The sequence below is a fragment of the Anomaloglossus baeobatrachus genome, chromosome 6 (genome assembly GCF_048569485.1).
Source record: "Anomaloglossus baeobatrachus isolate aAnoBae1 chromosome 6, aAnoBae1.hap1, whole genome shotgun sequence".
Lineage (NCBI taxonomy): Eukaryota > Metazoa > Chordata > Amphibia > Anura > Aromobatidae > Anomaloglossus > Anomaloglossus baeobatrachus.
This window is the reverse complement of record NC_134358.1, coordinates 36,390,859-36,462,947: the sequence shown is the minus strand read 5'-3', so window position 1 is coordinate 36,462,947 and position 72,089 is coordinate 36,390,859.

Sequence of the window (72,089 nt, the reverse complement as noted above, 5' to 3'; positions counted from 1 at the left end):
ACGGTGACTCCTAGCCTTGCCGGGGTCCGTAAGCCCCTGCCAGATGGTGCTGGCTTCTCTTTGCGTACCGGTCCGGTACCGCCGGGCCACCGCCCGTCCACGGTCCTTACGGTAAACTCCGATAGGCCACTCCTGCAGACGGTCACCACCGTCTGCCAACCTTGCTGATCTGTCCGGGCCACACACCCGGACCAACTTAAGGCTGCTGAACTGCCACTTTTTCCTTCCTCTCACTTTCCACTCAAAACCTAATATGTCTGCTTTTCCCGCCTCCAGGGCTGTGAACTCCTCAGTGGGCGGGGCCAACCGCCTGGCCCACCCCCTGGTGTGAACATCAGCCCCTGGAGGGAGGCAACAAGGGTTTGTGTCTGACCTCGGTGTGCCTGACCGGGAGTGTGTGGTGTGTGGGTGTTGTTCTCTGTGGCCCCTGGCTTGTCCAGGGCGCCACACTGGGCCTCAGGCTGCGGTGGCTGGGGCAGCTGTGCTGGGGCTCAGGCTGCGGTGGCTGGGGTAGCTGTGCTGGTGTGGCGCCCCTGAGCCTTCAGACGCCACAGGGCACGGCACCTGATTTTAGGTGCTGTGCTCATCCTGAATTCCTGGGTGATTAGTGTCGGTTCTGCACAACATCAATCAGTCGTTTGAGGAGAAGTAAGGGGGACAGCTGACAACCCCCATTCTGTTCCAGTCAGAGCTGACTAGTGACTTTGGTGAAAGGAGGAGTGCAGTTGCTGGGGAGTAAAGCGTGATTACTACCAGGACTGAGCACCGACAGGGTGTAGAGCCCTACATTAGGGGATGCTTCAGGCTCGCCTAATAAATCTACAAGGAGAAAAGATTGCATCTTTCTCGGCCCACCATAGTGTCCGAAGCACAGCAGCAGACTCAGAGCCTGGGTATTGGTACAGAGATACAGCCCATTGAAAGGTTTGTGCTGCCTGCGACCAGACTGCGACTTTTGATAAAGAAAGCTAAACAGGGGCCCTCAAAAGCTACAGGCTACATATACCCACTTGTAACAAAGAGGTGCAGAATTCACCGGGTCACAACCGGCATTGGGATCCGAGGAGTTCGGGATCGCCTGGAGCCCATCATGGTGGAAACCGGCACCCTATGGGCATAACGAACAGTGAGTAAAGCATCTTGACTGCAAGCCCCGTGTCATCTGTTTTGTCGTGCACCTCATCAACATCCACCATAGACTTTACCAACGGTTGCCCCGGGGTCCCGCTCTACCTGAGAGGAGCAATAAACACCTCAGCTGCCATAACACCAGCCCTGGAGGTCCCATCCAGCAGCGGCGGCTCCATAGCCGCAAAATACCACAGGTGGCGTCACAAATTTAATAAACTACAACCCCCATCCATCAGCCACCGCTGACTACCCTGGACTAGTCCGGCCCGACACCGAGTCACCTAAGGCCCTGGGGCGGGCGAGTCACTGGGGCTCAGGCTGCTGTAGCTGGGGCAGCTGTGCTGGGTCTCAGGCTGCGGTGGCTGGGGCAGCTGTGCTGGGTCTCAGGCTGCGGCGGCTGAGGGCAGTGAGGGCTTCAAAGAAATGGTGCCTGGAATCACTGCAGATTAAGCTCTAGGCTCAATGGCAAGCCGAGATCTCATCTGTACAAGCGCCACCTCTGGGCACAATTTTCCTTAAGTCGACTGCTGGGAGAACAATGGGCCGGAGGCGGCGCGTGCGCAGATGAGAACCGAGAGCTCCATCTGCGCATGTGTCGCGGGCGGAGGAGGGGACGCTGCGCTTCTCCCACTGCTCGGGTCCGGCTGCCGCTGCTGCTGCGGCTGCTGCTGCTCGGTGGCTCGAGCGATGGGCCGGATCCCAGGGACTCAAGCGGCGCTCCTCGCCCGTGAGTGAAAAGGGTTGGTTTGGGTTTTGGGGAATATTGTCCGTGACGCCACCCACGGTTGTGGTGATTGTGTGGACACCACAGCGGCTCTGGACGGGGATCCCGGGAGTGGTGACAGGGAGCAGCTTTGGTTGTTAATCCTCCCCTCTGTGGGTAGGGGGTTGGTTGTCCCGGGGCCCGTTGATGGGGTAAGGGTTGATGACAGGCGGGTTGCGGGGCCTGTTGAGGTGCAGGGTCGCAGGGGCAGCGCTGTGCCACACGGCACGGAGGTACTCACTCAGCCCAATGATGATGACACAGTTCACGGTAAAACAAGCGGCTGGATGGACGGGTCCCTCGGACGGCTGCGGTGTTGTAGTTCCCTGCAGGTTAGCGGTGACTGTCTTTTCCCTGCACCTACTCTGTCTTACGGTTTCGATGGGTTCCCACCGGTAACCCGCTCCCCGACTTGGACATGGGCCGGAGGAGCCCCTTTTGCCCGCAGGCGCTGGCCCTGAGAAACGGTTGCCTTGTCGGTGGCGGTGTCTCTCTCACTGGGTTGGACTGTTGCCTTCTATCGGGACTTGACTGTTTGGAAACCCAGAGGTCCCCTTCACTAACGGATTTGGCAACTTCACGGCGACTCCTAGCCTTGCCGGGGTCCGAAAGGCCCCTGCCACTGGTGCTGGCTTCTCTTTGTGTACCGGTCCGGTACCGCCGGGCCACCACCCGTCCACGGTCCTTACGGTAGACTCCAATCGGCCACTCCTGCAGACGGTCACAACCGTCTGCCAACCTTGCTGTCTCGCCCGGGCCACACACCCGGACCAACTTCAGGCTCTTTAGCTGTCACTTTTCTCTTTTCCACTTTCACTACTCAACTGCTCTCTTTCCTCTCCAAACGGAACTGCGCTCTGCACTCAAGCTCTGCCTGAGCTAAACTGCCTGTTTTCCCGCCTCCAGGACTGTGAACTCCTCGGTGGGCGGGACCAACCGCCTGGCCCACCCCCTGGTGTGATCATCAGCCCCTGGAGGAAGGCAACAAGGGTTTTGTGTCTGACCTTGATGTGCCTGCAGGGGAGTGTGGGGCGTTGTGGTGTTGTTCTTTGTGGCCCCTGGCTTGTCCAGGGCGACACATTCCCCCTTAGTTTAATGCAGACCGTCCTCGGGCTGCCTGTCCAACACCGGTTTTATTTTCACCGACTGTAAAAATAGAAAACGGTAACAGACAATACAAGTAAAATAACATCTTCCCACATCGGGAGGTACTTTTACTTAAACGTTACTGTAAATGGTTACGGCTTCCGCTCTCACCCACCCAAGCAACCTGGCCCTGATGCTGCCCCTAAGCAAACAGGCAGCACCCCTTGATTCCAGTCCAGCACAAGTTGCCCGAGCGGGTTCTGTCCTTTCCAGGGGACCCACGTCCATGGGGAGCCCCTGGAACCCCCAGAGGGTAGCCACCGGTTCCGGTGGTGGCTGGGCCCCAGCCCGCTCCACTGCGGGCCCTCCCTCCAATCTGCCTCTCCGGAGGCGGCAACGGTAGGAGCCATAACAACATTTTTATTTACAAGCCACTAAGTTTGTGGTTGCCCTGCAAGTTCTCGGGCCTGTCCATAGGAGTTCCTATGTGAACTTGTAAAAGGGGTCCCAAGTTGCCGGCCACGACCGGTTCCAAATCACGGTTGCAATCAGGTGACTTTCCACGGTTTCATTCACTTATCATTCATTTTTCATTTTCAAAAACTTTCAACTTTTAAACAGTGCTTTCAACACACAATGTTCACGGTCCCAACGGGGATGGTGCAACGGTACTCCGCTGCCCTTACTCCGACTCTTCTGTGTCTGCTGGGTCCTCTGCCACCAACATATCAAAACATGCAGTGACAGGCTTGCTGTGACATAGGCGTCCGGTATCCATTCCCACCATTACGCGCGGTGTAATAAACTACCGGTTCCCCCACATAGCGGAGACGCTCACTTGTCTCCTCACCTTCAGGGATGGGCTCAGCACTGGAGCTGGAGTCGCTGGAGTCACCGTCACTTGTATCTGCGTCAGGCGGGTTGCCGCCAGCTGCCGCAGCCTCCTGGCTTCCAGTATCCAGCACATCAGATCCTTCTGCAGTAGCACGGGGCAGCAGGTCAGGCGAGTTTACACTGAGGCGCCCCATAAGTAACGGTAAGGGCGATGCCTGGGTCGAGACTAGGCCGGGCCCCTCAGCCGCAGTGGCCGGTCCTGGTAGGACATAGGGACATGGGTCACCAGTCGGCTCCGTCACATCTGTTCCCATCCTGTACATCGGGGTAGTTGCAATCAGCATTTCCACCTCATGGGTCCACTGCTCCATCATCCGGAAGATCTGATTCTGTTGACGTTGGTTGAACTCAACTACTCTGGCCCTCATCCACGCCACTGTCCCAGGCTCGGGCACGGAACCCGGTGCAATCACTGCCGGGGCCTCCAACACATTTTCGTTAAGGGGCCTCGGCTCCGGTGGGCCTTGGGGAAGCAGTTCAGGGCTGCCCCGGGCGTCTGCAGCCGGTCGGTCCGCTTGGGCGGACGGGCAGGGTACCGCTACCGGTTGGACAGGTAGCGGGCCTAGTGGCGGGGCGGCAGTGGCCAACGCGGGTAGCGGGGGAGGCAGCAGGGTGAACGGGTGTAGGCCAGGCCCCTCAGCCGCAGTGGCCGATCCTTCGGGAATACAGGGACGTGAGTCTCTTACCCATTCCTCCAAATCTTTCTCCACCTCACATCTCCGCATAGTAGCCACCACGTCCGCCATGTCGGCCTCCCACTCCTCCAGGAGGAGCTGCATGCGGGCCTGCAGACGTTGATTCAGCGGGGCAGTCCGGTTATCCACCCACGCCGCTGTGCTGGGCGCAGGGGTTTTGCTGCTGTTAGTTGGAGCGGACATCCTAGCAGTCGTGCTCTCCAGGAACTAGCAACAAGATGGCAGCAGAGTCCTGGCGTCCCTGCCTTTATAGCCGCGTTCACATGCGACCAGTCGCCATTTCGTCCCCCCTTAGTCTCTTTCCGGCCCCTCCTCTCTCGGGGCGGGGTCTTGGCCTTCGCGCCTCCACTACTCGAGGAGATGCTCGAGCGGGAACTCTTCGCGCCCAAGATGGCGGCTTTTCAAATTTTCCGGCCGGACACCTCCGGCGGTAACAAGGCACACCTCTACCCAACGGCAGAGCGGTAAGATCCTGTTCGTGACGCCAAGTTGTCGCGGGTGGAGGAGGTCCGGCTGCCGCTGCTGCTGCGGCTGCTGCTGCTCGGTGGCTCGAGCGATGGGCCGGATCCCGGGGACTCGAGCGGCGCTCCTCGCCCATGAGTGAAAAGGGGTGGTTTGGGTTTTGGGGAATATTGTCCGTGACGCCACCCACGGTTGTGGTGATTGTGTGGACACCACCGCTGCTCTGGACGGGAATCCCAGGAGCGGTGACAGGGAGCAGCTTTGGTTGTTAATCCTCCCCTCCGTGGGTAGGGGGTTGGTTGTCCCGGGGCCCGTTGATGGGGTAAGGGTTGATGACAGGCGGGTTGCGGGGCCTGTTGAGGTGCAGGGTCGCAGGGGCAGCGCTGTGCCGCACGGCACGGAGGTACTCACTCAGCCCAATGATGATGACACAGTTCACGGTAAAACAAGCGGCTGGATGGACGGGTCCCTCGGACGGCTGCGGTGTTGTAGTTCCCTGCAGGTTAGCGGTGACTGTCTTTTCCCTGCACCTACTCTGTCTTACGGTTTCGATGGGTTCCCACCGGTAACCCGCTCCCCGACTTGGATATGGGCCGGAGGAGCCCCTTTTGCCCGCAGGCGCTGGCCCTGAGAAACGGTTGCCTTGGCGGTGGCGGTGTCTCTCTCACTGGGTTGGACTGTTGCCTTCTATCAGGACTTTACTGTTTGGAAACCCGGAGGTCCCCTTCACTAACGGATTCGGCAACTTCACGGCGACAACCAGCCTTGCAGGAGTCCGAAAGGCCCCTGCCACTGGTGCTGGCTTCTCTTTGTGTACCGGTCCGGTACCGCCGGGCCACCACCCGTCCACGGTCCTTACGGTAGACTCCAATCGGCCACTCCTGCAGACGGTCACCACCGTCTGCCAACCTTGCTGTCTCGCCCGGGCCACACACCCGGACCAACTTCAGGCTCTTTAGCTGTCACTTTTCTCTTTTTCCACTATCACTACTCAACTGCTCTCTTTCCTCTCCAAACTGAACTGCGCTCTGCACTCAAGCTCTGCCTGAGCTAAACTGCCTGGTTTTCCCGCCTCCAGGACTGTGAACTCCTCAGTGGGCGGGACCAACCGCCTGGCCCACCCCCTGGTGTGATCATCAGCCCCTGGAGGAAGGCAACAAGGGTTTTGTGTCTGACTTTGATGTGCCTGCAGGGAGTGTGGGGCGTTGTGGTGTTGTTCTTTGTGGCCCCTGGCTTGTCCAGGGCGACACACATGCGCCAACTCCGGGCGGCATTATTTAAAGTCCTCACTGCCCTCCCCACAGTGTCAGTCCAGCCTCTGGAGACCCTGCACTGCTGCTATGACGCCCTGGGCAAGCCAGGGGTCACAGGTCATCACACCACCACACCCTACACCCCAGTTAGGAACACCTAGGCTACCAAAATCCTTGTTGCCTTCCTCCAGGGGCTGATGTTCACACCAGGGGGTGGGCCAGGCGGTTGGCTCCACCCACCGAGGAGTTCACAGCCCTGGAGGCGGGAGAACCAGGCAGTTAGAGAAAGGAAGTGAAAGTAGAAGGAAGTGGTAGAGAAGCTAAAGAGAAAAGCTGAAGTGACAGGAAAGTGACAGTAGTAAAGCCTGAAGTTGGTCCGGGTGTGTGCCCCGGACAGTGACAGCAAGGTCAGCAGACGGCGGTGATAGTCTGCAGGGGGACTGCTCGGAGGTTGCTGGAAGGACCGCGGACGGGTGGTGACCCGGCGGTCTGGAGCAGTATACGAAGAACAGTCAGCACCAGGGCAGGGGCCTTTCGGATCCCGGCAAGGCTAGGAGTCGCCATAATTTGCCAAATCCGTCAGTGAAGGGGACGTCTGTCTCCCAACAACCAAGTCCCGATTGAAGGCAACAGTCCAACCGCAACGGAGAGACACCGCCACCGCCAGGGCACCAGTTTTTCAGAGCCAGCGCCTGCGGGCAAAGTAGGGCTCCTCCGGCCCATATCCAAGCCGGGGAGCGGGTTACCGGTGGGAACCCATCGCAACCATTATCATCATAGGTGCAGGACAGAGGGACCGTCACCTACTGGGGAAAGCAAGTGCAGCCGTCCGTGGGAACCGTCTTTCCAGCCATGTGTTTTACCGAGAACTGTGTCATCGTCTCAGGCTGAGTGAGTACCACAGTGCCGCAAGGCACAGCGCTGCCCCCGCGTCCCTGCGCCCACCAAGCCCTGCATCTCCCACCTCATCACTGGGCCCCGGGATAACCAACCCCTACCCACGGGGGGGCAACACAACAACTGGCTGCTCCATACCATCCCTCCCGGGATGCTCATACAGAGCAGCGGTGGTGTCAACAAATCACCACAACCGTGGGTGGCGTCACGGACAATAAACAATTCCCACACCCAAAAACCCCCTTTCACTCACGGGCGAGGAGCGCCGCTCGAGTCCCCGGGATCCGGCCCATCGCTCAAGCCACCGAGCAGCGGCAGGCCGCAGCAGCTGCGGCAGCCAGGCCCGAGTAGCAGTGGGAGAGCGCGGCGTCCCCTCCTCCGCCCGCGACACTGCCTCAGCACCAACCTCTGGAGACCAGCCGCCACAGACCCCGCACAGCTTCCGCAGACCCCGCAAAGCTGCCACAGCACAGACGCTTTAGCATTCCCCTGGCCTCTTGCAACCCCTCTCCACCACCCAGGTAAGCTACATTCAGATTATAAGATGCACCCCTTATTTTCCTCCCAAACTTTTAGGATCAAAAATGTGTTTTATAATCCAAAAAATATGATAATTCTTCCATACTCTCAAACACATGTCTTTATAGAAGAATTTTGTTGAATAGTGCCTTTAAAAGTAAGCACTTTTGCAATATACTGCTTGTCAAAATTTGCATCTGTTTTTGAGATATGAATACTTTTCTTCGGGTAACAGACCGTTGCCTAGGAGACTGACCACCGCTGCTGTCTAGCCTGTAAGCACTGAGCTGAAGCTGGCCAGGATTAGGAGGAGGTGACCTCAGACGCCAAAAATCCTAGCCATCTTCAAAATAATGCATACCAGCTCAATAGAAAAAAGCTTGTAAGCACTGTGCATCTTCTGCTGCCTAGCAGTGGTGGTCGGTCTCCAAGGCAATGATCTGTAGGAAAAACAAAAGTGTTGATCTCTCAAGAACGAATTTAAATTTTAATAAACAGTAACTTCCAAAATTTCTTGTGTTTACAAATGTTATCTGACAATACCCATTGATAAAGATGGGAATAAACCTTTAATGATAATTGTGAGGGTGTGGCATGATAGGGTTGTGTATCAATTTGTGTATGTTCATGTGACGCCCTGGACCTACCACATTACACACACCCCCCATCCTCTGTGAGGACACACCCGTCACCCGAAAGGGAGACCTGATGCCTCCCTCAGGGCCAGTAGGGCACACCAGGTGGGCGGAGTCAGGCGGAAAAGCACGCCCACCGAGGAGACTACTGGCCTGAGGCAGGAAATACAAACAGTCTAAGTTGGGAGAACTGAGTGTACAGTGACAGTGAGAGGAGGGGAGTTGCTGAGCTGTCAGGGACCCGGGTAGGAGCCTGGGACCCTTGAAACGTCAGGCAGGCAGACGGTAGTGGCCATCTGCAGGAGTACCGATACAGCAAGCGGCGGAACCATAGGGACCGGGCCAGGGTTGGAGCCCGCCGGCCCTGAACCGGGGAGTCAACAGTGTACCGGAGCACCAGGAACTGGGTACTCAGACCCCGTCCTAGCTTAGAAGCCAGTGAGTTTAGGCAAATTGACTGATTGCTGGCTGGACCTCACGGGTTCATCCACACCCAAAGTCCCGAAAGAAGGCAAAAGCCCACAAATACTGGGTGAGTGCCATCGCCAAGGGCCAAACACCCGACGGGCCAGCGCCTGCGGGCAACCGAGGGCTCCTCCAGCAGCTCAACGCAGGAGAGCGGGCTACCACTGTCCAGGCAGGGGAGCCGAAAAACCACAACAAGAGGTGCAAGGGAAAGGGGCCACCATCAACCTCACAGGGGACACAAGCAGCCAGCTGCGGGACCCGACCATACCCGAACTTTGGTTTACCAGTGACTCTGAGTGTGAATTAATCGTGAGTACACCAGTGCCATCCGGGCACGACACTGCACCGCAGCACGGCACCCTGCACCCCGACAACAACACCGTTGCCAGTCGTCTCCCCCAACCGGGCCCCGGGACACACCGCCCCTACCCACGGAGGGGCTAACACCTAGGCTGCGGCCGCAACACCGATCCCGGGAATACCGTCCACTCCAGCCGCAGCGGTGGTGCATCCCGTCACCACGACCCGTGGGTGGCGTCACGACCCGTAGGAAGACAACGCGGCCCTCCCCGGCTGCGCGCCTCGTCCCACACCACCACCACCACCCTACTGCCTCCCCCTTAACAGAGCGACGTGGCCCCCGGTCCGGAGGCGCTCCTGCCACCGACAACCCGAGCCCGGACCTCGAGCGGCTCGGCCCGAGCAGCGGAGAAGCGGCCGGTACATTCATATTTTAGGAGTGTTGCCTTGTTCATTCTGTGTATTCCTTGTCTTGTCTGCTGGTTAATTAATTTTGCTCAGTTACCATTTGCATGTCTTTCGTTGACCCCCTGCTGACATTTCCTGACTACATATTCCTTACTCCCCAGCTCTCCAAATAGTGGAAATCACCCTCTGCAGTGCCTCCATCTCTAAGTCTGGGGGTGGGGGGCTTGAAAGTTATCCAACCTTTCTGCTTACCCGGGGGATATAGGGATTCTGCCTGAGAAGGACAAAGGAGCAACAGTAAGATTCATCCTCTGTGTGAGAAGCTGAGGCTACAGGCAGCACCCTAGGAGACTTAGGGTGGCTTTACACGCTACGAGATCGCTACAGCGATCTCGTTGGGGTCACGGATTTTGTGACGCACATGCGGCCGCTGTAGTGATCTCGTTGTGTGTGACTCCTAGGAGCGATTTTGGATCGTTGCAAAAACGTCCAAAATCGCTCCTCATTGACATGGGGGTCCTCTCCCAATTGTCGCTGCTGTCGCTTGGGCGAAGTTGATCCTCGTCCCTGCGGCAGTGCACATCGCTACGTGTGACGCCGCAGGAACAAGGAACTTCTCCTTACCTGCCACACGCCAGCAATGAGGAAGGAAGAAGGTGGGCGGGATGTTCGTCCCGCTCATCTCCGCCCCTCCGCTTTGATTGGGCGGTCGCTTAGTGACGTCGCTGTTACGCCGAGCGAACCGCCCCCTTAGAAAGGAGGCGGTTCGCCGGTCACAGCGACATCGCCGAGCAGGTAAGTACTAGTGACGGTGCCATAGCAATAATGTTCGCCACGGCAGCGATCTTCACATATCGGCATAACGATAGGGGCGGGTGCTATCACGCTCGCCATCACTAGCATCGGCTAGTGATGTCGCAGCGTGTAAAACCCGCTTTAGAGAAACCCTGATTTCCCTGGAAAAGGACTGCTGGAGGAGTGTGACTGATCCCCGGGACATTTATCCCATTACTGGACTATTTTACCCTCTGTGTAGTGGATTATTTTATGGACTTTCTGATTTGCATGGAATAAAGGTTCTTTGGATTGTTCACTCATCTGCTCTGTTGATTGGGTGATATCGGAGAGGGACCAATCATAATTTTAACTTTGGAGAGGCAAACCGTTAAAAATAAAAAAAATACAAATGTAAAAATAATAAATAAAAATAGACATAAAATAGCTTCGCACAAAAAAAAGGTCTGACCGCCTCCATAATCATTTTTGTATTTTTTTTTCTCATATCCTAATTACTATGAAATAGCCTAGAGTTTTTCGGTCTAGTTTTTCAGTCTAAAGTTTTGCGTTTAATATTTCTGCCTTGGTAAGAGATTTTTATTTCTGATACAGAGCTGTATCCTGAATTTACATAGATTAAAGTAAAGTAATGTTGTCTCTCTGCAGTCACCACTAGAGGGAGCTATAGCATACTGTGCTATATTGATTTCATTCTATACACACTATGCAGTGAAGACCAATGCTCCCTCTAGTGGTAGCTGCAGGAGCAACAAGTTTTGTTTCTAATTAATGTTTTATTCAACAAAATTACAGTTTTGTATCAGGAAAATGAAGCTTTGGCCACTATAAAAATATACTTGTCATGAGAGAATCCTGCTCTGGGGAGACTTGAAGGTCACAACGCCTTATTGTTCGCAGGTCTACAAATGATATTTGAATGTATCTACTGTCTTTTAGTGCTGCAGGGGTTAAAGACTCTTTCTTATCTGGCTGTTCTTTGTAGTCTTATGGCCGCTTTACACGTAGCGACATCGCTAACGAGATGTAGTTGGGGTCACAGAATTCATGACGCACATCTGGCCTCGTTAGCGACTTCGTTGCGTGTGAAACGCAGGAACGACCGTTAACGATCAAAATTACTCACCTAATCGTTGATCGTTGACACGTCGTTCCTTTCCCAAATATCGTTGCTGTTTCAGGACGCAGGTTGTTCGTCGTTCCTGAGGCAGCACACATCGCTATGTGCGACACCGCAGGAATGAGGAACTACATCATACCTGCAGCCGCCGGCAATGAGGAAGGAAGGAGGTGGACGGGATGTTCCGGCCGCTCATCTCCGCCCCTCCGCTTCTAATTGGACGGCTGCCGTGTGACGTCACTGTGATGTCGCATGAACCGCCCCCTTAAAAAGGAGGCGGTTCGCCGGCCACAGCGACGTTGCAGGGAAGGTAAGTACGTGTGACGGGTGTTAATGATGTTGTGCGCCACGGGCAGCAATTTGCCCATCACGCACAACCGACAGGGGCGGGTACGCACCTGAGCGATATCGATACCGATATCGCTGTGTGTAAAGCGGCCTTTAATCTCAGGTGCAGCTCTTTTGTGAACAATCCCCTTCGCTATAAAACATCATGTCACATGTCTTACCATATGATGCCAGTTATAGATTCTCATTCTGTTGCTGACTACTTGGTAAGGAGCCAGTCTCTGGAAAAAGCTAAGGAGTCATAACTATTGCAGCTCCAGTGTTTTACTGCATTGAAAAAACTTGGAGTGTTTTCGTTTTTGTGTCTTTTTCACTCTGTCTCCCTTACTTTGTGTTGTAATATTACAGTGGTGAGACTAATGCTCTCGCCAGCCTTCTCACTAGTCAGGGTGAGTTCAAGGCAAGCGAGGGCCTAGGCATGTGACGGCGATGGGGAATAATTACCCATATAGGGGCGTTAGGAAGCTTAGGTGATAGACTCAGGTGAGTTGCAGGAGGTATCCCCTCTCCCTACCTCAAGGGCCTTCCTTCTATACCATCCCGATCGTCACCCTTGTGTTGCACTGCACTCTGAGCGTCTGTATCCTCTGGCATGAAAATACTATAGGATTAATCGGAACAATATTTCTAGCCTATTTACATAAAATAAATATTCCACGATGAATTTTATAATATATATTTTTATGTTATCTGCACAAACTAAAACTAAACGTCTGTCATTCAAAATATAAAAATGAAAGTTTCTGTATGGACGGATCCATTTTAAATTATTTTAGGAAACAATGGAAGCTTTGTTTTAACAATGACTGGTCCCCTGACCCTACAGCAACGAGCACAGAAATAACTCCCGAGCTTTTGTCTTTATTTAACGTGTTAATGATACCATAGCAACACAGAACAGAGGATCCGCTGCTTGACCACAGCACTGGAAAGGTCACCTTGCCGTCCATCCCAAACCAACCCTTGAAGTCCCTGCTTTGTATTTATTAATTAACTTCTAATTTTCTTTATTTGGCCATTACTCGTCCAGGCAGAAATACTTGAGAGTTGCTGTTTCACATTTTTCACAGTCTAGAATTCTGCAGACTTTACAAGATAATATTGTAACAACATGACATGGTCAAAGGAACAGTTGTATTTTGTGGCTTACAGGTGTGGTTTTTTTCGCATTATAGGACCACCCCAAGCCCCTGGTTTAGCAATCAGCAATGAGTGCATAGCGTGTGCATTAAAATACCCATCTTCTGTTGTTTGCAGCGCAGCTTGTAGCGCTGGCGTCTCTGCAGAGACACTGACTTACTCACGTCCTCCCATCACTTCCGTGGCCATCCATATGTGCTGCTGCCTCCTTTTCCTCCTGGGTCCTGTACATGCTGCACAGGGTTCCTGGGAGTGTACCTAGGACACACGCGTGAACACCAACCCTCCTCTGAAAGGGTTGGTGTGCCATTTTCTGGAAAAGCTTCTCAGTCTACGGCTGAGAGGCACTGTGTATTTAAGGCATACTCCCATTAAGGGAGGTGCCTGCGTAACACCTCTAGTTAGTCAATCAGTTTCCAGTCTGCTACCTAGCTAGTTGTTAGGTCCTGAATTCCTGTCCCGTTACCCCTGTGTCAGGCACCTGTACTTGCCTTCCCATACCTGTCTATCCCTGCCATGCCCACCATTTCTGTCCATACCCACTGGTCCAGCCTGCCTCAGTCACCCTACCTGTACCTGGCTAGTAGCCCTTGCTATACCAGAGACTGTGCCTGTCCAACCCAGCTGTGCCTCCATCCTCAGCTACCCCTGTAGTCCTTGCTATACCAGAGACTGTGCTTGTCCAGCCCAGCTGTGCCCCCAGCCTTAGCAACACCAGTAGTGGTTGTTATACCAGAGACTGTGCCTAACCAACCTGGCTGTGCCTCCAGCCTCAGCTACCCCAGTAGTCCTTGCTATACCAGAGACTGTGCCTGTCCAGCCCGGCCATGCTACCAACCTCAGCCTATCCGCTCATGTGCCCGCCCTTGCTCTGGGGGTCAGATGCCAAAGTTCCGGTCACTGCCCTAGGAGTCGTACCTGGCATCTGCCTCGTGGTGGGTGCTTAGTTAAGCTCCTCCCACTAAAGGCTAAGCCCTGGTCCCCCTGTAGTCCAGTTGGTCCACTCATCACACTGCCTGCCCCTACACCAACCACGAGTGTTACAGAGCTTCAGTCCTCTCCTGACTCCTGAGACCGTATCTCTGACTGACCAGCTCAGACCATTTGTTCTTTCTTAAAATAAGCCTCATACATACACTCATTTGCATTGAGAAAGTGACTTCTGGTAAACACAAAAGACGTTGGGAGAGCCGGCAGGTCACAATTGTTATCATATGACACAGTAGAGGACTGGTGCAGCGCTGGAAACGGCAGAGGACAGCGATTTGTAAATATTTTCATGCACTTACTGTAAACACATTATTGTTTGCTAAGAGAGGGGGAATAAGAATAAGATCTGTTTGATTGGTCTTTTAAGCACTTTTTCCATTTTTCTAACAATATCGGAACTTTTTTTAAAAAGTACACTGGGCTCATGCGGGCGTCACACAGGACGAAAAATCGCGCGATCGCATAAGCTATCTCACCCGCCCGTGGCACACAAAGTCGTTAACCCTCTGTCACAGCACTTACCTCCCGGGGGACGTCGCTGTGGGTGGAGAACATCCTCTTCTTGAAGGGGGAGGGACGTTCGGCGTCACAGCGACGTCACACGGCAGCTGGCCAATAGAAGCGGAGGGGCGGAGATGAGTGGGACGTAACATCCCGCCCACCTCCTTCCTTCCGCATTGCCGGCGGGATGCAGGTAAGCTGTGTTCATCGTTCCCAGGGTGTCACATGGAGCGATGTGTGCTGCTGTGACGCACTGGACTAGCCAGGTAGTCACAGTCAGCCCCATGCACTACACCCATCCCCAAATAAGGTGACAGCAGCCAACCTATTAATCACTAGTCACCTCCCTCTGGGTTTGATGTCCACACCATGGGGCGGAGCCAGGCAGTCGAACACACCCCCCCAGGAGTTCACATGTCCAGAGGCAGGAAAACACGTTCGGATGAGCTGAGATGAGTTTCAGGAGAGGAGTTAAGATGAGTAAAATCTGTCTGTGCCCTGGGTAGGAGCCCGGGCACTTTGGCTATGAGGCGGTGGTGGTGGTGGTGGTGGCCATCTGCAGGAGTCGGGAAGACAGTCCTGGTGGAACCGTAGGTAGCCGGGACAGGGTAGTGGCCCGCTGGTACCGAACCAGGGAACCAGCTAGAAACCAGAGTACAAGTGGGGGTTCTCAGACCCTGAAACGTGGTCCCGAATCTACCGGACCCCGTTAATTAACTGATTGAGGTCTGGACTTTAGGTCTGAGGGCTGAAGCGCGGTTGTCCAATTCTACAAAACAGGTGCAGGAGAAGACGGACACCACCAACCGTTTTGGGGACCGAAGTGACCGGCTGCGGGCACCGACCATCCTCCGTTTGGTTTACCAGAGACTCCAGTGTGTTTGTCCAAGTGAGTACCACTGTGCCTGCGGGCCATGCACCAACACTGCACCACATACACTAGGTCCCGGGGCCACCACATCTTGCCCACAGAGGGGTTAACATCACAAGCTGCCCCCAACATCTCCCCCGGGGTGCCCAGTAACCGGCAGCGGTGGTGCCTACATTCACCACAACCCGTGGGTGGCATCACGAACTCTAATCTAAACCTAAAGAACCCCACTCAACACGCCAGCCCCCTTTCAGAGCGACGTGACCCCCGGTCCGGAGACGCTCGAGCCACCGACACACGAGCCCCAATCCGAGTGGCTCGGCAGCAGCCGAGCACGGGGCGGTACACTGCCATGTGAGCGACGAACAACCGGCGCGCAGAAGGAGGAACGAGATTATGAAAATGAACGACGTGTCAACGAGCAACGATAAGGTGAGTATTTTTGCTCGTTCACAGTCGCACGTTGCTGTCACACGCTATGATATATCAGACGATGCCGGATGTGCGTCACTAACGACGTGACCCCGACGACATATCGCCAAATATATCGTACCGTGTGACGCCCGCATTAGTGAGAGGTGGAAATTGCAACCTGAGTCTGACAGATTTCTTAAATTTACAGCACAATTTGGAATATATTTGATTTTGATGGATGTCAAAGAGGAGACAAATTTATGATTATGTTGACTACTCTGCCTTCACTCAAAAGACCATTTCAAAGTCCTTATTGCTCCCATGGTAATTTTGACCTCCAATTACTTGCTCTGTTACTGTAAAGCCATATTGTTGTATAGATCCATATTGCAAGCTCCTCAGGGGTGGGATCAATGGTGGATATAATGGACATTCCCCCACAGTTCTATAAAGAAGATGAGGTGTTGGATGCCGTAAAAGCAGATCTGACCAAGGACAACATCTATATGAAGTGAGTTTGCATTAGTTTCCACTGTTTACTCTGATTGTGAACAGTTAATAATGTGATACCTTGGAGGAATTCCTACAGGAATGTGGAATAAATCATGCTACAAAAGCAACGCAAAATAAATAGACACCTGTTTTTATAATATATAAGCTGGTAATAGATCTAAAAATATCCTCTGGAAATGATACGTGTCAGTAAACCCAGTAAAATTCAATGCGAACCATTCCAACACGGAAAAAAAAAACCCATTGTTGTCATGGAAACAAAAGTTAATCTACAAAATGAAATGTCCAGACTTATTAGCAACAAAACAATAGAGTCTGTATTTCCAAAATCGAGAGTATATCCAAATATACAATCATCTCCCACCTGTCTGACTCTATTGACAGACAAAAAAGGCATACCATATTCATGTACTATCCTGAAAAAAATGTAAAATTGATGGCTATTATGAGTTAATAGAGTAAAAAGAAAATATTACAATCATATTTATCATTATTATCTTTATACACTGAGCTCCCTCTAGTGGCAGCTACAGGCAGACTAAATTACAGTGGGGAGAAAAGTATTTAGTCAGTCACCAATTGTGCAAGTTCTCCCACTTAGATGAGATTTGCCTGTAATTGACAGCATACATAGACCACAACTATGAGAGACCAAATGAGAAAATAAATGCAGAAAATCACTGCGTCTGATTTGGCAAGATTTTTTTTGCAAATTATGGTGGAAAATAAGTATTTAGTCACCTAAAAACATGCACGATTTCTGGCTTTCACAGACCTGTAACTTCTTTAAGAGGCTCCTCTGTCCTCCACTCATTACCTGTAGTAATGGCACCTGATTGAACTTATCAGTATAAAAGACACCTGTCCACAACCTCAACCAGTCACACTCCAAACTCCACTATGGTGAAGACCAAAGAGCTATTGAAGGACAGCAGAAACAAAATTGTAGCCCTGCACCAGGCTGGGAAGAATTAATCCGCAAAAGGCAAGCAGCTTGGTGTGATGAAATCAACTGTGGGAGCAATAATAAGAAAATAGAAGACATACAAGTCCACTGATAATCTTCCTCGATCTTGGGCTCCACGCAAGATCTCAACCTGTGGGGTCAAAATGATCACAATAACGGTGAGCAAAAATCCCAGAACCACACAGGGTGACCTACTGAATGACTTGCATAGAGCTGGGACCACCGTAACAAAGGCTACCATCAGTAACACACTACGCCGCCAGGAACTCAGATCCTGCAGTGCTAGACGTGTTCCCCTGCTGAAGCCAGTACATGTCCGGGCCGATCAGAAGTTCTGTAATAGAAAAACGGAGCTCCGATACCTTAAAAAGAATTATCGACTTTTTTATTTAGATTAAAGGTAAAATTATAGATGTAATGATAACTATATGATTGAATTTTAACCAACTATATGTAATTAATTCCGATAAAATTAAAGAACCTTGGACCACTGGAGAGAGCGGTGAATGCATGAGCAAATTCAAATCGGAATTGGGAAGATTCACGTGAATTTGTCCAGGAAATTCAATTCTGAACAAATAAATTCGTTAGTGTCTCGCTAGGTACAGGGAAGTACCAAGCGCACGGCAAAAGGGAAGAGAAACCCTGTGTCTAGGGAAAGGGAAGATGGTGACCCCTGAACGAACCTACTGCTGGTCTCTGGGGTCCCTCATTACCCTAGATAGGTTCCACACCTATGTGCCGAGCCGGATACCTGACCCTAGGTATCCCTAGTGCTGGACCCTAAATAGAAAACGAATGGAATGAGCTCTTCTTCAACGCCAATAAACACTGTAGATGACACAAGGAGGACACACGGGAGTAAATGCATGAACTACTTATCCACAGATGACTCAGGTAGAAGTTCAATGGAGTTTTCAGCAACGACACCACAGAGGAGTACAAGCCACCTGCTTGCAACCTCAGCTTGAAGAAACTGAAAAATATCACCAGCACCAGTCCAAAGGAAGGAAGGGGTATTTAAACACCAAGGGAATACTAATGATAGCAACAATGGAAAATCAGTGAGCATTCTTCGCTGTGACCTTCTATGGCCAGAAATCACATGACTGTCTGTCACACGTGACACAACCGTGAGAGTTAGAAATTGGAAAATCTGATCTGCCTGCAAAAAAATCTAAATCTTATACTTACCGTTTCTTGATCTTCATCATATCACTCTTTTGGTTAGCTCCTCTGCCTTCTCTCTTCTTATCATCCTGGACCTTTATTGCTGTCATTCTTCACTAAACCTCACGTAAGGGCATGGGTGTGACTCACGTCATTAACATGCACTGTGCGACATGTGATGGTGCGAAGTCAAGTGAAGAATGGCAGCTTCAAAGACATGGAAAGAGAATAAGGGAGAAGACAGAAGAGTCTAGTGGAGGACCACCGGAAGCGGGAGAGGGCCAAATATTTTTTTTAACCAATTCAAGCCAAATTGCAACTGCCCAACCTTCTGTGTGCAGAGGGGGAAAGTTATAGAATGGGTGAACTATAGAGAGAAGCAGCATGGGGTATAATATGGAGAGGGCCAGCGTAAGGGGACAGTATGTAGAGGTGGGAGTATGGGGGGAAGAGTATGAAGATTTAGCAGCTTAAGAAGATACTAAAGATATGGACAACATGAGAGAAGACAGTGTGGAAGCCATAGTTTGTTAGAAAGTACAGCATGGTAGTTATAATTTGTAAGATAGGATAGTATGATGGTTATAAGGTGGCGGAGTGTGAAGGCAACATATCATAAAAGGGGATTGTGGGAGACATTTTATACAAAGAGCACAATGAGGGCAATAATTTGTTCAGTGTTTATTGTATATATAGACAAAAGGGTCAGAGCGACTCCTTGTTCAGATAATGTAGTCAGGTACGGGAGGTGGCTCAGGTGATGTAGTTGTGTATTGAAGGTGATTCTGGTGATGTAGTCATGCACTGATGGTGCTTCTGGTGATGTAGTCATGTATTGACAGTGACTGAGGTGATGTAAAAGTGAACAATGGTTCTAGTGTTGTAGTTATGAACTGACAGTAATTATGGTGAAGTATTCATGTACTGATGGTGGTTCTGGTGATATATTTCTGTACTAATGGTGGTTTGGGTGATATATTCATAACTGATGGTGGTTCTGGTGATGTATTCATGTACCTATGGTTTTTATGTATTCATGTATTTATAGTGGTTCTTGTGATGTATTCATGTACTGTTGGTGGCTATGGTGTTGTATTCATGTACCGACAGTGCTTCTCGTGACTAATGATGTAATAATGTGTCAAGGGTGGTTCTGGTGTTGTGATATACTGTAAGTACTCCTTTAATTTTTTGGGATTGGGTCAGAATGACAGTGTAGACTTTGAACCAAATAAAGGCTGTGCACTCCATCTCTATTTACTAGCTGAAGTACTAATACATTTCAGAAAAAAAAATATTAAAAGTTGAGAGTCCTCAGTCTAGAACGTTGAAACCTGGCAGGATGGCCCCAAAAAGAGTCATTGCACAGTATACTTGGCCTCAAACCCATTGTTCACCTTCTCAAGGGCTATAAAACACATTTTAGAAAAGACTCCCCTCCCTTTTGATCACTTTTGGTCACAACACTATAATACTGGTAGTATGACGTCCTTCCTGGCCACACCCTTCTTCTCTTTTGGGAAATGAACCCAAAAATGTATGGGCTAATTATTAGCTCCAATCTAAGAACATCTACGTCTAAACTCACGGAGGGGTTAAATAGTCTAATGAAACAGCATGAGTTAGAGAAATATATCCAGAATGACTGCAATGTGAAGATATTAAATATAGCATCATCGTAAAGTAGCAGCGGGTTTGCCGAGGTCGCATTACGTGCGTAGTTGTAAGTATAGGATCTTATTATTGTGTGTGTATATATAATATGCAGGAAATATAGATGATGTCGGGGCTCATGATGGAAAGGTTTGCAGATGTAGTTATCTATTTTTGAACATTTGGGCGTCATGGAAACCACGGAATGCCAGGAGGTGAAATGTTACAAGATGCGACTCCTTCCCTGCAACGGCGCGTGGAGCAATTAAAACTTAGATTTCAGATTATTTATATGAAGAAATCAACTTTGCTGAGAATGCAAAATATATAAAAGAGAAGAAAATGATAATTAAAGTAATTAGGGGAGAAATGGATTCATTTAAACATGGGGCAGGTGAGCGGGTTATGGGATAGAGCGCTCCGGACTTGATTATTTCTCGGTTAGGTTTAGTGATTTGCAACTGAATCTAAAAATAAGAAATATATAATTTTTAAAGCTGGTTGTAAGCATAAAAGAAAATGTAGCTTAAAGGGACAGTCCATTTTGACAACCCCTTTTACTTACAAGAGTCCCCAGATAACTAATTATAGGTATCAGTCACACTGCTAAATCCTTAAGAGATCAGCTGTAAAATCAGTGGACGAATCTGAAGGCAAAAGTCTCTGCAACACCATAGGAGAAATGAGGCATTGCACATTTACCATTGAATCAACGGGCTGTTGTCATGCCTGACCATGTGAAGTGGATCTTTGAAGACTTTGATCCAGATGAGCTATTGTTATGCGACACGGAAAGTTGACGATAGTGCAGCAGAGAGAACAATAGAAATTGTGGTGGCTGACAATAGGAATCACTGGATCAGATGAAGCACAGTTAAGATTATCAAATCTGGTGTAGCAGAGTTGTAATCCACAAGGAAACAGAGGAGACTCAGCGATGTAGCAGAGCTAATTTTGGCACAGAGTCCAATTTAGAGCTTGGTTCGTTAGGAGGTTCTAGTTAGAGCAGGAAGGCAGTCTGTGATAATGGCATGGATTCCAACTGCCTGAATACTCAGGCAGTGACCCGCAATCTGAGAGTGCCTAGTTCTGGGATCATGTCAGAGGTTTGAGCTGAGAAATAGAACTAGAGGCAGGAGTAGGACAGAGCAACCCATGACATAACAGCTGTTCATGTAATCCAAAAACATACCATGTCCTCCAGAGCAGGAGGCACTGTTTAAAACTGTGCTGGTTGCTTCATAGACCTATCAAATCAGAAAACTCATCTGTAGTAACTCATAATATTATAATAAATTATTTGATTATAACTTTCTAATACAGACAAGTTATTTGTATTAAAGGGGTGATGACTAAGGAATGACTCTTCATTTGAGAATCCCGGTGCATGCTGGGATACTTAAACAAAGTGTCCTCAGACCAGGGGGGTAGAGGCTATGGTCACTATCACAGTCTCTGCCTCCTCCCTGAAACTAAGCGTCATCAGTGATGCTTGTCTCAAGGGTTGTATCCATCCCTGTGAGCTGTACAGCGTGCAATCTGCACAGTGACAGCCTCCTCTCTGTTGTCGGTTCAGATAAATAATAAGTCAATACCCGGCAGAGACCAGTGACATCACTAGAGGGGGAGGCCCAATTCTCCTGCATGTCAGATATTGACACTACTCTCTTGCTGGCTGATTTTTACTGATCTGAGCCAACATCAGAGTGGATGTTGTCATTATGCAGATTATACAGCTCATAGGAAGGGAGACAACAGGGACAGAGCAGTCCCTGAAACAAGTGTCATTCATGATGCTTTGTTTTAGGGAAGAGGCAGAGGTTGTGACAGTGACCATAGCCTCTGCCCTTGCTCTGATGATGCTTTGTTTGAGTATCCCAATATGCAATGGGATTTTCAAATGCAGCATTATTAGACAGGAGATAAGAAAAAAAAGTAGAATAGCACTTAAATAGTGTAGTTAGGGAATGGTGGGGAATGTTTAATACAAGTATATTAAAAATGGCTTAGATGACAACCTTAAATAGATAGGGATTTAGATTGAATTTTAGTTTGACTTCAGACCATCCCTTTAATGTACAAATATGGTATCATTTACCTTGTCTTTCAATTTCTCACTTAGGCTACTTTCACACATCAGTTTTTTTCCATCAGGTACAATCCGGAAAAAAACGGGTTAAACGGATCCGGTACTGCATCCGTTTTATCCCCATAGATTTGCATTTTTACCGGATTGTACCCGATGGCTTTGCGTTGCATCCGTTTTTTTCCGGATGCGGCAAAATTAATTAAAGCGGCGGCCGGAGGCAACGTGTCTTGCAACGTTTTTTTGTCCGGCAAAAAAACCGCATCGCGCCGGATCCGGCGCGATACGGCGTGTTTTACAATGAAAGCCTATGGACGCCGGATCCGGCGCAATGAGGTAAAAAATGGATGCGGCTGCCGGATCCGTTTTTGTAAACTGCGCATGAACCAAATTAATTAAAAAAACTGATCCATCAAAAAAACGGACAAAACGGATGCAAAAACGGATGCAAAACAGATCCAACGGATCCGTTTTTTTACGCATCCGGCATAACGGATCCGTTAAAAACCGGATCCGGTGGATACGGTTTTACATTTTTTTCCTGGATCCTTTGGATCAGGAAAAAAAAGGATTGTGCCTGAATGCAGAAAACTGATGTGTGAAAGTAGCCTTATAGAGATCCTGTCATCAGGACTTTATACCCCAAATTAATGATATGCATGTAAAGTTTCTTTTATGCTGAGTAAATCCTTGTTTCTTGTAGAAACCCATTTTGCTGTTTTAGAAAAATCCATAATTGAAATGACATGCTAATGAGATGCAAGTGCAGTGGGGAGGGCACTGCATTTAAAGTTATATCATGCCTCTTGGCCAAAATGTTACTGATGAACCAAAACCAAAAAGTATAAAACAAAGATCCAAATTATAAAATTAGGAAACCTTTAGTTAGGGTTGGAGGTTTGGAAATAATTAATAAAGTTCCAATAGCAACCCAGGGTCCACTGTGCTCTAAGGTGGTATAGAGCAGCTAGTGTCCTGAGGACTGGCCGGACAACAGCAGACTACAATAGGTAGAGCGCACTATACCCTGTGTTAACCGTCACACAGGTAGCACACAATGACTAGTGGTGTTACTGCACACAAGCCCGGTGTAGAGAGGCCTATGTTACGTCACATAGACTGAACATGCACACGCTAATATAACTAAAGGAGACTAAGGGTGGTTCAACAGGCCACAAGTGTACTGCTGAAATAAAGGAGAAAGAAAAGACGCAAATTCAAGCGGATAGGACCCTGTGCACACACCACTATGCTAGAAAGGTAGAGCCTAACCAGAGTGCCTGTCACTGTGTAGAATACTAGTGCGTACCCAGCACCCATGCAAACCTAGCATTCATACAGTAAGGCACCAGGACGCCTTGACTGCGTCTACTAACACACTCTCTCTCCAATGTAAATGACAACTGCGCACCCATGTGCACCAGCGGGGGGTCTTTGCAACCTAAACCCACCCCAAACATTCCCACCCAGTCGGCAATGACATCACCTGTGAGCTAATCCGGTGGCGCCACGTCATCACGCCTGCTGACGTTAGACCACCAATAGGACGATGCCACCACACGCACATGCTCATTAGTGTGGGTTCTGCACTTATGTGGGCGTCACACGAGACGATATATCGTGCGATATGTCGGTGGGGTCACGTCGTAAGTTACGCACATCCGGCTTCGTTTGATATATCGTAGCGTGTGACAGCTACGAGCGACGGTGAATGAGCAAAAATACTCACCTTATCGTTGCTCGTTGACACGTCGCTCATTTTCAAAAAGTCGTTTCTTCTTCTCTGCACCGATTGTTCATCGTACCCGGTGTAGCACACATCGCTCCGTGTGACACCCCGGGAACGATGAACACAGCTTACCTGCATCCCGCCGGCTATGCAGAAGGAAGAAGGTGGGCGGGATGTTTACGTCCCGCTCATCTCCGCCCCTCTGCTTCTATTGGCTGGCCGCTGTGTGACATCACTGTGACGCGGAATGAACTGCCCCCTTCAGGAGGTGGATGTTTGCCGCCCACAGCGACGTTGCTCAGCAGGTAAGTGCGTGTGACGGGGGTTTAACGACTTTGTGCGCCACGGGCAACTAATTGCCCGTGACGCACAAACGACGGGGGCGGGTACGATCGCTCGTGCGTATCGATCGTATCGTGTGACACCCGCATTAGACTCAGGAGTTAAAGCACCTCCAACCCGGGTATGCCCCATAGAGCCTTTTAGGGACTTCGCTGCAGAACAGCTAGTACACCAGCGCACCTCCCGGAGATTCGCTAAGCGCTGGGAACAATGCCTCAACTGAGCACCAGCCCCAGCGGCCAGCTCTGATTGTAAGAGAACTGGGTTCTAGCCCGCGGTGTCCGGGCTTCAACCCGTGAAGAAGGGTTACCGCGGCCCATAACACCTTTTGCTAATCCCACAAATTTTGATGCCAATTACAGGGTAGAATGTAAGTCCCCAAGGGCAATGCCCTCCCCCTCTGTACCAGTTTGTCGTTATTAGATTGTTTACTGTCATTTATATCTGTAATTTGTATGTAACCCATTCTCATGTTCAGCACTATGGAATCAGCAGTGCTCTATAAATAAGTAACTAATAATATTAACCCCTTCATGACTGAGGACGTAACAGTACGTCCTAAATCATGAAGGGGTAATCACAGCCAGCTGCTGCAGTGAGCCGGTGGAGATCCCTGCACATGTCTGCTGATTTGAACAGCAGACATGTGCGGCTATCAGCGATCCACCCATGCCTGTTAACCCCTAAAACCGTGCTGTAAAAATGTGACAGCGCGATTTAAAGCGCCGCAGCGGGAAACGAGCTTTTCCCATCGGAAGTCCCGTGACGCGATCACAAGGAGCTGATGGTTGTCATGGTAGTGACGGGTCATGTGATGACTCCTATAGCTATCATGCGTAGTTCCTGTTATATCCAGGAGAGCAGCATTTCTGCTGATTAGAGCTGTGGAACTCTGATGAACAGAAATGAATCAGCAATTCCCAAAGGGGACTAGCAAAATAAAAAAAGTAAAAAAAGAAAGTTTTAACAAAATTTTAAAAATTGTAAAAAACCTAAAAGTTGAAATCCCCCCCCCATTGAAAATTAAAGAGTTAAAAAAATACACGAATTTGGTATTGCCACATTCAGAAATGCCCAATCTATCAAAATATAAAATTAATCTGAATATTAAACGGCGTAGTTTCAAAAAAAATTCCAAACACCAAAATTACGTTTTTTGGTTGTCGCAAATTTTGAACAAATGAACAGGCGATTAAATTGTAATATCTGCACAAAAATGGTGCCATTAAAAACGTCAGTTCAAGATGCAAAAAATAAGCCATCACTGAGCCAGAGATCCCGAAAAATGAGAACGCTACCATTTTTATAGAAAAATTTCCCAAATTTTTTTTAACCTCTTAGATACAATTAAACCTATACATGTTTAGTATCTACAAACTTGTACTGACCTGAGCCATCACACCAACACATCAGTTTTACCATTGCAATTTTTTTTTGCAATTTTTCCACGCTTGGAATTTTTTTTCAGTTTTCCAGTACACTATATGGTAAAACTCATGGTTTCCTTTAAAAGTACAACTTGTCCCACAAAAAACAAGCTCTCATATTAACAGAAAAATAAAAAAGTTATGTCTCTCGGAAGAAGGGGAGCAAAAAACAAAAATGAAAAACAGAAAATCGCACTGGGGTGAAAGGGTTAAAGTGAATGGACCTCCCAAACTTTAGAAGTCATAGAAATAAAACAAAATAAGTAGTTATAACAATATAAAATTGATAAAAGAAGAAAGCGCAAAAAGACCTTCTCCAAGCACCAAATACCCAAAATATATTATAATAAGACAAAAAAAAATCACATTTCCATTGAATCCAACTAAGGCAACTGTGCCCAATCTGAAAATCCATCTACTTTACAATTGAGCTAAATTTCTGCTAACATTACCCATGCTGGGACAATATTCCGCCAGAGTAATACCCTTTAGGCCGGTTTCAGGTACGTGTGACATCCGTTTTTATCACGGATGCCACAGGTACCCATGTTATTCTATGGAGTTACAAACACGTCCGTGTTTTCACATGGACCATGTGACCTCGCGTGGTCCCGCACACACATACAGAGACATGTCCGTTGTTTCTTCGGCAGCACGGGTGTCACATGACCCACACACTGACCGCCACTCATAAAATATTCACTGCATCTCAGAGCTGGAAGCCGGTGCATCACCAGGACAGCACCGGAGACCGCATCAGGGACTGCATCACTGGGGTCAACATCGGAGACAGTATCGCCGGGGACAGCATCACCAAGGACAGCATCGCTAAGGACAGAATCGCCGGTGACAGCATCGCCAAGGATAGCATCGCCGGGGACAGGTGAGTATTCAGCAAGCAAGCAGTATGTGTGCAGTGACGTCCAGGAGGTCATCTGAGTTCCAAATGAACTCTGATCAACCTCTGAAGCGTGAAGTCACCTTTGTGACACGCTCTGTAGTGCGGGGGTGTGATCAGGAGGTCATCAGAGTTCACTGAGAACTCTGATGACCTCGTGGACATCACTGCACACACACTGCTTGCTGGTTACTCATCTGCCACCAAAGTTTGGACACACCTTCTCATTCAAAGAGTTTTCTTTATTTTCATGACCCTAAAAATTGTAGATTCACATTGAAGGCATCAAAACTATGAATGAAAACATGTGGAATGAAATACTTAAAAAAGTGTGAAACAACTAAAAATATGTCTTATATTGTAGGTTCTTCAAAGTAGCCACCTTTTGCTTTGATTACTGCTTTGCACACTCTTGGCATTCTCTTGATGAGCTTCAAGAGGTAGTCCCTGGAAATGGTTTTCCAACAGTCTTGAAGATGTTCCCAGAGATGCTTAGCACTTGTTGGCCCTTTTGCCTTCACTCTGCGGTCCAGCTCACCCCAAACCTTCTCGATTGGGTTCAGGTCTGGTGACTGTGGATACCAGGTCATCTGGCGTAGCACCCCATCACTCTCATTCTTAGTCAAATAGCCCTTACACAGCCTGGAGATGTGTTTGGGGGTCATTGTTCTGTTGAAAAATAAATGATGGTCCATCTAAACGCAAACCGGATGGAATAGCATGCCACTGCAAGATGCTGTGGTAGGCATGCTGGTTCTGTATGCCTTCAATTTTGAATAAATCTCCAACAGTGTCACCAGCAAAGCACCCCCACACCATCACACCTCCTCCTCCATGCTTCATGGTGAGAAGCAGGCATGTAGAGTCCATCCGTTCACCTTTTCTGCCAAGACACGGTGGTTGGATGAAAAGATCTCAAATTTGGACTCATCAGACCAAAGCACACATTTCCACTGGTCTAATGTCCATTCCTTGTGTTCTTTAGCCCTAGCCCAAACAAGTCTCTTCTGCTTGCAGCCTGTCCTTAGCAGTGGTTTTCTAGCAGCTATTTTTTTATTGATTTTCCTTAAATACAATATATTAGTATATGTAACTTTAACGATGGCTCCTACATCCTGGCCCACACCCAAGATGATGAAAACAAAGGAGAATTCTCAACGTATGGACTGACCAATGCAGCAGAGACTATGCAAATTCCTATACGTCCTGAGTCCAGCCTGCGATACTTGATTGGACTATATTTTATCTAAACCTTTTACTCTTATAGAACTATAAAAGCTTTGCATTTGAAAAAAACAGGTAGAATTCTTTGGCGCTTGTCATGGAAGAAAGCTCATAACCGATTCAGAGTCAGTTATTGTTGCTTCACACATGACATTCTGAACACGGCAGTCAGACCTTAAGAGACCCATTGCAGTCTCACCTCAACAGCTGGCGCCCAACGTGGGGCATCGAAGGAGTGAGTCAGATCTTCCACTTTCCGAATGCAGGGGGCTACTCCACAAGTAACCAAGGATCGCTCGATAATGAGGATTGATCACCCTCATTGGTCCACGGTAAGCTTCATTTACATTGTATGTGTTGTTCTGCCTGTGGCTCGAGAGACGCTTGGTGAAAGGGAGGCAGTCGCTAGTCCGGAGAAGGGGAGAGCACCGGAGACCTAACGGTGTGACCGTCACTCACTGGTGGCCTTGAGAAGGGAAGGACCCAGACCCCTGAGTGCTGTGTAGGTCATTTTGATCTGACTGCTCATGTGTTACGAGGCTGCAAGAAGGGAGAAGAAGGGGGCTGTTGCCCACAGCCTCAGCCGCAGTGGACTGACAGCTGAGACTAATTAAGAACAGGAGAAGAAGGAGAGGGCAGATGCCCGCAGCTGCAGCGATCTTTAGGAATGACAGAGTTTGTTTGGAATTTGGAACAGGGAGATAAGGGAACCAGCACTCCCCCTGTGTTTGTATCACATCTATTGCCGTGTTTATAGCTGGAGAAATAGGAACACATGGAGAAGGGAAGTATAGTATCCATGTGTTGGACATGGGAACTGTGTCCTCTTTACATGGCAAGGAGGGGGAGGGGATCAGGCGAATGATAGTGTTAGTATTAGCGTATTCCCCTGTGTATTAACACGCTCTATTGTTGCGTTGGAAGCCGGAAAGGGACGCACGGAGAAAGAGAGATAAAGTATCCTGTGTCGGACGCCAGAGGAGAAGCGTCCTCCCATACGCAGTTTTGATGGGAAAGGATTCTGATTGGGGCTGGCCAGTCCAATTAAAGCACTATGTATACTCTGTTCAAGAAGAATTTTTTTTTTTTCCTGCATGAGCTGAAGTATTGCAAGAGGTTGTATAAATTGGTAGGGTTCCCTCCGGGAGAAAAAGTTGCAGCCATGGGTAAAGAATCTATGATGAGATTGTGGAGTGATCACTCCATGGTTTAGTAAAAAAGGGAAGCTAGTGCAGATACAGACAGGCGGCACAGCTCCCACAACTGGAAAAGTGGGGGCAAGGTAGCTCTTAAGAAGTTGCAGGGAAAAAAAAGAGGGAAAAAAAGAGGAAAATAAAAAGAGGGAAAAAAAGAGGAAAAAAAAATAAAAAAAAAACCAAAACCCTGACTGAGTAGTGAGTGTACATGTAATTGTGCTAGGTTTTGTATCTTAAAGCATTTTTTGATGATTGGAAGATTTTTGGGATTCTTTTAACCTGGTGAGAATTGAGAGTTTACAAGTACATCATTTATTACTTTGAATCCCTGAAGTGTGGAGTTTTATTTTGTCTCGCATAGGAATCATGCATAAATGTAGGTGTTACACCTCGTGGCTCTCCTGTGGCAAGGAATGAGACAGTCTCCTTGCCTGCCACGAGTGTTCCTGCTCAGCAGCGCCGAAGGTCTGCCAGACTGCAGGAGAAACCTCCTCAGAGAGGCAGCACAAGGGTGACACCTAGTGGTACTCCTGTTGCAAGAAATGAGGCGGTCTCCCATTCCTTGCCTGCCGCAGCTCCTCCTGCTCAGCAGCCTCGAAGGTCTGTGAGGTTGCGCAATGTGCAGAGGTTTGCTGCTCAGGGAAGCAGTGAGACTCCCGTTATCTCTACACATTGTGAGACCGAGGATCCCGCCTCTATTTCCCAGAGGCAGGAGGGTGAGCATGTGCTATGCTTGGTGGATCCTGATTCGCCCACTGACGTCACACGGCTTGATGACAAGGCTGGTGACGTGGTGAATCCTGACTGGCCAGGCTGGGATGTCGTGGATCCTGATTGGGTCAAGTCCGTCATCTCCGCCTCGCGCCCGCCCTTGGCTGGAGCTACACCTCCTTAAAAGCTCCTCCTGCCATCATGGCGGCGCGCGACCGTCCTTCTATGTTTGGATGTCTGGCAGCGTGCTGCCACGCCACTGCTCAGGCATTATCTTCCTCTGTGGGCTTGGCCCTTGCTGCTTAGGCAGCACCTGGTTTGCAGGCCGTGTCCCTGCCTTGCTGCTCCGGCAGTAGCTCCTACTACAGGCCGTGTTCCTGTCCCAGGTGAGCTCCTCGAGTCTCCACTGGACTCACCTGGTTATTGAAAGCACACGTGCGTGGGCACCTCTGTGCTACCCTCGTGCCATATTCTCGTGACTTCCACTGGCACACGTGCGTGAGCACCTCTGTGCTTCCCCGTGCAACAGGTACACCGAGCCGTGTGATCCCTGCCATACAACCCACACGGGTTAGGGCAGACCGGTGTACATAGATCGTCTGTGACATTCCAGACGATCGCTAGCAGCAACCCGCTCACTCTTCACCCACCATAGCAGCGGTCCCTTACACCGCACAGTGGACCTTGACCGGCGGAAGCTGTCCATTCCCCATCTTGGCACACTTCCCCGGGTCCCCCTCGTAACATTACGGTCGCGCCAAAGGTCTGGCTATGGCTGAAGAGCAGCAGCAGTTGCTGCGTTATGTGCAGCAGTTGGAATCACGTTTGGCAGCAGTGGAGCAGTCTTCCTCCGACAAGACTGCTCTGACGACAGTCGCCACCCAGGCGGCTACCCAGGCTGTGCTATTGGGCGGAAGGTCTCCTCGCCTTGCGCTTCCAGAGCGCTTTAGCGGGGACAGCTCCGAGTGCCGTGGGTTTATAAACCAAGTTACCACCTACTTAGAGCTGTCCGCGAATCTTTACGCTACCGAGAAGGCGAAGGTAGCCTTCGTCCAGTCCCTGCTCACAGGGAGAGCGCTGAAGTGGTCTACGCCGTTGTGGGAGCGCGGAGATCGGGTGGTGACTAACTTAGCATCTTATCTTGGGGCCATGAGAATGGTGTTCCTCGGGCCTTAAGTCACCCACGACTCCGCGCTGCGCCTCCTACGACTTCGGCAAGGGTCAGCTTCAGTCGGGGACTTTGCCGTACACTTTAGGACACTTGCCGCAGAGCTGGACTGGCCCGATAAGGTCCTTGTCCCTGTGTTCTGGGAGGGCCTGGCAGGGTTCGTCAAAGACGCACTGGCCACGCGTGAGGTGCCTGCTACTTTAGAGTCCTTGATTGTGGTAGCCTCTCGCATAGACATCCGCCAGGCGGAGCGGAGGCTCGAGGTCTCTTCAGCACCCACGTCCTCACGGCCTAAAAAGCGTCTGGCTCCCGTCTTCCACCAGACAGGTCTCCCAGCCAGCTCTGTAGGCGACTCCGTGGAGTCAATGGAGGTGTCCAAAGCGGTCTCCTCTACCCCAGGTTCTCGGTCTGGTGTCATCTGCTTTTCCTGTGGGCAGAGGGGACACATAGCTACCCGATGTCCCAAACCGTCGGGAAAAGACAGCGTCTAGTTTCCATCAGAGGGGGGTTCCTAGACGCTGCTTCTCCCTCTAGGTTGACTATCAGCGCCCAGTTGCAGTTTGGCACTACTCTCTTCTCTGCTCTGGCCTGCCTGGACTCAGGCGCTGATGGCAATTTCATTTCGACCTCCCTGGCAACCCGATACTCAGTTCCCCTGGTTCTCTTGCCCAAGCCACTCAGGGTTCGGGTAGTCAACGGGTCCCTACTAGTCGATCCCATCACCCAGATCACCATCCCTCTCAGGATGGAAGTATCACCAGGACACCATGAGCAGGTGTCCTTCCTGGTGCTTCCAGGGGGGACGGATGAGATCCTACTGGGCCTCCCCTGGTTGAGACAGCATGCTCCTATACTCAACTGGGCAACAGGGGAGATCTCATCATGGGCGGGATCCTGTAGGGAGCACCTCGTGACTACCGAACCACCCGCTACCATTAGGTCGGTTGGGTCCTCAGGGAATACAGGGGAGCCAGGTTTACCGACACCTTATGAGGCCTACAGGGACGTCTTCTCCAAGAGGGCCGCAGATACCCTTCCTCCCCACCGGCCATACGATTGCCGAATAGACCTGAAGCCAGGCTCCGAGCCCCCTAGGGGCAGAGTGTATCCCCTCTCTGCTCCAGAGACAGAGGCTATGTCCAAATATATTCAGGACAGCCTGGCAAAAGGGTTCATTCGCAAGTCTATTTCACCGGCCGGTGCGGGGTTCTTCTTCGTGCAAAAGAAGGAAGGGGATCTACGCCCCTGTATCGATTACAGGGGATTAAATGCAATCACGATCAAAAACAAATACCCTTTGCCCCTCATTACGGAGTTATTTGATCGATTCCGCGGGGCAAAGATCTTCACGAAGCTGGATCTACGCGGGGCGTATAATCTAGTGCGAGTCCGAGAGGGCGATGAGTGGAAGACCGCCTTCAACACCAGGGACGGTCACTACGAGTATCTCGTAATGCCCTTCGGACTCTGCAATGCCCCCGCCGTATTTCAAGACTTTGTGAATGATGTTTTCCGGGATTTGTATCTTTCCGTGGTTGCATACCTGGATGATATCCTTATCTTCTCCCCCGATCTTGCCACCCATCGGAGGGATGTCATCCGAGTACTTAAGAGGCTCCGCACTCATTCGTTATATGCTAAGCTAGAAAAGTGCGTTTTTGAACGTGAATCCTTGCCGTTCCTGGGGTATATCGTGTCCAGTCAGGGGTTAGCAATGGATCCGGGGAAGTTGGAGACAGTGATGAAATGGCCTGAGCCCCGCTCGCTGAAAGCGATCCAGCGATTCTTGGGGTTTATCAATTATTATCGCCAGTTCATTCCCAACTTCTCGACGGTGGCAGCACCCATCATTGCCCTTACCCGCAAGGGCGCTAATCCCAAAGCATGGACACGGGAAACGGTAGAGGCATTTCACACTCTCAAAACTTACTTCTCCAGAGCTCCCATCCTTCATCGTCCAGACATCTCCAAACCCTTTCTACTAGAGGTAGACGCCTCATCGGTCGGTGCTGGTGCAGTCCTGTACCAGAAAGACGAACGAGGAAGGAAGCATCCATGTTTCTTTTTCTCCAAAACCTTTTCTCCGGCCGAGAGGAACTACTCCATAGGGGATAGGGAGTTACTGGCGATGAAACTAGCATTCCAGGAATGGCGGCATCTCCTGGAGGGTGCGAAGCATCCATTTGAAGTATTTTCCGACCATAAAAATCTCACATACCTCCAGACAGCACAACGCCTGAACCCAAGGCAGGCCCGTTGGTCCTTGTTCTTCTCCCGGTTCCGCTTTATTATCCGCCACCTGGCCGGTGAGAAGAACGTACGGGCCGATGCCTTGTCACGTTGTATGGTTGTGTTGGAGGAGGACGAGGAGGAGCCTCGTCTTATACTACCCCCGGACAGCTTGAGGATGGTCACTCCCACTTCTTTGGACCAGGTGCCACCTGGCAAGACCCTCGTTCCCCCTGAACTACGGAATGAGGTGCTATCGTGGGCCCATGCCTCCAAGGTCGGGGGTCACTTTGGGGTCAAAAGGACCAGAGACCTTGTGACTAGGCACTATTGGTGGCCGAGACTACCCCAGGACATACAGGAGTATGTGGGAGCCTGTATTTCGTGTGCACGGAATAAGCCGTCCCGGCAGAGACCAGCAGGTCTTCTTCACCCACTGCCAGTGCCGGATCGTCCCTGGGAAGTGGTGGGAATGGACTTCCTGGGAGATCTGCCCAAGTCAGCAGGTCACAAGGTCGTATGGGTCATCACGGATCACTTCTCTAAAATGGTCCACTTGGTGCCTCTCCCACGACTCCCGACGTCACGTGCTCTCGCCACCTTATTCATTAGGCATGTATTTAGGCTGCATGGCATGCCTGACAAGGTGGTGAGCGACCGGGGTCCCCAGTTCGCGTCTCGCTTCTGGAGAGAGCTCTGTAAGCTCCTGCAGATAGAGCTGAACATCTCCTCCGCATACCATCCCGAAACCAATGGACTGGTAGAGAGGACCAATCAGACCTTGGTAACTTACCTCCGCCATTTTATCTCCGCGCACCACGACAACTGGGCTAACCTCCTTCCTTGGGCCGAATTTGCCATTAATAATTCGGTCCATGAATCCTCTGGTCAGACTCCGTTCATGCTCAATAACGGACAACATCCCAGAATCCCGGTTCTTATGCCCATAACGTCACCCGATCCTAGAGTGGAGGATTGGGCGACCGAGGCCCGGGAGATCTGGGATAACACCCAAGAGGCCCTTAAGAGGGCTAAAGACCGGATGGTGACAACGGCTGATGAGCGCCGCCGCCCTGCACCATCCTTCGCCCCTGGTGACCTAGTGTGGCTGTCCTCTAAGAATGTTAACCTACGGGTACAGGCAGCCAAGTTCGCCCCTAGGTACCTGGGTCCGTTTAAAGTGCTAGAGCAGGTGAACCCGGTGGCATACCGACTCCAGCTCCCTCCACGCTGGGCTATAGCCAACACCTTTCACGTGTCCCTCCTGAAACCCGTACGACTTAATAAGTTCTCGGGGTCCCTGACGCCTCAAACTGACCCCCCGCCCGACGACTCTGAGGTGGCGAAGCTTGTGGAGACAAAAGTTATACGGGGCAGGAGGTACTACCTTGTGGAGTGGGTCGGCCGTGGTCCGGAGCATAGATCCTGGGAATTGGAGGATCATATCCACGCCCCGGGTTTGATAGCGGCCTTCGAGCATGGGCAGGGGGGGGGGCCTAGACGGGGGGGTAATGTTACACCTCGTGGCTCTCCTGTGGCAAGGAATGAGACAGTCTCCTTGCCTGCCACGAGTGTTCCTGCTCAGCAGCGCCGAAGGTCTGCCAGACTGCGCAGAGTGCAGGAGAAACCTCCTCAGAGAGGCAGCACAAGGGTGACACCTAGTGGTACTCCTGTTGCAAGAAATGAGGCGGTCTCCCATTCCTTGCCTGCCGCAGCTCCTCCTGCTCAGCAGCCTCGAAGGTCTGTGAGGTTGCGCAATGTGCAGAGGTTTGCTGCTCAGGGAAGCAGTGAGACTCCCGTTATCTCTACACATTGTGAGACCGAGGATCCCGCCTCTATTTCCCAGAGGCAGGAGGGTGAGCATGTGCTATGCTTGGTGGATCCTGATTCGCCCACTGACGTCACACGGCTTGATGACAAGGCTGGTGACGTGGTGAATCCTGACTGGCCAGGCTGGGATGTCATGGATCCTGATTGGGTCAAGTCCGTCATCTCCGCCTCGCGCCCGCCCTTGGCTGGAGCTACACCTCCTTAAAAGCTCCTCCTGCCATCATGGCGGCGCGCGACCGTCCTTCTATGTTTGGATGTCTGGCAGCGTGCTGCCACGCCACTGCTCAGGCATTATCTTCCTCTGTGGGCTTGGCCCTTGCTGCTTAGGCAGCACCTGGTTTGCAGGCCGTGTCCCTGCCTTGCTGCTCCGGCAGTAGCTCCTACTACAGGCCGTGTTCCTGTCCCAGGTGAGCTCCTCGAGTCTCCACTGGACTCACCTGGTTATTGAAAGCACACGTGCGTGGGCACCTCTGTGCTACCCTCGTGCCATATTCTCGTGACTTCCACTGGCACACGTGCGTGGGCACCTCTGTGCTTCCCCGTGCAACAGGTACACCGAGCCGTGTGATCCCTGCCATACAACCCACACGGGTTAGGGCAGACCGGTGTACATAGATCGTCTGTGACATTCCAGACGATCGCTAGCAGCAACCCGCTCACTCTTCACCCACCATAGCAGCGGTCCCTTACACCGCACAGTGGACCTTGACCGGCGGAAGCTGTCCATTCCCCATCTTGGCACGCTTCCCCGGGTCCCCCTCGTAACATGTAGGCGTTTATAGAATAGTAGCCAATAGCAGAGCGCATAAATGCATAATAATGTAGACACTCCACGTATACACCCAGCTTAGCCAGGCCCCTCTCAATGGTTCTTTGTTTCAAAGTTTAAACCCCATCCCCTTTAATTTTTTTTTCTCCTTTTTAGGGGGGGGGAGAGGTGTTCTCTGGTATACATGACTAACACATTTGAATAAGTATAAAATAGTATATTTGCTTACTCAGCAATCCAATCAAAATGCAAGTCAGTTATAAATAAGCGAAAATCTTGAATTTGTAAATAGAAAGATGTAATTGCCCACATAAAACAATTGGTATTTTAGAAGTCCAGCAGCATTATATCTTAAAAAAAAAGAATAGAGGCAGATAAATACATATCTTTGTGCCGTGTTAATTAATCTAAAAATCTTAAAAGACTTACCCCAATGATATCAGAAGGTATTATCCATTTGTAAAAGAATGAAAAAATAGATCTGGAAGAGCGGGAAGTTACAAGGCTGCCTGGAGTTTAAAATAGAGAGAATGAGAATGTAATGTCGCCCCTCCCAACTAGTGAACTAAGTTCTGTTTAACCCTTAGAGTTTAGGATTTCACATTTTAGTTTCCTGCTCATACCCGAATGATTAAATTAACTTTGCAGGGAAAATTAGATTTCTTGAGATATGTGAATTAGTTTTTTTTGTTGTTTGTTTTTTTATGATGATTTATTTGGATATATTTTTATTTTGTGTCCCTGCATACAGACTGCCAGTATTTTCTTAATATTTTGTTTGATCTGTCTTTCACAGTTATTAGTATACAGTATATATGAACCGTGTTATCTATCGTAAGGTTTCATAATTCCCCAGCAGTGTATGGGTTATATCCATTGTTTGTTTTAATTGGGTTTTATAGTAATATGTTGTCTGCTATTTTATTTTTCTTTTAGAGAGTAATAGTATAAAACTGTGAATTTTGCTAAATTGGTAAACAAAACAAAAACAAAAAAGGGGGGAACAAGTTAACTATTACATTTCTCCAGCAGTAGAAGGCGCAGCAGACATATTAGAGAGGCTTTGAAGCTGGCCCTTCCCTTGCAAAAGTCATATTTACTGGACTACTATGAAACATGTCTGTTATAAGAATGTACATTTTTAGTTTTTGTTTTTATAGATGGAATAAGATGCTGGTCGATTCTACACTGGATATGCTACAGTTTGCACAACATGAGGTAATCTAAATTTGAACCACTCCCTCCTCTCCTATTGGTACAGGAGGCAGTGACGTATTAATGCTTTCTCTAGATCGATAGAACAGAAGTAGGTAAGATGGTCAAATGTGTATGTAGGTTGTAGATTTTTCCTGTTGTCAAATGAGCTATGTATAATGAAGATAAAGTTTAGATCTGAGTTGACGGTGATGGAGCCATAGGAGATCCTCGCACAGGTGCAGCTGTTGACGGTGATGGAGCCAGAGGAGATCCTCGCATAGGTGCAGCTGACAAAGAAGCAGTGAACAGGCCTAGAGTTGAGAGTCTTTCACCAATATGGACAATACCTCGGTGGCACCTGTCACGTCGTCGGTGACACCTGCCACTCCTTGTGTTCTTAAATCCCTAAAGGAACAAATGGTTCAACAAGGAATGGAGTGTGAGACGCAGGGAGCCAGCTGATTGAGGAAGGACTGTGGATAAAGGGTGGTAAGCTATCTCTGCAATGAGATCTCTTCTCATTGATGGCCCAGGTAATCTATGGACTAAAATCTGTGAAAGACAGTTATCAGTGTGTGCTTTGGTGACACCAGGGTTCATTATCCAGGTGGGCAAACTCACCCAGTCTTGTAAAACACGTGCTTAAAACAATGTGAGACAAACTGTAAAGAGTCCACAGAAACACACCCTGCACCTACTCTACCCATTTCAGAGACTGCAGACTGATTATAGATGTTTATCATGAGCAGGTTTTATGCAAGTTTGTGTGTGTTGTGTAAATTTCTTTCCAGGTTTGGTCAGAGGCATTCCAGTGCAGAAACCGACGTTATTGCTGAAAAGCACATGATGAAGGTGGTATGTAAAAAATGTGTATTTTATAGAAAGGTGGAAACTGGCATGTCATGAACCAAATGTATGTTTTGTTTTCTTTCTATAATAAACAGGTCTCTATGCAAGATAGTTTTTGGTTTAGCACAGCCACGCACATTTTTTTAGGTGATTGACTAAATAGTGTGATAAACAGGTGTATTCTCCAATTCCAGATCTTAAATCAGAGCTAGTAGCATATGGTCTTCAGTCAGGGGACTGATTGATCCTAAAAGGACCAGCGAGAGAGAGCCATGAGTCAGACTAGATGAGCTGATCCAGTTTCTCCCAACCACAGAGAGTTCGATAAAGCTCGAAGGCAGGGCAACATGGATCGCATTGCAGAAGGGTCGACCGACCAGAGCTGCACTGAGCATCCTGCTCATATTTATCGTTTTCAAAAGACCTGTACAGTATTAGGCCCCCATTGCCAAAACAGGTAGAAGAGAGGACTTAGAGAACCTTGAGACATGGGAAAGTCCAACTACAAAAGGGTGAGGATTCACCTAGGAGTCCTTGGTCTCAAACAGGTGAACAAAACCCTTTCCGTTCTCTGCCCATGCCTCAACGTTCAGTCAGGCAGGTTTTCCCAACAGATTTTTCTCTCCCTCTCTTCCTAAGGGAACACAGTACCCTTAGTATTCAGAAATGGCAGAAATAAGTCTTTAGGGGGGACTGTTAGGGATAAGAACTAAGTAACCAAAAATACTTAATTCAGCCATTTCATAGACTCAGGTATGTAGTTTAGTTGATATAATCTAACACACATATTTATGAATGCTTTTGTTTTTTACTAACACATATATACAGTACGACCAAAAGTTTGGACACACCTTCTCATTCAAAGAGTTTTCTTTATTTTCATGACTCTGAAAATTGTAGATTCACATTGAAGGTATCAAAACTATGAATTAACACATGTGGAATGAAATACTTAAAAAAGTGTGAAACAACTAAAAATATGTCTTATATTCTAGGGTCTTCAAAGTAGCCACCTTTTGCTTTGATTACTGCTTTACATACTCTTGGCATTCTCTTGATGAGCTTCGAGAGGTAGTCACCGGAAATGGTCTTCCAAAAGTCTTGAAGGAGTATCCAGAGATGCTTAGCACTTGTTGGCCCTTTTGCTTTGACTCTGCAGTCCAGCTCACCCCAAACCATCTCGATTGGGTTCAGGTCTGGTGACTGTGGAGGCCAAGTCATCTGGCGTAGCACCCCATCACTCTCCTTCTTAGTCAAATAGCCCTTACACAGCCTGGAGGTGTGTTTGGGGTCATTGTCCTGTTCAAAAATAAATGATTGTCCAACTAAACGCAAACCGGATGGAATAGCATGCCACTGCAAGATACTGTGGTAGCCATGCTGGTTCAGTATGCCTTCAATTTCTAATAAATCCCCAACAGTGTCACCAGCAAAGCCCCCCCCACACCATCACACCTCCTCCATGCTTCACGGTGGGAACCAGTCATATAGAGTCCATCCGTTCACCTTTTCTGCGTCGCACAAAGACAGGGTGGTTAGATCCAAAGATCTCAAATTAGACTGATCAGACCAAAGCACAGATTTCCACTGGTCTAATGTCCATTCCTTGTATTCTTTAGCCCAAACAAGTCTCTTCTGCTTGTTGCCTGTCCTTAGCAGTGGTTTCCTAGCAGCTATTTTACCATGAAGGCCTGCTGCACAATGTCTCCTCTTAATAGTTGTTCTAGAGATGTGTCTGCTGCTAGACCTCTGTGTGGCATTGACCTGGTCTCTAATCTGAGCTGCTGTTAACCTGCGATTTCTGAGGCTGGTGACTTGGATAAACTTATCCTCTGCAGCAGATTTGACTCTTGGTCTTCTTTTCCTGTGGTGGTCCTCATGTGAGCCAGGTTCTTTGGTGCATTTGATGGTTTTTGCCACTTCACTTGGGGACACTTTCAAAGTTTTCCCAATTTTTCAGACTGACTGACCTTAATTTCTTAAAGTAATGATGGCAACTCGTTTTTCTTTACTTAGCCACTTTTTTCTTGCCATAATACAAATTCTAACAGTCTATTCAGTAGGACTATCAGCTGTGTATCCACCAGACTTCTGCACAACACAACTCATGGTCCCAACCCTATTTATAAGGCAAGAAATCACACTTATTAAACCTGACAGGGCGCACCTGTGAAGTGAAAACTATTTCCGGTGACTACCTCTTGAAGCTCTTCAAGAGAATGCCAAGAGTGTGCAAAGCAGTAATCAAAGCAAAAGGTGGCTACTTTGAAGAACCTAGAATATAAGACATATTTTCAGTTGTTTCACACTTTTTTGCTAAGTATTTCATTCCACATGTGTTAATTCATAGTTTTGATCCTTTCAATGTGAATCTAAAATTTTCAGACTCATGAAAATAAAGAAAACTCTTTGAATGAGGAGGGGTACCCAAACCTTTGGTCTGTACTGTATATGTTTATATATATACTAGAAGGTGGCCCGATTCTACGCATCGGGTATTCTAGAATTTACGTATTGTGTAGTTCATGTATGATTTTTGTTATATATATATATATATATATATATATATATATATATATATATATATATATATATATATATATATATATAGAGATGTTGTTGTGTGTAGTTACCAAGTGTTTGTGTAGGCGCTGTACATGTTCTGGGTGTTGTCTGGGTGTGGCGGGGGGTGAGAGCGGTGTTGTATGTGTGTTGCGTGTGTTGCGTTGTTTGTGGAGCGCTGTGTGTCTGTAGCGTTGTGTGTGTGTGTTGCGCGGTTTGTGTGTGTGTGGTGTGTTTTGGGGGGAGGTATGTTTTGTGCAATGTGTGTGTTGTGCGGTATGTGCGTATATTTGTGTGTGCCGCGGTGTTTGTGTGTTGGGTGTTGTGTGTGTGCAGCGTTGTCTGTATGTGTGGGTGTCTGTGTTGGGCAGTTGTTTGTGGTTCCCAGTGTGTGTGTGTGTGTGTGGTGTGTTGTGCAGTGCGCGTGTGTGTGTGTGTGTGTGTGTGTGTGTGTGTGTGCATCAGCCTCTCTTCTCTCAGCCTACCTCTCCCAGCCTCCCTCAGCATCAGCCTCCCTCTCCCAGCCTCCCCAAGCATCAGCCTCCACCAGCATCAGCCTCTCTCCTTCCAGCCTCCCCCAGCATCAGCCTCCGCCAGCATCAGCCTCTCTCCTTCCAGCCTCCTCCAGCATCAGCCTCCCTCTCCCAGCCTTCCCCAGGATCAGCCTCTCTCCTCCCAGCCTCCGTCCTCCCAGCCTTCCCCAGCATCAGCCTCTCTCCTCCCAGCCTCAGCCTCTCTCCTTCCAGCCTCCCCCAGCATCAGCCTCTCTCCTTCCAGCTTCCCTCAGCATCAGCCTCCCTTTCCCAGCCTTCCCCAGGATCAGCCTCTCTCCTCCCAGCCTCCTTCCTCCCAGCCTCCCCCTCCCAGCCTCCCTCAGCATCAGCCTTCCGCTCCCAGTCTCCCCCAGCATCAGCCTCCCCATGCATCAGCCTCTCTCCTTCCAGCCTCCCCCAGCATCAGCCTCCCCTTCCCAGCCTTCCCCAGGATCAGCCTCTCTCCTCCCAGCCTCCTTCCTCCCAGCCTCCCCCTCCCAGCCTCTTTCAGCATCAGCCTTCCGCTCCCAGTCTCCCCCAGCATCAGCCTCCCCAAGCATCAGCCTCCACCAGCATCAGCCTCTCTCCTTCCAGCCTCCCCCAGCATCAGCCTCTCTCCTTCCAGCCTCCCTCAGCATCAGCCTCCTGTTCCCAGCCTTCCCCAGGATCATCCTCTCTCCTCCCAGCCTCCTTCCTCCCAGCCTCCCTCAGCATCAGCCTTCCCCTCCCAGTCTCCCCCAGCATCAGCCTCCCCAAGCATCAGCTTCCACCAGCATTAGCCTCCACCAGCATTAGCCTCTCTCCTTCCAGCCTCCCCCAGCATCAGCCTCCCCAAGCATCAGCCTCCACCAGCATCATCCTCCCTCGTCTCAGCCTCCCCCTCCCAGCCTCCCCCAGCATCAGCCTCTCTCCTCCCAGCCTTCCCCATGATCAGCCTCTCTGCTCCCAGCCTCCTCCAGCACGCCGTGCTCCTCTGCCGACACTCACACACCCGATCGCATCCACTCACACACACCCGATCGCATCCACTCACACACACCCGATCGCATCCACTCACACACACCCGATCGCATCCACTCACACACACCCGATCGCATCCACTCACACACACCCGATCGCATCCACTCACACACACAGACACTGACGATATCGCACATACGCGCTTATACTCACAACATCCGGCGGTATCACATGCTTCTGGCCATGTGATCCTCCCGCAGGTCCTGGAAGCTAACAGCACAGTACCGCCGCCGAGAAGCAAGCGATATCCCAGGATGTTGTGAGTATGTGGATGCGATGTGATGTGTGAGGTGTGTGTGAGTGTGATCTGATTTGTGTGTATGTGTGTGCTGTTATGTGTGTGTGCTGTTATGTGTCTGTATTTTCCGCCGCTGCAGGACCTTGATGTGTGGATGCGATGTGATGTGTGTGTGATGTGTGTGTGAGTGTGAGCCGGTGTACACTGGTAACTATGATACACATCGGGTAACTAAGGGACCTTAGTTACCCGATGTTTATAATGGTTACCAGCTTTCACGGCCTCCGTCAAGATCCCAGCATCGCAAGGTTATGTCTGGCGCTGCCGGGATCCTGACGGAGCTGGTGTAGAAGCAAGTGATATCCCAGCATGTTGTGATGTGGGAGGTGTGATGTGTGAGGTGTGTGTGAGAGTGAGTGTGATCTGATGCGTGTGTGTGTACTCACCTGGGAGTTGCGGCTCCTTGTCAGTTGGGCCAGAGCGAGCGTGCATTGCGTGAGGGGGGCGGGGCCTGCAGAGAGCCGGGGAGAGAGGCCAATCCGTGTGGGGGGGCGGGGCCATGGCGAGCCCAGCGGCCAATCAGCTTTGTGTCACCGTAAGGACACAATTTCGGAGCATGACAGACAGACAGACAGACAGACAGACAGACAGACAGACAGACAGAATAAGGCAATTATATATATATATATATATATATATATATATATATATATATATATATATATAAAAATATATTTATATATTTTATTTTTTTTTTCTCAGTGATTTTCCTTAAATACAATATGTTAGTATATGTAACTTTAAAGATGGCTCCTACATCCTGGCCAACACCCAAGATGATGAACACAAAGGAGAATTCTCAATGTATGGACTGACCAATCCTGCACAGACTATGCAAATTCCAATACGTCCTGAGTCCAGCCTGCGATACTTGATTGGACTATATTTTGTCTACACCCTTCTCTCTTCTAGAACTATAATGGCTTTGCACTTGAAAAATAAACGGGTAGAATTCTTTGGTGCTTGGCATGGAAGAAAGCTCATAACCGATCCAGAGTCAGTTATTGTTCTTTCTCGCATGCACACATGACATTATAATCTGAACACGGCAGTCAGACCTTAAGAGACCCATTGTAGTCTCACCTCAACAGTAGTAGCTGGATATGACGAGCCTGTGTGCAAATGAGAATTAGTGGCAATAATTTAGCATAATACATTTATCGCAATGTCCTCCTTTTTTGATCGATTTTCATAACTAAAAAGTCCTTTTCTGTGCACTATTCATATGTCAATTAGATATGAGTAGTCCCGTGGATGTTCGGTTTGGCAGGTTCATCCTCACTTTAGATAAAGTTTGGTTTAGGACCTTTACTTGACCTGAACCCCGATGGAAGTCACTAATTGGACAGTTCGGGTCTCCGCCTACATGTAGCCAGCCATAAACAGATCACTACCGGGGTAGTGCAGGATTTTTCCATTTTGTAGTTTGGTGCACACTAGATCCGATCACGCAGTTACCCCCAGTGTGGGCTCATCAAACACTGCAAACGGCTCACACTGAACTGAGCACCGAGCGTACCCGAGTACAGCGATGGTTGCTCGAGTGGTTTCCACATGTAAAGCACCCGAACGCCGAACCCGAATTCTGTTGTTTTGAAAGTCTATGCTCAATACGAACACCGAACGTCGGGTTCGCTCATCTCTACTGTCAATGTGATGTTAATACAACAAGAAGTAAATGGCACTTCCTCTGTGCTGATGGTAATAGATGTAGGGGTGCGCTTCAGGTTCCAAGGCCTTTTGTCAATAGAAGAATACAAGGCACTCCCAAGTTTGGCTGCAACGTGTGATTTATTTAATGTGCATAACAACAGAACGTTTTCGGTCCGTAGACCTTCCTCAGTAAGCCATCATGGCAGCCTCCATGCGGCGGTGGACACCGCGCTAATCACTCACGCTGAACTCCTCTTCACGAATGTGCTTACTGAGGAAGATCTACGGACCGAAAACGTTCTGTTGTTATGCACATTAAATAAATCACACATTGCAGCCAATCTTGGGAGTGCCTTGTGTTCTTCCAATGTGATGTTAATGGCATTGTCAATCAACTTTTTCATTAAGGTATCTAATTAATCCAAGGTACTCCCCCAAATGAACCAGTTTAATGTGGACTCACTGGTCCACGAAGCCCAGGCTTACCCTGGAGGGGCATGACTAAGTGCCTAATGGGTATTCACCAGAGCCTCTAATGGTGAAGTTGGGCTTGGCTGCCAGTAGACACCAAGTACCACTCCAAGGCAATAGCGGACATAGAGTTATAGAGTCAGAGCCACAGGCAGGAGACTGGACTGGCAGCAGGTAAGACATAGTGGGGGCCACAGGCAAGACAAGTTCGGGTTAAAATAGAGCAGCTGGTTCAGACAGGATGGCTGGTAGATACCAGAAGGGTTCAGGATCTGGTACAGGTGCAGATGAGATAGGTGCCCGAACAGACTCGGGTACAGACAGGATCAGGGATCAGGTAGAGCACAGCAGGATTGGATCAGATTCTGGTATGAACAAGATGGCTACTACTGGCAGGACCTCAGACAAAACTGGATAGATACTGGAACACAGGCTGGACTGGAACACAGGCTGGGAAACAGGTTAAGGTACTGCTACAGAGACACAGGGAACAGGGACAATATCACTAGTACGTACAGGACTAACAACTAATACTCAACAGGCACCTCCCAGAATGAGAAGGTGCCTTAAATAGCCAGTGGCTCTCAGCGAAAGACTGGGGACACTTTAGGGTGTGCGAGCGCTGTTCTGCACCTGCAGGTCTTTACATATGGAGACACTAGATAGAAGGGGGTTCTCTGAACACAGCAGAGCAGACACAGGGGAACAACCACAGAGGTGAGCACGTGCGTGGCCGGGGCAGTGAGTATGCAGCCTCTGTGCCGGGTGGAGAGAGTCAAGGAAGGAAGAGACACTGGCATTACACCTAAATTGCCCTAGTCTTTTTCCTGCATAATACCCAGTCTGTTTTTTCTTACAGATTTTTATTAAGTGACCCTCTTGCCCCTTTCTTCATATAGAGATTTGTGCTGTTACCTATGAATCCCAGCTAAATCTCCCTTGAAAATAAAATATGTAATATTCATTAAAAAGCACTTTTATTCCTTTGGAAAAATAAAATGATTGCCCTATAAAAAATCTAACCCTCTGACAAACAGCGACAAGATGATTTTGCTGTCCTTATTATTAATATCGCACCAAACTGACAAGTCCAATGCAAATAATTAAAATATGTTCAGAACTTTATTAAAATGTCAAGTGATGAGACTCTGCCAATCAGATTTCTATTACCTCTGTCACTGAACCTGTCACACGTGTCTGCGCTATCTGTCCAATGAACAATAATCTATTAATGGTATTCTGGGCTCATACTGAGACATAGCGGAGACTTATGTAAATACGTCCGGCCCCAGAACCTCCATATTATTGTGCAATTATCGTCTAATTAAAATGATAATCACAGTCCGCTAACAAACATTGCAAGATTGATATGGGATCTTAATTTCACAAAATGTGCACCTATATTAGGTAAATGTCAACAAAAGTACAGTAACCATCCAACTATATATATATATATATATATATATATATATATATATATATATATATAAAAAATATATATAAATATAATTACACCTATTTGGTACTGCTATGTCTCACCTTGAGGGGTCGGTTCCACTCCTTAATCTTAACGATTGCTGGAGGTCTAATTAATCCATGCTGATCAAAAGTTTTAACATCTCTATGGCATGTCAAAAGATTTTACAAAAGTAAAGTAATACTTTCAATTATTAAATTCTTGCTACCATTGGCCACCACTAGAGGGAGCAGATGGACATTCTGCACACTGTTTATACGGCACATTGTCCTCACTAATAAAAACTATCAATTAAGCTCCCTCTAGTGGTGACTTCTGGTTACTAGAGTATCGTCATTTAACTTTTTATATACATACCAGGGGTTGGAGCTTTGAATATTAGAGATCTGTCCACTATAAACATGTATACAGTGGGTGAAATAGGTATTAAATAGTGACGAGTGGAGTCACAGATCAACAGGATCGGTAGGTTTAACCAGATTTTAAAAAAAAAACAAACGGTTCCAGCCCAGAATTGATCCTGGATATCTGGCCAGATGCTGGTCCCTATATAAGTCTATGGGGGCCAGAATCATGATAAAGTGCTATGTGTGTACTGCCCCATGCTTAGCAGCTGAGCCGCTCAGATCCGGACCTTCAGTGAATGGCTTGAGGGTCTGCGGAACCCGGGGGTTTGCGGTTTGGGGACGTACAGTATGTGTACGGCCGGAGCCATGTTTAAGTTCGTGGCGCCACCCACGGGATGTGGTGTAGATGGACACCACCGCTGCAGTTACGGGGCACCCGGGGGAGATGTTGCGCAGCAAGTTGTTAACCCCTCCGTGGGCAGGGATGGTGGCCCCGGGACCCGTTGGGGGGTGTTTGGCGGTGCAGGGAGTTGGGCGGCCGGAGGGCACTGATGTACTCACAATTAGTAAACACACAAGTCTCTGGTAAACCAAGGTGATGGTAGTTGGTGCCCGCAGCCGGCTGCAGTCTGGTCCCCCACCCGGTTGGTGGTCTCTGTCTTTCTCCCGCACCTGTTTGTGATGGTGGACTATCTGCACTTGCAACTTCAGGAGTCTGCTCCCGGCTTTTGGTTGCCTGAGGAGCCCTTTGCCCGCAGACGCAGGCCCGTGGGATCTCTGTGCCATGGCGGTGGCTTTCTATTCCCCTCGTTGGGCTGTTGCCTTCAGTCGGGACTTAGGGTGGGACAGGACCTCTAGTCCTGGCCGCAATCAGTTAATTAGCTAGCCCCCAGTGGCTTCTGGACCTAGCTTCAGGGTCTGAGTACCCCCCTTTGTGCTCCGGTTTCAAGTCGGTTCCCCAGGTCGGTACCGGTGGGCCACTACCCTATTCTGGTCCACCTCGGTTCCACCGAGCCATCTTCCAGGCTCCTGCAGACAGAGGCCTCCGTCTGCCTCCTAGACAGCAGTACCAGGGCTCCTACCCAGGCACCGGTTCAGTTTAGGTCTTTCCTTTGCTGGAGCTGCACACAGCTCCAGCCCACACACCTCTCCTCTTGACCTCTAGATTTGAACTTCACGACTAGACTAAACTTTCCCACCCCAGGCTGTCTGAGACTCCTTGGTAGGCGTCTTCCAACCGCCTGGTTCCGCCCCCTGGTGCGTCCATCAATCACTGAGGGGGGTGACTAGAGTTTTATATGTTTGGCTGCTGTCCCCTTGTTAGGGAACGGTGTGATGCGGGGCCCTATCTGTGACTACCTGGCTAGCCAGGGCGTCACACTCCCCCTTGGTCAACCACAGACTGTCCACGGGCTGTCCGACCACCACCGGTTTATTTTTGCTTCAACTGAAAAAGATAAGAACATATTTACAATTATAATAACTTTTGTGCAATCAAGGATATTTGTGAATTTCTTCCCTTGCGAGAGGCATGTTACTAGAACGTTGCAATATAAAACATTTTTATTAACCGGGAACGGGACGGGACCGGGTCCTTTCCATTTTTGCCCACCCAAGCAAACCTAGCCCTGATGCTGCCTCTAAAAACCAGGTCAGCACCCTTTTTACCCCAGTCCAGGAAACAGGTTCGGGTCCGGGTGTTGCCCATACGGGCCGGGTAATAAGTTCCTTACCCGGCAGTCTCTCTCAGAGGCCCCACGTCCAGGGGACCCCTGACCCGGAGGGTAGTCACCGGTCTGCATGGTGACTGGACCTCGGCCTACAATTTCCCGCTGGCCCTTCCTCCAACCAGCCTCTCCGGAGACTGCAGGACAATGAAAAGGGTGGTCAGGGACTATTTACAAGGCCCAATAGTTTTTAGGTTGGCCTGCAAGTTCTCAGCCATGTTTGTGTTTTAAATGGGGTAAAGCAAACGGGACGTAAACAGAGTCCCAACGGGGACGGGCAGGATGGTAGCCGGGAACCGCTACCTCTTCAGCAATCTTCTTCTTCATCAATGGGACTGTATGGCGGGGAAGGGGAATGCGTGTGCCTCCGGGCACTGCGGCTCACCCTCCTCTTAACGTCGAGGGCGAACCATCCCCTCTCCCCGCAATGGCGGGTGTAAGTAACTAACTCACCGGATTCCAGGTCCCGGTCTGGATGGCCAATTGGAAGGTGGGGACAGACGTCCCTCCAGGACACAAAATCTCCGCGTCCAGGTCCGGCTCGAAGATAAACCCCCATCCATGCCGGGGGTCGAAGTGCCGGACCTGGCCTTCGTGCGTCGTGCCCCGCACCCAGAAGGTGGCGTTCCTCAGATTATCCTTTTCTTGGATGGTCCAGGCCAGCACCTCCGCTTTTCTTTTCTCGCGGGCTGCTATCTCCCGACCCAGCTGGCGCTGCTGCCGCTGCCAGTACGGAGCGTCTGCCTGCTCCGGCTCACTCTGCGCAGGGGTCGGACCCAACCGGAGCTCCCCCGTGTCAGCTATGACAGACACCCTTCTTGGGGAACCCCGCTGTGTTGCGGCCGGCTCTGCTGCTTGGCAGCGGCAACCCCGCGGTGCCTCAGCCAAGGCCTGGGTTCTGGGAGCAGCCAGCTTGGCCCACTGGACCGACTTCCGGTCGGTAGCCACCTCCATCTTGGCCGGGAGAACTGCCGGGGCCTTGGTCAACTGGGGAGCGGCTTCTTCCGGGACCGGGGGGTCCACACCGGGGCAGGGCACCCTCCGGAGGCTGATCTTCCAGTCCAGGTCCAGGAACCAGAAGGTTGGCAGCGTCCTGGAGTCGCTGCCCTTTATCTGCTCAGTCACATGTCGCAGAATCTTCACCCGTCCTCCCTTGGTCTTTTCGCGGCATTCCTCTAGCCGGCCAGGAAGTTTCGTTTTTCAACTTCCGGCTCTGCCTTAGGGCCGTGTTCCCAGGGGGCTTCAGTTTTTGCGCTCTTAACGCGGGGAAGAAGATTCCGGCGAGACTCTTCGTGCCAAACAATGGCGGCAACGGATCACCGCTGACTTCACTTCAAGGCGCACTTCCACAAGGTAAGTGGATGGGTAAGTATCCTGTTCGTGATGCCAGAAATCGGGGTGTACCGCCCCGTGCTCATTAGCCGAGCCGCTTGGATCCGGACCTTCAGTGGGTGGCTCGAGGGTCTCCTGAGGTCACTCCAATCAAAAGGGGGTTTGCGGTTTGGGGACGTATGTGTACGGCCGGAGCCGTGTTTAAGTTCGTTACGCCACCCACGGGATGTGGTGAAGATGGACACTACTGCTTCAGTTATGGGGCACCCGGGGGAGATATTGCTCAGCAAGTTGTTAACCCCTCCATGGGCAGGGATGGTGGCCCCGGGACCCGTTGGGGGGTGTTTGGTGGTGCAGGGAGATGAGTGGCCAGACGGCACTGATGTACTCACGATTTGTAAACACACGAGTCTCTGGTAAACCAAGGTGATGGTAGTCGGTGCCCGCAGCCGCCTGCAGTCTGATCCCCCACCCGGTTGGTGGTCTCTGTCTTTCTCCCGCACCTGTTTGAGATGGTGGACTACCTGCGCTTGCAACTTCAGGAATCAGCTCACGGATTTTGGTTGCCTGAGGAGTCCTTTGCCTGTGGACGCTGGCCTGTGGGATCTCTGTGCCGTGGCGGTGGCTTTCTATCCCCCTCGTTGGGCTGTTGCCTTCAGTCGGGACTTAGGGTGGGACAGAACCTCTAGTCCTGGCCACAATCAGTTAATTAGCTAGCCCCCAGTGGCTTCTGGACCTAGCTTCAGGGTCTGAGTACCCACCTTTGTGCTCCGGTTTCCGAGTCGGTTCCCCGGGCCGGTACCGGCGAGCCACTACCCTGTCCCGATCCACCTCGGTTCCACCGAGCCGTCTTCCCAGCTCCTGCAGACAGAGGCCTCCGTCTGCCTCCTAGACAGCAGTATCAGGGCTCCTACCCAGGCACCGGTTCAGTTTAGGTCTTTCCTTTGCTGGAGCTACACACAGCTCCAGCCCACACACCTCTCCTCTTGACCTCTAGACTTGAACTTCACGACTAGACTAAACTTTCCCGCCCCAGGCTGTCTGAGACTCCTTGGTGGGCGTCTTCCAACCGCCTGGTTTCGCCCCCTGGTGTGTCCATCAAGCACTGAGGAGGGTGACTAGGGTTTTATATGTTTGGCTGCTGTCACCTTGTTAGGGAACGGTGTAATGCGGGGCCCTATCTGTGACTACCTGGCTGGCCAGGGCATCACACTTGCATAAAATAATATAGTCTGGGCACAATTCATACCTAAGGATGGGTATTCTAATAACAGTTGGTAACAGTATGATAACTCACCAACCCAGTTTATATCCACAGAGTTAAATAAGCTCCACAAAAACTGCTCTAATTAGCTTATGTATGACATAAATTAGTTACAAAAAATGTGTTGTGCCCTGTAAATGAAACCAGCCAGCAGATTAGCCTTATTGAAAAAATTGTAGGAGTACTTAGCCTTTTGATGATAACCTTCCTAGGCCACAGAAGGTTCAGGACACCATAGATGCCCCCACATGAAGTTCCCGAAACGCTCCCCCCCCCAATTAATATATGGGATTCTTCAGGGGATTAGCGGCGGCTTGGGGACCAACAGTGTGTCCTTAGATGAATGAGCCACCTAAAACAGAAACATGTAGTCCATAAATTGCACACCTATACCTTATAGAAAATATATGCCCATATGGATGATATATTATCCTAAACTCTAAAGCTATAAAATATCTTACCTAAGCAGCCGAAAAATGATGAGAAATGCCTGGGGAAAGACACAATGATATTCCCCGTGAGGCGACACCCTGGGACAGCAATTGAATGCCAGTAGTTGGCAGGTTGACAGGTGAATGAAGTCCGGGTGGTTTAAATCTCCGCCATGTATGCGGAGTCCCGCCTGCCATTTCTGGCAGGTGACCGGAAGTGACGGTGGTGGAACGTAGTATGCGTGAAGTGAGGTCACTGAATTTACAGACCTGCATCTCCTGGCAGACAACCATGTTTTATTTTTGCCAAGAGATATAGAATTGGTGTTGAAACATTTATACCATATTCCTGCAACTAGTCTACACCTCCTGGCAGAAAAAATGCATCACTACCGCTTCATACCCCATGTGGTTTTGATGCGATTTTTTTGCCAGGTATTCTATGTATCGCATCTGCTTGGTTTTCATCCCTTTCTCGTTAGGACCCTGCGGAGTTCCTCACCTTACAGCTGCTTTTCCTCAGCACTTCCCTTGGTGTATTTATATACCTTCATTCCCCCTTACTCTGTGCTAGGTGATAAGTCTGATACCCTAGTAGTCTTCAGTGCAAGCAGTCGGCTTGTATTCATCTGGAGAAACATTGTTGCTGTTCCTTTCCCTTGGTCATCTGGAGATAAGTTTCATTTACTTTCCCTTCACTTTCACCATTCACTTGGTACTTCCCCGTAACTAGCATGGTTATATACCCTCATTTCCCTTACTCTGTGCTGTTGATAGATCTAATAGCCTTAACATGTCTTCAGTGCAAGCAGTCTGCTTGTATTCATCTGGAGAAACGTTGTTGCAATTTCTCTCCCTTAATCATCTGGAGATGAGTTTCATTTACTTTAGTTTCCCTTCCCTTTCACCATTCACTTGGTACTTCCCCGTAACGAGCAGAGAAGTTTAAAGACGAATTTGGTTGCAAAGGATTTCCAAAACTTTAGACATCCCAAAAAGCACTGTGCAAGCGATCATATTGAAATGGAAGGAGTATCATACCACTGCAAATCTACCAAGACCCGGCCGTCCATCCAAACTGTCTTCTCACACAAGAAGAAGACTGATCAGAGATGCAGCCAAGAGGCCCATGATTACTCTGGATGAACTGCAGAGATCTACAGCTGAGGTGGGAGAGTCTGTCCATAGGACACAAATCTGGCCTTTATGGAAGAGTGGCAAGAAGAATGTCATTTCTCAAAGATATCCATAGAAAGTGTCATTTAAAGTTTGTCACAAGCCACCTGGAGACACCAAACATGTGGAAGAAGGTGCTCTGATCAGATGAAACCAAAATCGAACTTTTTGGGCACAATGCCAAACGATATGTTTGGTGTAAAAGCAACACAGCTCATCACCCTGAACACACCATCCCCACTGTCAAACATGGTGGAGGCAGCATCATAGTTTGGGCCTGCTTTTCTTCAGCAGGGACAGAGACAATGGTTAAAATTGATGGGAAGATGGATGAAGCCAAATACAGGACCGTTCTTAAAGAAAATCTGTTGGAGGCTGCAAAAGACCTGAGACTGGGACAGAGATTTGTTTTCCAACATGATAATAATCCCAAACATAAAGCAAAATCTACAATGGAATGGTTCCCAAATAAACGTTTCCAGGTGTTAGAATGGCCAAGTCACAGTCCAGACCTGAATCCAATCGAGAATCTGTGGAAAGAGCTGAAAACTGCTGTTCACAAACGCCTCCATCCAACCTCACTCAGCTCCAGCTGTTTACAAAGGAAGAATGGACGAGAATTTCAGTCTCTCCATGTGCAAAACTGATAGACACAGACAAGAGACTGCAGCTGTAATCACAGCAAAAGGTGGCGCTACAAAGTATTAACCTAAAGGGGATGAATAATATTGCACGCCCCACCTTTCAGTTATTTATTTTTTACAAAACTTTAAAATAAGCAGTAAATTTCGTTCCTCTTCAGAATTGTGTCCCACTTGTTGTTGATTCTTCACCATAAAATTTAAATTTTTTATCTTTATGTTTGAAGCCTGAAATGTGGGAAAAGGTTGAAAAATTCGAGGGGGCCGAATACTTTCGCAAGGCACTGTATGAGGTCTTTTTATATAATTCATATTCCTTTAAATCTGCTTCTGAGCCTTGGTTAAAAAAAATGCAGAAAAAAAAAATAAATAAAAATGCAGTGGTGTCTATCCAAAAATAATGCAGGTGAAACCATTGTGATTTCTGAAGAGTCTGCATTAAAGTGATAGCTGTCAATGGCCATCACCATATTAATCACTGTCAATGAGGCAGCTGGAGATAGCATGGCTATGGCAATCTCCATTGAAATGCATGACTTCAAAGCCCCATTTTTGGGGTGTTGGGACCCCAGGAAATCAGCAAGGTATTGCCTGTCTTAGGTGATACCTCGATAAGTTGGCACGACCTCTTTAGGGCTCTATTTGTTGCTCAGTTGTCTGGTAAATTTCCAGCCTTCCTGTTACACGAGATGTGACCTTTCTGCTCCCCTCACCTCCTGCGATAAAGCGGTTTCCCATGTCATTATACAATTCGTTCGCACCTTCCCTCCTGGTATGATATTACAATTTACATTTCTCGATCTTGACTTCACAATTTCTTGCACATTGCGAGACACGAACAGTTTGTTGAAAGAAACAGAATCTGGCTCGAGGCGGTGGGGAATAGGAGATTTTTCTTTGCTTTATTTTACGTCGTCCTGATTAGAATCACTCTGAAAACGAGTAAAAAAAAAAATCAGATTGAGAGAACCAAAGAAACCCTCGGAGAGTTCACTATAAGTTCAAGCTCAACTATGAGATTCTGCCTAGATAAGTACTGGGAAAATAAAGGGCTCTACAAACAACTAAAATGAGAAAAACACACAGTGGAGGAAAGGACCGTGATAGAAAATAAATAATATAAACAGCATTGGATGGCAATATACGTCAATCATCATGATTTTCTCAAGACTGTCCCATGTAATAGACATAATAGGCTAGTTCATGCATAAATGTGACTTGCGGCTATTTAGCATATGATTAGTTATGCAGATTCTTGTCATGTCACTGTATTGTTACTGTTTTGCTCCTAAAAATCTAAATTTTAATTTTTATTATTTCATTAGTATTGTGTAAATCCACCTTTCAGCTCTGCCTGAGTCCTTCTGTTCATGTTCTCGTCCAGATTCAAGCATGTCTCCACCGAAATCTGATCCCAGGTCTTTTCTACACGTTCTCAGTGTTGGGGTATACTGGTTGGCTCACTTGGGGATGTATACAAATTATTCTTCACCTCTACCCACAAGTGTTGGTGTATACTGGTCAGGTCTCTTCTACACGTTCCCAGTGTTGGGGTATACTGGTTGCCTCACTTGGGGATGTATACAAATTATTCTTCACCTCTACCCACAAGTGTTGGTGTATACTGGTCAGGTCTCTTCTACACGTTCCCAGTGTTGGTGTATACCGGTCGGCTCACTTGGGGATGTATACAGATTATTCTTCACCTCTACCCACAAGTGTTGGTGTATACTGGTCAGGTCTCTTCTACACGTTCCCAGTGTTGGTGTATACTGGTTGGCTCACTTGGGGATATATACAGATTGTTCTTCACCTCTACACACAAGTGTTGGTGTATACGGGTCAGGTCTCTTCTCCACATTCCCAGTGTTGGTGTATACTGGTCAGGTCTCTTCTACACGTTCCCAGTGTTGGTGTATACTGGTCAGGTCTCTTCTCCACGTTCTTAGTGTTGGTGTATACTGGTCAGGTCTCTTCTCCACATTCCCATTGTTGGTGTATACTGGTCAGGTCTCTTCTACACGTTCCCAGTGTTGGTGTATACCGGTCGGCTCACTTGGGGATGTATACAGATTATTCTTCACCTCTACCCACAAGTGTTGGTGTATACTGGTCAGGTCTCTTCTACACGTTCCCAGTGTTGGTGTATACTGGTTGGCTCACTTGGGGATATATACAGATTGTTCTTCACCTCTACCCACAAGTGTTGGTGTATACTGGTCAGGTCTCTTTTCCATGTTCCCATGTTCCCAGTGTTGGTGTATACTGGTTGGCTCTCTTGGGGATGGATACAGCTTTTTCTCCACCTCTACCCACAAGTGTTGGATTGGGTTAAGGTCTGGGGACTGTGAGGACAATCCAGCTCCTCTACTTCATTGTCACTGAACTATTTCTTCCCCATTCTCGACATATGCTTCGGGTCGTTCTCCTGCTGGAACACTATGTCGTCCTGTTCATACCCATAGTATTCGAGTGTATGAAGTAACTTATCTTGTAGGAACCTCACATATAGCTCAGCATTGAGACCACCATCCATCCTGGCCAAGTATACAACGCCTTTGGCTGTGAAAAATCCCCATATCATCAGGTTTCTTCGACCAAACTTGACAGTTCCTTCAATTTCTTGATCCATTAGACCCTTTTTCCCTTGTTTCAATCAGACTTATTTGCCCCATCAGAGCCGTCTATTGATTTTCATCTCATTGCTCCAAATCACCTGTTTCCAATCTTCCACTTTTTGCACTTCTTTGCAAAATCGAGCAGACGCTTCTAATGATGATATTGAAGTTGAGGCTTCTTCGGGCCACCATTCCAGACTTGTGTATTGTGTGGCTCGGTTCTTGCATGGACGTCTGTGATCTCACTATTATGAAGCATATGAGCCGCCTCCACTGCTGGATTTCCAGCACCAGAACTGTAGCACCTTGTGATGAGCCGTCTCTGATATTTTGCCTGGACATCCACTCTTAGGCTTAGCTATTGAATGAATGGACGGACTACATTTTGCATTCTTCCAACTGTCATGGCACTCATATGATGCATTTTGGTGATGGAGTACCGTGGGAACTGACAGCTGTGACCTCGAGAGAACTCACTGACATCACCGCTCTCAGAGCTGTAGTTCTGTTAGTGTGTCCTGACAGCTGCTGTGATCGGTCATGTTTTCTAATGTGACCTTGCACTTTGACCTCAGAATGTTGCAGAGCCGAGATCATCGTGGTGTAGTTTACGTCGGACCTGCTGAGGTGTTTTGGGTGTTAATTAGTTGGAGAAAGAGTGTTTTTTGTATTTTTTAATAAAGGATTTTTCTGTGTGTTTTGTGCTTATTTTTACTTACACTATTCATAATGGGGGTCTCACAAACTCCTACCCATTACTATTATAGGATTTTGTTGCGGCTGTGATTTTTTGACAAATCACAGCTGTCATTAACGTCCCATATTACCCCGATTGCCACCACTCCAGGGCAATCGGGATAAGCTTGGAAAGCGCAAGGATTGGTGCATCTAATGGATGCGCCGATTCTGGGGCGGCTGCAGACTGCTATTTTTTAGAATACCAACCCCTAACTGTCTGATTTATCTGGGATGGGTATCAGAATTGGGGGGACACCACAACATTTTTTTTTAAATTATTTATTCAAATAAAAAAAAAAAACCCAAGTGTCGTTCCGCATATGTTAATACATGGCCAAGATAAAGCTGACAGGTGGGGGCTGCAGCCTTCGGCTGTCTGCTTTATCTTCACTGGGTATCAAAATACAAGGAACCCTACGTCATTTTTTAAAATTATTTATTTATTTTTACACTCCACTTTGTGGACCCAAACAGCAAGTGTGAGGGCAACCAAGCATAGACACCGGCACACAGGATGGGGGTACTGTCTAACTGCAACCAATCACAGGTGCTGTTACAGAGGGTGCATGGTAGAAGCAGTGCATATTCATAACCTTTAATGAGAAGACCCGGAAGCAGTGTGACAGCAGTGTAGAGAACCCTGTAAGTATAACTGTCCTGCTTTAATCCTTGTTTTGCTTCAGTTTGCAGCCCCTTAGCCCTTACTATCACCATTTTATAGCACTAAAGTTCGGGTCCCCATACATATATATGGGGTTTAGGGTCCGGGCTCAAGTACAGGTCAAAGCCGGACCTGAACCAGACATGTTTTTTTAGGTCTGACTGGACCCGCCATACCCGAGCATCTGTGGGTTCGCCCATCTCTAACCTCAGGGGAAAAGGAAAAATAAAGAACTAAAATCATGTGATTACCTAAATCTGCAAACCTTTAAACTAATACTTTGGTAAAATATCGTTTAAATTTATGACATCATTTGGTCTATTGGGCAGGGGTCTATCACCATGACACATCTAGAATTGGTGATCTTTCCCCTCTCTTCTCTACAGTACGATAGCCATCAGACAGATTAGGAGGGAACCTCTTGTGTACAGCGCCCTCTTCAGGCCAACCGCAGATTTTCAATTGGATTTAGGTCTGGACTCTGACTGGGCCAAGTCAGAACTTTAATCTTCTTTTGGAGAAGCCATTGTTTTGTTGATGAGGAGATATGCCTAGGGGTTTTGTTGTTGTTTTGAAAGGTGAAATTACTTTTCATGTTCAGCTGTTTAGCAGAGGTCTGAAGGTTTTGTTGCAAAATGGACTGATATCTGGAACTGTTCTTAACATCTTCATGATACATGATGTACTGGGCACGTCGTGGATCATGTCAGGTTAATCCCTGCTGGCTGCCGCAGGCAGCCAGCAGTGATCTCTGCACATGTCAGTTGATTTAAACAGCTGACATGTTCGGCTATCAGGCACGAGTGGATTCGCTACCCACTTGTGCCTGTGTTAACCCCTTACAGCATACTGTGAAAATGTCACAGCATGCTGTACATGTCGGCCGCGGTAAGTATTCACTTACCCGATGCCATCGGAAGTCACGTGGTGGGATCACGCGGATCCGATAGTTGTCATGGTAGCACATAGTCATGTGATGACTCCTGTAGCTGTCATGAGTCAGTTTCTCTCGCACCCGGCAGAGTGCAGTGTGTGAGAGAAGAGCAGCTTTTCTGGAGATCAGAGCAATGCTGCTCTGATCTACAGAAAGGAATAAGCGGTCAGACTGCTGATCCATATAGTTCCCTAAGGGGACTAGTAAAATAAAAAAAAGTAAAAAAAAATGTATAAAAAAAAATATAAATTCAAATCACCCACCATTTGCCCCATTGAAAATTAAAGGGTTAAAAAACCCCAAAAACACACACATATTTGGTATCGCCGCTTTCAGAAATGCCTGTGTGAAGCCCCGCAGGTGTTGTGTCGGTGTCGGTGCGTTACCTTCAGGGACTCCACGTTGCTGGATCTCCGTCACTGGTAGGAAATCTTCTGTTTTGATCGTGACGCCACTCTCAGTATTGCGGTCAGTGGGGACCGCCACTGCAGGTTAGGGGACGCCTGGGGCTGATGGTGGGTGCAGTCGGATGTAGTAGCCTCCTGAGAGTGAGGCAAGCCCCAGGGCCCTGTATAGGTGCGTAGTACCACAAGTCGCAGAATGACCACACAGGCAGGATGTCTTTTAGGGTTTTTACTCACATTAGATGGCAGGGTGAGTAACCCGGGCGTAGCTGGGGTGAACCAGGTGGGAACCAGGTATCCTTCAGGCTGACTTTATGAGGGTGACTACTGACTCGCCTTCCTTAGCCCTTGGTGGTTTGGGGTGACCCCGACTTTTAGTCCCTATGGGGGTCACCCAGGGAAGATGCTGCAGCCTCTCTCTCCCCTTCGTTCGCCGTATGCTTGTTCCCCGGACCAGGCCACTCCAGCTGCTTGCCTCCTGTGACCTATGGGCCCTCACTGTGGTTACGTGGCTGCGGCTTTTGTGGTGTTGTGGTGTGGGCTTTGAGAGCCCCACACCGGCAGGTTTAGCAGGGAAAGGTGGATCTATCCTTGCTTCGGGATCTGCCGCCCGGTTGGGCCTGGTGCTCTCTAGCAGTCTCCTTACTTCCCACTCCGTTGCACTCTCTAGCTGAAGCTGGCTTTCAGGCAGCACTCCTAGTTGACCGTTCTCCCCCGTCTGTAGCCACTGCGCGGACGCTGTCAGATTGCACAGCTCCAGGGATCTGCTCCTCACTTGAGCTCCCTGGACTCTACACTGAACTGGCTCACTGCTCCTCCTCTCCTGTTCTTGCCTACGCCACCTAGCAACCAGATTCTCTTACCACACCCCTTGAGAGGAGATGGAGGCTCTACCCCCTCCACTATTCCAGTGAAGGTGAAGGCTTGCCCCCTCCTGGGATCCCCAGGGGTCCTCTCATGGGTACATGTGTGAGACCTGATCACTATGCGCCTGTGTTCCACACCCCTGTCAGCCTTCTGGATTACCTGTATTGTACTGTCCCCAGCATGGGTGCAGTACTCAGTGGTACCTGACTAGGTCAGGGGCGCCACATTCCCCCTTAGTTATCACCAGCACGTCCTCGGGCTGCAAGACAACATTTTAAAATGCATAAAACATTAAAACATGTTAAAACATTTAAAAGCACCAGGTACCATACATCACCACCCTCCACCCACAAGTCCGTTAACCCACCCAAACCCTTTCACGTTGGCCGCGGCTTCAGCCACTTCTGGCAGGATGTAGAGGCGGCTTACATGGGCTGGTGGTTTCAGGGTATACCTGGCCTGGTGGATCCGCGCCTTCAGCCTCTTCTGGCAGGATGCAGAGGCGGCCTCCACAGTTGGTGCTGACCAGGTACCCTCTTTGTGGTGGTGAGCCAAGGCCCCATAAACAGGCGTGCTCTCTGGTTGCAGGTGAGCCAAGGCCCTATATACGGACGGGCTCCTCCTGGTTGCAGACGAGCCAAGCCCCTAAACAGGCTGACTCTGGTGGCGGTGGTGCCCTCTGGTGTAACTATTTACACTGCGAGAGTTTGTGGCTATAGCCAGTTCATAGCCTTAAGGTTTATTTCTCACAATAGTTTTTGTGGGCACATGCTTAAACGTGAACGTTGCAAACCAAAACTTTCAAACTGGTCAAAACAGTAACTTCTCTTCTTACTTTACTTTTCTCTACTCCTCTTTACCAGGGCTTGGGCCTGTTGGGCTGCGGCACCTGTTGCTTTCTTGCTCTTTGTCGTCGTCTGAGGTAGTTTCATCTGTAGGTTCCTTGTCTTTTCTTTCTTGATCTTCATCTGTGTCTCTATCTCTGTCTTTTCTTTCTTGTAGCATGGGGTGGCTGTAAGGTTTGCTGGTGCATAGTGCTACGTCAAGCGCGTACAGTCCTCTTTCGCCTTCATGCATAGTGAATTGTACTGAATCCCCCATCTTTAGGTTTCTGCCAGGGTGTCCTCTAGGCAGATGAGCGCTCACATCTCTTCTGTTGACAAATATCCCTTCTTTGATACCAGGGGCTACAATAAAGCCGTATCCGCTTTTCAAGTTGAAATCCTCCACTACTCCTCTGCAAAGGGGTCCTCTGACCTGGGCTCTGGACCTTCTCAGTAACCTTTTCTCCTGTAGGTCTCTGGCTGTGACTTCTCTCTGTTCTGGAGACTGTGGTGTTGAAGGATACTCTGCTCTGCTGCGCCGTGTCTTGCGGGCTGGATTCTGCTGGGTGCAGCTCACAAACTCCCAGGTAAGGCTTTTGGGCAGTTCTTCATCTGCAGACGGTGTCAAATCCTCTTCATCCCAGCGGGAATAGGGCAACATCTCCGGTTCTGAGTATAGATCCACTGCTGGTGGCTCCGGAGTCAGCTCCTCAGCTTCCTGGCCTCCTCTCCCCCTTAGTTCTTCTTGGCACTCCTTTGGTGGCAGTGCTGGGGATGGGCTTTCTTCAGCTGGTCTGGGCGGTGGACTCTCTGGCGCGGCTGCAGGGGTTGCCTGAATCTCCTTGGGGGTATGCGGAGGGAGCAGATACCGATCCACCATCTCTTGTGGGAACTGGGCCTCTAGGTCAGCCTTCAGCTTCCAGTATTCGGGGTCCTCTCCTATCAGAGTCTTCCTAGCAGGGACTTCTCTGGACTGGGGAGCGGTGTCTGCTCTGGCCTTGCAGGCCGGGGAAAATAGTGATGCAATCTCTTGGCGGGCCGCACCCTGTATGGCGGCGGCCTGGTCTTGGCGGGCCGCGCCTGGCATGGCGGCGGCCTGGTCTTGGCGGGCCGCGCCCGGCATGGCGGCGGCCTGGTCTTGGCGGGCCGCGCCTGGCATGGCGGCGGCCTGGTCTTGGCGGGCCGCGCCTGGCATGGCGGCGGCCTGGTCTTGGCGGGCCGCGCCTGGCATGGCGGCGGCCTGGATCAGTGTCGCTGTTGCAGGGGGCTCTGTGCAGGCTGGGCTGGACGTCGCTGCAGCGATCGGAGCTTGGCGGGCCGCACCTGGCGGGGCTGCGGCCTGGTTCAGCATCTCACTTGCGGCGCGGACTAGCGTTGCTGCGGCGGTGGGGTCTCGGCGGGCCGAGCAGGGCATCGCTGCGGCCGCTGGGGCTTGGAGGGCCGCACCTGGCGTGGCTGCGGCCTGCTTCAGCGTCGCCGCACCGGACGCCTCTTCGGGGACCGCGGGCGTGGCAGCAGGGGTCGGGGCACTTGCGCTGGCCGGGGCATCACTTGACTCACCCACCGGTGGCAGCATCGGGGTCTGCGTCATCGCCGTCCTGTCTGGCACTCGGCGCGCGGCTCTCCTTTCATAGGCCCGAACCGCGGCAGCCATCTCCAGCAGTTCCATTCGTTCTTCCCGGATCTGCTCCACAACCCGGTTCTCCAGTCGGTCGCAGAACTGGGCCAGCTCCCGATACCACCAGGCAGCGGAGCCCGGTTCTGGATTTCTGCGGTCAGACGCCATTTCTTCTGCGCCCTCTTCTGCACGACTCTCCAGCTGTGGACTCGCCGTTGCCTCAGATAGCAAGCTGTTCAGTTTCTGCTCTGCCTCTTTCAGCAGCTCCTCTCCCAGCAGCAGGCTTGTGGCTCTCTTTCCTTCCCGCCGTCTCTGGACGCTTCCACTCTCATAGCTGGCAAGGTCAGAACTCTGCAGGGGATCTCTGGGTAGCCACACCTCTTCGTGGGCGGTAACTTCTTCCAGCGCGGGCTGCTGTTGTTTTTCAGCGCGCTTTTCATGGTGGCAATATGGCGGCGCTTCCAATTTTTCAAGCGGACCGCCCAGGCACATGGTCACCTGTCTGGACAGGTCTAGTCCTTATCCTGTTCGTGACGCCAGATGTGAAGCCCCGCAGGTGTTGTGTCGGTGTCGGTGCGTTACCTTCAGGGACTCCACGTTGCTGGATCTCCGTCACTGGTAGGAAATCTTCTGTTTTGATCGTGACGCCACTCTCAGTATTGCGGTCAGTGGGGACCGCCACTGCAGGTTAGGGGACGCCTGGGGCTGATGGTGGGTGCAGTCGGATGTAGTAGCCTCCTGAGAGTGAGGCAAGCCCCAGGGCCCTGTATAGGTGCGTAGTACCACAAGTCGCAGAATGACCACACAGGCAGGATGTCTTTTAGGGTTTTTACTCACATTAGATGGCAGGGTGAGTAACCCGGGCGTAGCTGGGGTGAACCAGGTGGGAACCAGGTATCCTTCAGGCTGACTTTATGAGGGTGACTACTGACTCGCCTTCCTTAGCCCTTGGTGGTTTGGGGTGACCCCGACTTTTAGTCCCTATGGGGGTCACCCAGGGAAGATGCTGCAGCCTCTCTCTCCCCTTCGTTCGCCGTATGCTTGTTCCCCGGACCAGGCCACTCCAGCTGCTTGCCTCCTGTGACCTATGGGCCCTCACTGTGGTTACGTGGCTGCGGCTTTTGTGGTGTTGTGGTGTGGGCTTTGAGAGCCCCACACCGGCAGGTTTAGCAGGGAAAGGTGGATCTATCCTTGCTTCGGGATCTGCCGCCCGGTTGGGCCTGGTGCTCTCTAGCAGTCTCCTTACTTCCCACTCCGTTGCACTCTCTAGCTGAAGCTGGCTTTCAGGCAGCACTCCTAGTTGACCGTTCTCCCCCGTCTGTAGCCACTGCGCGGACGCTGTCAGATTGCACAGCTCCAGGGATCTGCTCCTCACTTGAGCTCCCTGGACTCTACACTGAACTGGCTCACTGCTCCTCCTCTCCTGTTCTTGCCTACGCCACCTAGCAACCAGATTCTCTTACCACACCCCTTGAGAGGAGATGGAGGCTCTACCCCCTCCACTATTCCAGTGAAGGTGAAGGCTTGCCCCCTCCTGGGATCCCCAGGGGTCCTCTCATGGGTACATGTGTGAGACCTGATCACTATGCGCCTGTGTTCCACACCCCTGTCAGCCTTCTGGATTACCTGTATTGTACTGTCCCCAGCATGGGTGCAGTACTCAGTGGTACCTGACTAGGTCAGGGGCGCCACACCTGATCTATCAACAAATAAAATCAATTAATCTGATCGGTAAATGTACCGCCCCGCGGGCTTGGCTGCGACCGCCGAGCCGCTCGGATCCGTGCTCGCACTGCGGGTGGTGGCTTGAGCCTCTCACTGACCCGGGGGTCATGTCGCTCTGCAAGGGAGTTGGCGCTACACGCGGGGATTTGGGTGTTTGGTTTGAAGTGATAGTTTGTGATGCCACCCACGGGTTGTGGTGATTGTAGACACCACCGCTGCGGTGACGGTGTGGGGACCCCCGGAAGGGGTTTAGTTGCGCAGCTAGGTGTTGACCCCTCCGTGGGTAGGGGATGTTGGTCCCGGGGTCCGGTGGGCCGGGGCCCGAGTGCAGGGTGTAGTGTTGCAGCGCGGAGCGGCACCGGATGGCACTGGTGTACTCACTCTGACACAAGACACTGGAGTCACTGGTAAACCAAACGGAGTGATGAACGGGGCCCGCAGCCGGCTGCAACTTTTCCCAGATTAGGTTGGTAATGTCCGCCTTTCTCCTGCACCTCTGTGTGTGAATCTTGACTCCTGTGCCTAGGCACCGGTAGTCCGCTCCCCGGCGTGTATCTGTCGTAGGAGCCCGTTTGCCCGCAGACGCTGGTCTTTGGATCTCTTGCCCTTGGCGGTGGCACTTATCCGGAATGGGTGGGCTGTTGCCTTCAATCGGGAGTTAGGTGGGAATGAACCCCTGAGGTCCAGACCGCAATCAGTTAATTTGACTATGGTGGTGGCTTATAGCCTAGTTCGGGGTCTGAGTACCCTGCCTGGTGTTACGGTATCCAGTTGGCTCCCCGGTTCGGTTCTGGTGGGCCACTACCCTGTCCCGGTCCCTTACGGTTCCAGCGGTCGTCTTCCACCTGGAGGGTGGTGACAAGGCTTTTAAGTTTGACTGATGTTACCTAACTGGGAAGGGGGTGTGTAGTGTTGGTGTGTCTACCTGGGATGACATGGATAGTCCAGGGCATCACATAAACAGCGTAGCGACAAAATAGACACAAAAGCCAAAATTACGTTTTTTGGTAGCTGCATATTTTGTGCAAGATGCGACAACAGGCGATCAAAGCGTAGTATCTACGCAAAAATTGTACTATTAAAAACGCCAGCTCGAGACACAAAAAATAAGCCATCATATAAAAGCTGTTGTATTATCTGCCATTACTACCTCTTGTGGTAGTGCATTCCCCAGTCTGACTGCTCTAACTGTAAAGAACCCTTTCCTATTTAGCTGCTGGAATCGCTTTTCTTCCACTCGCAGTGAGTGCCTCCTGGTCCTTAGTATTGTCTTTGGAAGGAATGTCATGTGCCAGTCCTTTATATTGACCACACATGTATTTATACATATAAATGAGATCTCCTCTGAGAAGTCGTTTTCTAAGCTAAAAAACATCCAACCTCTCATCATATGGGAGGCCTCCCACTCCTCGTAATAATCAAGTTGCCCATGAAGCAGCTTCAGGTGAGTTCAGGAGGTGTCCCCTCACCCCTCTCCCTAGCAGCAGGGTCCACTGTTGTTAAAGTGTCCGCGGTGTACCCTCTACAAGTCTATTGAAGTCCACGTGGTTCTAGAACATATTGGTTGTCGGAAGCTGATGCCCGGTAACATGTTGTGAATGCGCTGACTTGACATGTAGCATTAAATCTTGAATCTAGTTATGGCATCTAATACAGGGGAACAAAGCACCAAGCAGAATGCATTACATTTCACCTGGAGACATTGGACCCTATTTTTGCTTCATTTCCCCACATCGCAGAATCAAAGACCCATCCATCTAGAATAAAGGTGGGGGGTGGGGGGTGGGGGGCTTGCTTGTTAGATCAAGAAATGTTTGAGCTTTGTCTTTTGACAGGACTTTGTTTCACTGGATAAATAGTCAAAGCTATACATATATATATATATATATATATATATATATATATATATATATATATATATATATATATATATAAACCCAAAGAGTAGACGAGAGATGATCTTCAGAGAGAATAATATACACCCAAGTGAAGTGATATGCCCTGTTGATTGAAGGGGTGAATGACAAGCTGTTAGGTGTGACAGCCTCATAAATATTTCACATTTACACACTATAAAAAGAAGAAATTGGGAGGTAAAGTGAATCAAAATTATAAGTAAGTGCTAATAATTTGGTTTAATTTTGAGATTAGCCAGAGATATGATTTTCTAACTATGGGAATGATCTTAAAGGGCATCTGTCACTTTCCATAAATATGCAATTTTATTACATGGTGTAAACGCCGCTGTTCTCCGGAATCCGGCGCAGTTTTTCTTTTGTCTCTGCGCCTCTCCGTTCCTGAGATATGGATCCCACTTTCCTGTAATTAAATTTTTTAACTAAGTGGGTGTAGCCCTCAAGAAGACACCAAGAAAAAAGGTGAGAACTCCGCCCACATGGCTAACAAGAGTAGATAGATACATTCAGGGAAGAGGAGGCCATACCTCAGGAATGGAGAGGCGCAGGAACAAAAGAAAAACAACGCCGGATTTAGGAGAACAGCGGCATTTATAGTAGGTAGAAATTTACATACAAGTGCATCTCAATAAATTAGTAGATCATAAAAAAATGTATTTATTTCAGAAATTCATTACAAAAAAGGGAAAAGCATGTATTATTTAGAGTCATTACACACAGAGTGATCTATTCCTATATATTATATAGAGTCATTACACACAGAGTGATCTATTCCTATATATTATATAGAGTCATTACACACAGAGGGATCTATTCCTATATATTATATAGAGCCATTACACACAGAGGGATCTATTCCTATATATTATATAGAGTCATTACACACAGAGTGATCTATTCCTATATATTATAGAGTCACTACACACAGAGAGATCTATTCCTATATATTATATAGAGTCATTACACACAGAGTGATCTATTCCTATATATTATATAGAGTCATTACACACAGAGGGATCTATTCTTATATATTATATAGAGTCATTACACACAGAGGGATCTATTCCTATATATTATATAGAGTCATTACAGACAGAGGGATCTATTTCACGTGTTTATTATATAATATATAGAGTCATTACACACAGAGGGATCTATTTCTATATATTATATAGAGTCATTACATACAGAGGGATCTATTTCTATATAGACTGGATGTGAGCTCTGTGTGTCTCTCCAGTAATATAGGCTGGATGTGAGCTCTGTGTCTCTCTCCCAGTAATATAGGCTGGATGTGAGGTCTGTGTGTCTACACCAGTAATATAGGCTGGATGTGAGCTCTGTGTCTCTCTCCCAGTAATATAGACTGGATGTGAGGTCTGTGTATCTCTCCCAGTAATATAGACTGGATGTGAGGTCTGTGTGTCTCTCCAGTAATATAGGCTGGATGTGAGCTCTGTGTGTCTCCCAGTAATATAGGCTGGATGTGAGGTCTGTGTATCTCTCCCAGTAATATAGACTGGATGTGAGGTCTGTGTGTCTCTCCAGTAATATAGACTGGATGTGAGCTCTGTGTGTCTATCCCAGTAATATAGGCTGGATGTGAGCTCTGTGTCTCTCTCCCAATAATATAGGCTGGATGTGAGGTCTGTGTATCTCTCCCAGTAATATAGGCTGGATGTGAGGTCTGTGTGTCTCTCCCAGTAATATAGGCTGGATGTGAGCTCTGTGTGTCTCTCCAGTAATATAGACTGGATGTGAGCTATGTGTGTCTCTCCCAGTAATATAGGCTGGATGTGAGCTCTGTGTGTCTCTCCAGTAATATAGACTGGATGTGAGCTCTGTGTGTCTATCCCAGTAATATAGGCTGGATGTGAGCTCTGTGTCTCTCTCCCAATAATATAGGCTGGATGTGAGGTCTGTGTGTCTCTCCCAGTAATATAGGCTGGATGTGAGCTGTGTGTGTCTCTCCAGTAATATAGGCTGGATGTGAGCTCTGTGTCTCTCTCCCAATAATATAGGCTGGATGTGAGGTCTGTGTGTCTCTCCCAGTAATAAAGGCTGGATGTGAGCTGTGTGTGTCTCTCCAGTAATATAGGCTGGATGTGAGCTCTGTGTCTCTCTCCCAATAATATAGGCTGGATGTGAGGTCTGTGTGTCTCTCCAGTAATATAGGCTGGATGTGTGCTCTGTGTGTCTCTCCCAGTAATATAGGCTGGATGTGAGCTCTGTGTCTCTCCCAGTAATATAGGCTGGATGTGAGCTCTGTGTGTCTCTCCAGTAATAAAGGCTGGATGTGAGGTCTGTGTGTCTCTCCAGTAATATAGGCTTTATGTGTGCTCTGTGTGTCTCTCCCAGTAATATAGGCTGGATGTGAGCTCTGTGTGTCTCTCCAGTAATATAGGCTGGATGTGAGCTCTGTGCGTCTCTCCCAGTAATATAGGCCGGATGTCAGCTCTGTATGTCTCTCCCAGTAATATAGGCTGGATGTGAGGTCTGTGTGTCTCTCCTGGTAATATAACCTGCATGTGAGCTCTGTGTGTCTCTCCCAGTAATATAGGCTGGATGTGAGCTCTGTGTGTGTCTCTCCCAGTAATATAGGCTGGATGTGAGGTCTGTGTGTCTCTCCAGTAATATAGGCTGGATGTGAGCTCTGTGTGTCTCTCCAGTAATATAGGCTGAATGTGAGCTCTGTGTGTCTCTCCCAGTAATATAGGCTGGATGTGAGCTCTGTGTGTCTCTCCCAGTAATATAGGCTGGATGTGAGGTCTGTGTGTCTCTTCCAGTAATATAGGCTGGATGTGAGCTATGTGTGTCTCTCCAGTAATATAGGCTGGATGTGAGCTCTGTGTGTCTCCACCAGTAATATAGGCTGGATGTGTGCTCTGTGTGTCTCTCCCAGTAATATACTAAGCAAGAGACAGAGCTGCACAGCTATAGTCACAATTGGAAATAATGAGGAAGTGAGGGTGCAATCCTACCAAACAATGTATAAGGAAAGAGAAAGAGGTAGGAAAGAGCACTCAACTCACCGGATAATATACAAATATATCAAAAATTTATTAAGGAATAATTCAGTGCAAAATTTCATAAAAACATATAAAACCAAGACACTCACTCCAGGGACCCAATAACATGATGCTATAACAAGAAGGATGCAGATACATAAAGTGCATAGAACCAACCATACATATAGCAATACAGGTCTATACAGAGCCCAAGAATATAAACCTTTGTTGGAGCCGGCAGTCTGTCAAGAGCCCAATAATGTGGTATAGATATGGATAACAATGCTGGTCACCAAGCAAAAAACGGGCAAAAGAACAAATCTAGCACTGCAGATCTGCCTAAGAACCCAAATTTCTGGTCCTAAGCAGAGCAAGAAAATAAACAGGCATCAACCAGGGAATAATAGCCCAAGAGGGTCCAGGAGAATATCACCTAAATCAAGGCGAGATGGTAGCCATATAGGAGTGTCAGAATAGGAACACCGACCCAACGCGTGTCGCTCCAAAGAGCTTCATCAGGGGAGGGTAGTGAAACAAGAAAACAGCACACATATAAATACAAAAAAACATGATCATAAATCAGATACCGGTGCGGCGGAATTAAGAGCTGTGTTCGGCGTCCGGAAATGGGGAATCACAGGAAGTAAGCTGTTGTGCGATCGTAATGTTCTTCCCCACTATCCAAAAAACTATCGGCGCAAGTGCGCATGCGCGGGCAACCAAGCAGAGCGCAACCATATAAAGAGTCCTCCTGAAGTTCAGGAATATCGGACGCAAATGCGCATGCGCGGCGGTCACCAAGCAATAAGCGAAGTATCATACTGCGCATGCGTCCAGGGCATACAGCGCGATCTGTTCAGAGAGAACATCCAAGCTTAAATATATAAGGTTGCCACTTGCTAGAAACAAGTATAGTGAAGCATAAAAACATTTGTAGCCGGCTACAACCACTGATTGAAATGACTATGCAATAGTCATATCATATTTCAATTCTACGTGAGTAAAGGATACTCTAAATGTATATTAATAAGACACCAATATTTCTGAGGCATCTGAATCAGAAATTAGCACTATCATGTACCTAGAGGATAATGGAAACTGCAAAAAGGTAAGAGAACAATTGGTCAAAACAATACTAATCATTATTCAAAGGGCCAAAAATTTGTACAGTAATGCAGATACAATGGTGACTATAATCAATCACTACCCTCCCCTGAGCACATATCCAACAGAGAGACACATAAGGATCAACCAATAATATAGATATCATCATTATAAGGTGTAATTATTAATGTAAAGCCCTATAGCGATATTCCAAGGGGATAGTACCAAGCAGAAAAATACCTAAATATGGTCAAAAAGAACAACTAGGGAGATCATATGACTAATGGAACTAAAAAATTATTATGAGGGCCAACATAAGCCCCTAAAAGGTAAAAAAGAAGTCCAGTAGAAATCCAGATGAAGAAAGGACCAAAATTCTTAAATGAGCAGTCCAAATGTTCAAGTTGAAGCCACGGAGAATATTCGGCATCCTGTTGTCATGGAGGGAATCACGGAGCTCAGGAAAGGGATAACTCATGTACAAAAATCTGGAGAAAGATATAGAACATATGAGAAATAATGCATAAACCAGGAAAGCAGCCATGGGGGTGAATCAGATGAACCATATTCACCCAAGGAACCCGGTGAAAAGCAACTCTTCATTCAAGCCTGCTGGGGAGACCGAGTTTAAGCACCAAATCCACCGCGATTCCAATTGCAAGAGCCGCTTGGTAAGGTCCCCGCCCCTAATGTTGGGTTTGAGGCGTTCCAAACCCACCACCCGCAGGCCTCTGGGGTTGCCCCCATGATGGGATAGGAAGTGAGACGCCACTGAGGTGAGCTTCCTACCTTTCCGTAGGTCTCCAGCTGCCAAGTTGATGGTTGATACATGCTTCTGTATCCTTTTTCTGAGCTCCTGGGTCGTTTCCCCCACATAAAGCCTGTTACAAGGGCAAATGATTGCATAAATGACACAAGAAGTTTTGCAGTTGATAAACCCCTTCAATTTATACTGACTGCCCCCCGTGGGGTGTGCAAAGCTGTCACGTACAGGCCGCATAAAAGGGCAAATGTTGCAGTCCCCACAGGGGTAGGAGCCAGTACCAATGGAGCCATGTCCCAAACGGTGCGTAGGCCTAACAAAATGGCTACTCACCAACCTATCACTGAGACTTGGCGCCCTTTTGGCTGTAATGAGGGGCTTATCACCAATCAGATCGGAGATCCTTGGATCAATTTTTAGAACCCTCCAATGGCCCGATATTATCCTGCCGAATCCCTCCCACTGATTGTGGAAATTGGTGGTCAACCGAATCTGATGATCTTCAGGTCGCGTTTTCCGTGCCAGAAGAGAATCTTGAGTCTGCATACTGGCTCGCTTGAGTGCTTTGGATAGAGGTTTTTTAGGATACCCCCTTTGTGTAAACCGCCTGGTGAGATCCTCAGCCTGTGTCTGGAAATCAACATCATCCGTACAGTTTCTTCTGACCCTAAGATACTGACCAACAGGTATTCCAAGTTTAAGATGATGAGGATCAAAGCTAGAGAATTGTAAAAGCCCGTTGATGGCAGTGGGCTTGCGGTAGAGGTTAGTATGCAGATGATGATCTACCACAGATAAGGACAAGTCCAGAAAGATACCGCCTGTGTTGGAGATACAAGAAGTCAAAAAAATATTCAAAGAATTATTATTTAAAAAGGCAATAAAGTTCTTGCAATCCAATTCAGATCCCTTCCAAAGAAACATAATATCATCAATGAACCTGAACCAACCAAGGACATTGGTGGTGAAAAAATCAGACGGATAGACAATCCTATCCTCCCACCACCCAAGAAAAAGATTTGCCACCGAAGGTGCACAACGAGCACCCATGGCCACACCAGACACTTGCCGGAAAAAGGCCCCATCAAAGGTAAAGTAGTTGTGTGAGAGCACAAACTGTAAAAGATCGATAAGAAAAGAGTCATGGAACCTATCCGTAAAATCCTTCTTGCGTAAAAAATAACCCACTGCCTCAAGACAGTCTTGATGGGAGATATTAGAATAAAGGGATTCCACATCACAAGTGACAATCAAAATACCCTCAGGGAGGGTAATGTCCTTGATGTTAGTAATGAAGTGAGTGGAATCCCTTATGTGAGAGGACAAAGACTGAACCAGGGGTTGCAAAAAGAATTCAAGATAGGAACATGCTTTCTCACACAGACTACCCATACCTGCAACAATTGGGCGACCCGGCGGCTGGTGCAAATTCTTATGAACTTTGGGCAATAGATAGAATGTTGCCACAGTAGGTTTTGGCACCCAAATGAAGTTCATCTCCTTTTTCGTAATGATGTTCATGTCCAAGGCCGATTCAAGTAGATGGTCCAATTTCTTCAAAAAAATGGGCGTAGGATCCGAAGGCAGCCTAGAGTAAAATTGTGGGTTCAGGAGTTGTCGTTTAGCTTCATTAGTGTACATATCAATGGGCCAAAGTACAATATTCCCCCCTTTATCAGCTTCTTTGATTACAAAGGTTTTATTATCCCTCAGCTCCCTGATGGCCCGTTTTTCCCCTAGGCTTAGGTTGTCACCAAAGCAAGGCTTATCAGGGAGCTGCATGATATCTGCCTTGGTTAATTCAAAAAAGAGGTTGACAGATGGAATCATAGAAAGGGGGGGTGCAGCAAGCGACTTATTCCTGAGCGGACATATAGGCCTACCTGCAGAGGATTCGGATTCGTTGAGCAGATCAAGAAGGTCCTGAAACACCTGTCGATCAGTATCGTTGAGGGAATCAAACATGGCGGGTCTCCTATGTATGGCACGGAAGAGGAGTCTCCTACAAAATAAATAGACATCCTTGATAAGCGTGAATTTGTCCACAGTGTTGGTCGGAGAAAAGGTAAGTCCCCTTTCCAATACCTTCTGTTGTTCAATGGAGAGGACGTGATCTGAGAGGTTAATCACCTGTAGGGTTCCCACGCTAGAAGGAGAAGTGATTGTAGCCGAATCCAGTGTGGCATCAGAAGGGGAAGAGACATTTATTTGCGTCGGGAGGATCCCTTGTTGGCATCTCTCCATCCTGCATTCCTGTAGCCCATACCCGGTCTTTTTGGGTTTCTTCTGACCCCTCCTGGTGCGGTATCGCCGTCGCTGTTTTCGGACA